Raw genomic sequence first — 59458 nt, forward strand, 5'->3', positions numbered from 1 at the left:
AACTGTCGACAAGCCTGAATCTTTTCAGAGACTTTCCCAGCGACTGAAGCTGCAGGAGATTTCTGCAGAAGACAGTTCCAAAGGCACACAGGTCTCTGAAAGGAGAAACAATTATTTTCTTCGCTCTCTTTCCAATCTGTCCCGCGAAGGTTAAACATTCCGTCAGCTTCCACACTCACACCGCTCCCCTCCTCTGACCACACCACCAACCCCCCCCCCCCCCCCCCCCGAAGGATCGTATATGTTTGAAAATATCATCACTCAATCTTCTATACTCCAATGGATTGTGTCCGATCTTTCCTCGTATAACCCCATCCCAAGTCCCCAGTCAAGTCGAGCGCCTTAAGAAAGAAAATCTGCGGTCTTCACACAGTCTGGCCTTCATGTGACTCCTGACACACAACATTTTTATTCATTCATGGAACATGCGCGTTTATTGCCCATCTCCAGTTGCCCTTGGAGGGCAGTTGACAGTCAACCACATTGATGTGGCTCTAGACTCACGTGTTGGCCTAACCTGGTAAACAGGGCAGATTTCCCTCCCTAAAGGACATAGTGACCCAGATTTTTTTTTTCTCTGACAATTGACAAAGACTTCACTGTCATCAGGAGATACAAAATTTCAGGGGTTTTTTTTATTGAGTTGTGTTTCAAGCACTGGACCCCAGAAGATTGGCTGAGTTTTTGGATTGTTACTCTAGAGATAATATCACCACGCCATTCCGTCCCCTGGTTGACTGTGAACTATGATCTGAGATGGCCATTAGCAAACAATATCTGAAAGCGTGTGTATCTATGTGTGTGTGTGTGTGTGAATCTGTGTGTGTGTGTGTGTGTGTGTGTGCGTATCTTTGTGTGTGTGTGTGTGTGTGTGCATGTGCATGTGTGCGTTTCTGTCTGTGTGTCATTTTGCCTGAGACAAACTGCCTGTCTTTGTCCCTGTGTTTGTGTGTGTGTTTGTGTGTGTGTGTGTGTGTCTTTCAGCTTTTGTCTAAGAGAGTTTGCGTTGTCTGAGTGTGTGTGCATGCCTGAGTGTGAGTTTTTCTGCGTGCTTGTTTGTTTGAGTCTGTGTACGTGTGTGTCTGAAAGTATGTGTGCATGAGAGTGTGTGTGTGTGTGTGTGTGTGTGTGTGAGAGAGAGAGAGAGAGAGAGAGAGGGATTGCCCACACACACACACACACACACACACACACACACACACACAAACACGCACACTCTCTCTCTCTCACGCACACATACTTTCACACACGCACATACACATACTCAAACAAACAAGCACACAGAAAAGATCACACTCAGACATGCACACTGTTCAAGGGCAATTAGAAAGAGTAACACAAAACCAGAAAATGCTGGAAAGGCTCTGCAGCTCTGACATCATCTGTGAAGAAAGAATCGTGTTAACGTTTCGAGTCCAGATGTTCGTGACGAATTGTCAAGGAGACTCTAAACTTTGGTTCTATTCTCTCTCCGCCGATACTGTCAGACCTACTGACATGTTCCAGAATGTTCTGTTTTTTTTGTTTTGGATTAACGAATCCGCAGTAATTTGTGTTTCGGACCAGTAACAATTTTTGGCTTTGCGAACAACACTCATAGGCAAATGAATGAAAATTATTGAGAAAGAATCTAAGAACTAACAAGTTCCTGTTTAGCCGATTCTTCAGGCAGCAACCATTAATGAATCAAATGAAAGTGTTACATTCCAGTCAATCCTGTTACTCATCCGGTTTATATATTCAAAAACGAGCTAACTCGGCCTAACGAACACCATTTTGCTATCTCAATGAGCTAAAAAAAAAAGATTGTATTTGCCGTTGACACATGTCCCACTGCATGTTATATTTTCGCTTCTGTAATCATTCTCTTTTGAAAATCACCCCAGAAAATGTTTACTTTGGTCTTTGAGACAATGAATCCCAGAGCCGAACAGTTGGCGATATAAACCCGACTTGCTCATCATCGATTTCAAGAACAGTTCTTGCTACGTCTCTTACACGTACACCTTACTAAGCCACCATGAAATTTTAATATGTATACAGTAACATACAGGCTCCTGAGAAGTAGCAGTTTGTCACTTGGCCTCTCTCTCCCTGCTCTGACAGTAAACAAGATTATGGCTGAACTTATTATAAGCTTCTGCCAACCCTGATCACATTTCACCCTTCTTGTTTACTAAGAATCTAGCTCCTTCTGCCTTTAAAAATATTGAAAAACTGCTTCCACTGCCTTCTGAGGGGCACATGACCCTCTGAGAGGAAAACCTTCCACTCTTCTCTCTCCTAAATGTGTGACTTTTTTTTTAAAGAGTGTCCTTGGGGCTTCACTGGAGCATTGCAGCAGGATAAGGAGGGACTCGTAGGCAGGGAGAGCGAGGATCAAAACAGGCTGTGAGTTGGAATTCTCGAAATGAGCCACACATTTCTTCTCAGGGAAGAAACCAGCGTCGGCCAAAGTGCAGCAATTCAGACAAAAACAGGAAACGCTGCCTGCATTAAGCCAGTCAGTAACTGTGCAAGTGAGAAACCGAGTTCAGGTTTCAGACTGATGTCTTTGTTATGAGGGCTGGAAGATGTAAGAGATGAAGAGTTATTTTTATTCTTCTGCCCCATGTGGTTGTTGTAACCTCTCGCCTCTTGTCTAAATGATTATTTCAGAAGGTCGGTAAATATTGGCCACATTTCTTTCGGTCTTGCCTCACACACAGTCCAGGTTGTAGGCAGATTTCCTTTCTGAAAGAACATAAAAACTAGAAGCAGGAATAGCTCATCAGGTTAAAGGAAAAGCGAACATGCAATGAGCCTGAGATACTGTAAGTGCTTCAGTGCAAGTAAGACCAGAACCTTGCAGTCATGGAGTATAGTGGGCAATGCCTCTCTCTCTCTCTCTCTCTCACACACACACACACACACACACACACACACACACACATACTTTCACACACGCACATACACATACTCAAACAAACAAGCACACAGAAAAGATCACAATCAGACATGCACACACACTCAGAGAACAACGCAAACTCTCTTAGACAAAAGCTGACAGACAGACAGACACACACACACACACACACACACAGACATGGACAAAGACAGACAGATTGTCTCAGGCAAAATGACAAACAGACATAAACGCACACATGCACACACATACACACAGATATGCACACATACACAGACACACACGCACACACACACACATAGATACAAACGCTGTCAGATAAACACACACATGGACGCGCGCTGATACACACTGATAAACAAACACAGACACACGCACTCTCAGACAACACATATATAAAGACACAGGACACAGAAACACAGGCACTCACAGAGCAGACACAAATGTTCAGACAAACTCAGACACACATACACGCACACTCGCTCTCAGCTAAATACACACACTCAGATAAACAAACAGTCACAGCCAAACACAAGCAGCGTTTCCGAAATCATATGCACCCACACACAGCCAAATACATTCGCTACTTTCCTTTAGCCCTATTGATGGGTGGGATGGAGGAGTGAGCTGTTTTTTAAGAAGAAACAAGAGGAAAAATGGAAGATTTTTTTTTGAGACAAAGCTGATTTTTCCTGATGCCATCCCACCTCATCAAATTGAGTTAGCGATACCCCCACCTGCCCCGTGTGCCCCCCAAATACATTTGCCCCAGTGTCAGCATGGTGGTACAGTGGTTAACACTGCAGCCTCACTGTGCTAGGGACCTGTGGGTCGTTTGCATCTTTTCCCCGTGTCTGTGTGGGTTTTCTCCAGTTTCCTTCCCCAGTCTGAAAGACGTGCTGGGTTAGGGGGCATTGGGCCGTGCTTAAATTCTCCCTCAGTGTCACCCCAACAGGAATGTAGAGTCTAGGGGAATTCTCACAGTAACTTCATTGAAGTGTTAATGTAAGCAGACTTATTAGTGACACTAATAAATAAACTTAAATTGCAGGTCAAGGTACTGCTGTGACAATGCACCCTCTTGTTTAAACACTCTGCAATGCTGAGACTGGGGAGAGGAGTGAACAACAGGGAGCAGCATTGCAGCTTCTGTCCCCCCATTGAAACTGGGATTGTTGCTCCATCTGCTGCACCATCCCCACCACATCCACTGGGGGGCAATCTGGACAATGGGCTGCAGGCAGACCTCACTGCGCCTGCGCCACAAGCACTCACCGCCGGCGGCCATCTTGCGTTGCCAGGGGAGACGGCCAGCGGCCATGTTGCGTTGCCAGGGGAGACGGCGACATGCGCGCTGCACTCTGGTTGAATTCCCCTCCTGCACATGCGCCCAGACAGTTACATTTTAACCTTTTAATATTTTGAATCTTGATGATTATTATTCACATCCTCACCCGTCAGACTTTCGGTTCCTTCTCCATTCGGGAAAATCGTTTCTGTTTTTCATTCCGTCTGTTTTTCAATCACACCCGCGCGGTGCGCTCTGGGAAAATACTACAGCACATGCGCGGTTCCGCCACCTGCCTCTTTATAAAAATATGTATTTTATTTAATTTTAATTCCGCTCCGGGCGGGATTTCCGGGTGGGAATTTCTCTCACTTTCCATATTTCTGAACTGTCGCTTTTTCCTCGACGGGGGGGGAGGGGCTGATGGTGACGTCACGGCAATATGGCGGCTGGCCCCGCCTCTCTACAGGACCCGGATGTTCCGCCAACGAGTAGCGGCCAGGCCGGAATGGGCGGAGAAGGGCCCGCACGTGCTACAGCGTCCCCTGGTGGTCCGGACGGGAAATAGCAGCAGCGCAGTCTCTGCCCAAAGGCTTCCCCAGTTCAGCTGCTCAGAGACACTGGGAACCTCTTCAACTGGAAACTTCAGCTTCTCACATTCACCCCCTGTGTTCAGTCATTGTTTAATAAACAACCTCTGTAGTGAAATCAGAAACAACTTGTTCACATTAAAAGGGGATGGGAATCTGGACCATTCTGCTCAAAAGGCTCTGCTTGCCTTGAAATTTCAATTGAAATGTTCAAGATGAGAATTTGTTGATACAAGTCATGTTGTATGTGGAACGCTCATGATGCCACAATAAGATCAGTGCAGACATCTCACAGGGTGGCGTGACTGGAGAAGATGTCAGAGATGGAATGGTTAAATACAGAGCTACAGGGTCTGAAGCTCAGTTTTGTGTAAAGAAAAATGGCAGTACAAAGAACAGAGAAAATTACAACACAGGGACATGCCCTTCGGCCCTTCAAACCTTCACTGACCATGCTGCCATAAGATAAGAACATAAGAAATAGGAGCAGGAATCGGCCATCTAGCCCGTCGAGCCTGCCCCGCCATTCAATAAAATCATGGCTGATCTGAAGTGGATCAGTTCCACTTTCCTGCTCTCTCCCCATTACCCTTAATTCCCTTGTCTGTCAAAAACCTATCCACCTGTGACTTAAATATATTTAGCGAGGTAGCCTCCACCGCTTCAACGGGCAGGGAACCGCCAGATGCAAATGGTCACTAAAAGCACGTGATTTATTTTTCATTCAATGTGGCAGCAACAACAAGTAGGTCAAATGCTTTGAGTGATCATTTGCAGACACCTCGTTATTCTTGAACTCCAGGCCGCCGGCAAAAAGTAGTTTCAAAATATAATTTCCCTTCCAATTATCTGCTGCACCTACATGCTAACTTTAAGCATTCCTTGTACAAACGCATCTATTATATTCTTAATATGAACATTTATATTTTTCAGCTCGTCAAACATGTTCTGGTCTTTCTATGTTTTTCACGAAGAAGAAAATCTTTTTGCTTTCCAAATTTGCACCTGATCTGCCCCTCCACTCTATCTGCCCTTCCCTACAGCTTGTATTAGCTAAACTTTGCCTGGAGTTTCCAGCAAGAATTGAACTCGCGATGCCTGACTTACAAGACCAGTGCTCTAACCACTGAGCTATGGAGCCAAATGCTAACAGCACATTGCGGTACCAGTAGCATTATCAGTGGATTGAGGAGCAGGATGGGGTTTGAGGTGGGGGATTTTTGATGAATGGGGAAATGTCTGAGGTGGAGAGCAGAAAGTTAAAAGCCGCAACTTGAAAGTGACATGATTTGACATGTGTGCTGTGTGTGTATCTGACATGTATGTTGTGTATCTGACATGTATGTTCTTCAGAGTTGATCGTTTGTGTTACATCTCTGACTTCTCCAGCTCCGATGCCAGTTCATCCAGCTGGAAGATTTAGATGTTGTTCCCTTCACAGACGCTGTGAGGCGTGTTTTCATTAAATAAAGAATTGACCAAAAAATGATTCACTCCGTGACTGGGAATCGAAACCGCGTCACGGCGCTGATCCTGATCACTGGACCCTCAGTGATGCTGTTGTTAGAGATTTGTAGTGAATTGACGATCTCTGTGCCCATTGCTTTATTTCCAATAATTTCCAACAAAAATAAGTCGCGATGAGAAATGACGGGAGGTGAACCTCAGTTAGAAAGTCCCAATCCATCCTCTGGGCAGGGATTGCAGTCTCAATGTTGGCAATTCTGTCGCTTATATCGACAAACAGCCATTCAGCCTGTGTTCCTGTCTGTCTTCTCGATCGGAGTAACTCCGTTTGATAAAGTGTCATCTGGACTCGAAACATCCGCCCTTTTCACTCCTTACAGGTGCTGTCAGACATTGGGAGATTTTGGAGCATTTCCTCTTTTCCCATCAGCAGTAATTTGCTTTTATCACTGAGTACAATTGATTGGGATTATTCGAAGAAAGATGAAAATGATGCATTAACGAATGGGCAGAAATCATTGCTCCCTTAGATATCTGCCAGGTGAACTCTTTTAAGTTTTGGTGTTGGGGATAAGTTGTACAATCAGATTGAAATAACGGTTATCTCCCTGAATTCAGTGACATGGGCTCTCAGTCTGACCATCGGAACCTGCAACAACACGGCCTAGTTGAACATTGCAGACAGGCAGATTCGCTATGCTACACTGCCGGCTGTTTCTGTAGTGTAGTGGTTATCACTTTCATCTAACACACGGAAGGTCCCCGGTCCGAAACCGGGCAGAAACATTTATTAAGCTTTCTCGTGTGGTGGAAGGGAAAACTGTTTGAGTTCAGTTTGTTGCTCAACATGAACCGAACTTCGATGTTAAACACATGTTATCGTTGATCTGATATCACCCTCAAATACTTGCTGTGAAATTATAAACACGTTATTTCGACGAAAAGACAGGGAAGTCGATTTTGACACCGAGCACTTAACCGCATCTTATTCAGTCTACAACAGAATTTAATGGGTTTATAGGAGCAGATTAATATGGTTAATCACCATCTGAAATATCTGATAGTAGTGTGTGCTCAAAAAGACAGATGCAAGTGATATTGTAAGTGAACTAGAGGAAATGGCACACATTTCACAGAAGAATATATTTTTAAATCGTTTTTCATCACTAAGAAACAGGAAAAGCCGCTCAGACAGATGAGGGAATCGAGACTCAGTGCGGATCTACTGGACTTTCCTGTAACGGGCCGGATTTATGTGCCTGAATGTTTCAATCCCATAACAAAAATGGTGATCAGTTCCTTTCCCTCCCGTTGAATTCCTCCCTGTGGTAAGAGTCGTGGATTTATTTTACCTGCCCGTTCATAGGAGAAAGGGAATAACCAACACACTACAGCAGCGCTGTGGGATCAACGGAACTAAAGAGACTTGTATAGAATTGTAAACAGTGCCGTCATGCTGCAGTTCTGGAACAGGTTTTCAGAAATAGAATTGTGGTCATTGACACACTACTTTAGAATATACTTAATATCTACTGTCTCAGTCTCTGTCGCGCAATTGGCCAGCGCGTTCGGCCGTTAACTGAAAGGTTGGTGGTTCGAAACCACCCAGAGGCGGAATTTTACTATTTTCTCACCATCAGCATTCACAGCAAACAGTTGCCTGTTGGCAAAGGGCCCGTGGGTGCCAATAAAAAATCGCTGTCAATTGTTCCCGGCTGTACTGTTATCTGGTGTTACCATCATTATTTAATGACCATTGATTTCTAACACATCACATATAACATTATATGTTCCATTACACCACTAAACATAAAAAAAATACAGTCGGAACATGAATTTGTGGCTGAGCATTTGTTCCAATTCCATATTCCTGTTTCCATTCATTCCTGGATAGATCATAAATCTGTCTAACCCAAACTGAAATGTGTTCAATGATGGAACATCAGAACCCTCTGGAGTAGAGAATTCCCAAGATTCACCAGACTTTGAGTGAAGCAATTTCTCCTCATCTCAGTCCTAAATCAGCAGCGCCTTATCCTGAGATTGTGCCCCCGTGTTTCAGATTCCCGGATCAGGAAAAATAATGTCTCAGCTTTTCAATGCTATCTATACTTTCTCATTAAAGCTGTTGAGATTTTCCAGCATTTTCTGTTTTTGATTCAGATTCCAGCATCCTCAGATTTTGCTTTTATTCTGTCTGAAACGCGGGGATCCAGACAGCACACACTGTTCCAAATGTGGTCTCAACAAAACCCTGAATTACTGTAACAAGACTTCAAACACTTCAGAACTTAACTCCGAGCTCAAGGCTGGAAGAAGAGTGTGACAGTGGATAATTCTCACTGTGTACATTCCTGTAATCAGTAACTGGATCAGGAAGATAAGATATCTGTGTTTCTTTGAACTGTCATCTGTAAACTCCAACTCCTCTCAATGCCGTGTATCATCCCTTCGCTTTCCCTGCTTTCCAGTTTGGTAAATGACTTGTGCCCGTTACCCTCCGTGATGAAAGCCTGCCGTGTGTTACCTTCCAAGTTTCACAGGAGCCACAGTGATGAGGTTGGTGGGTTTTGGAAATTGAAAGTGTGACATGAGCAGTTTGCGGGACTATTTTACCTCACTGTCCATTTCCTGTTCCAGCTAACAGGAATCACTGCTTTCATTGGCTGAAACATTCACTTGTCTGTGATATAAACATGACAATGTGAAGGATACACTTGTATTTGGTGAATTCAAAAGTCTGAAGTAAAATAAATAGCAATTGGTTCATGCACAAGTTCATCTTTTAAAACAATGGCATCAGCTTCCCTGGTGGTCTAGTGGTTAGGATTCGGCGCTTTCACCGCCGCGGCCCGGGTTCGATTCCCGGTCAGGGAATGTAGATTTGTTGCTGTACGACAATCCTGCGTTACTTCCCGGTCTGTGGAAATCAGTACCAAGGATGTTTCCTCTTTTACGTCTGAATTGGAAATGTCACATGAAAAGGACAGAAAAAAGAGAGAGCGATAGGCTACAAAGCGCAGATGATATAAAATGCTGATGTTAAAATTTGGCTGTTAATGGGAGAAAATTCATTCCTTCTACTGACACAAATATCTCGCAGATCTGGGTCCAAATCTTGTGCTCAGTGACAAGAAAACACTTTCATTGAATTAAGCAGGAACTCTCCTACCTCCAGTGAAGAAGAGGCAGTTTTCACTCAGAAGCAGTAACTGTGAGATTAAGTGGAGAGGGGGATAAGGACAGGTTAAAGCAATGTGAATTGTCTCAAGCCTGGACAGTTACTAGGATTTTGCAAGCCCATGCCAAAAGGTGGGGGTTACAAGTCGTGTTTCATGAACGCAAAATCCCGGTTGAAGCCGTTCTCTGTATTTGGAATTTGGCTATCAGATCTGTTCAGCGATTCTGTGTTGTGGTGTGTCTTGAAGGCCGCCTTGGAGAAAGCTTACCCGAAGATCGGTGGTTGAATGCTCTTGACTGCTTAAGTGTTCCCCGACAGGAATGGAACAGCCTTGTGGGCTGTGAAGCGGTATCCATTCATCTGTTGTCGTAGCGTCTGCATGGTCTGGGCGATATACCATGATACGGAATATCCTTTCATGCAATGGATGAGGTAGACCACGGTGGCCCAGTTACATGTGTATATATCGTCTACCTGGTGGATTCTGTTCTCACGTTTGATGATGGCATCCATTTCGATGATCCAACACATCTTGCAGAGGTTACCGTGGCGGTGGTCTGTGGTGTCATTGTCGCTGTTCTCCTGCAGGCTGGGTAGTTTTCTGCGAACAATGGTCTGTTTGAGGTTGAACTGTGTTTTGAAGGCAAGTAGGGGGGTGTGGAGATGGCCTTCGCGAGATATTTGTCTTCATCAATTACATACTGAAAGTTCTCAAGAAGATGCCGTAGCTTCTCCACTCTGGAGACGTACTGGAGAAGGAAGGGACTCTCACGTTGTCCCCTGTATGCATTCTGAGGAGGTCGGTGAGTTTTTCTTTTTGCAATGGCGCGTCGGAACTGTCGATCGATGAGTCAAGCGCAATATCCCGTTCTTCCAAGGGTGTTTGTCAAAATCAAAACGAGACCACACACACCACTGCGTTCAACTGCTCTCTGGTAGTGGTGGGATTTGAGCCCACGCCTCGAGAAAGACTGGAGCCTAAATCCAGCGCCTTAGACCGCTCGGCCCCACTACCACACAGGGAAGTGTGATAATCCTGTCATTTCACTGCATTGATACTGAAACATGTTAAAATCAGTGGAGTTGGGATGGGCGATGAAGAAATCGTCACCGAATCAGATGGCCCTGAAATGTGCAGCAAACAAAACTCATCTCCAGTCAGAAACACAATGAGCTGCAGTGAAGAGCTGGCTCCATTTAAACTGTCCTTAACCTCGTCTGCTCCTCAGATGGGAGAATATGGCCTCCTGTTGAATTTGCTGCGAGTCTTTACTTGAGAAAGGACAGGACACAAGGCGAAACTGAGATTCGTGCCTGCTGCCGGGAAATAAGTGATATTCATTTTCACGGATTGGAGGGGAGCAATAAAGCTTCATTTCCTGACCTGCAATCAAAACAGCAGTGAAAGTGGATTTGAAACTGATGTTTTCTCACGGAGATTTGAACCTCACCCACTGCTCTGCTCAGCATTCATTTCTTCAGGTGACTGCAGAATTAATTCTTCGTTCAATGCAATCAAATCCTTCCAAATATTCCAGTTTGTTTTTTCAGGTTTCACTTTCAGATTCCTTCATTAATGCTCATCAGCGATAACTTGCTAAACTCCAGCCAGAAATTGAACAAGACTGAAACCAGTTGTTGACATCCTTGATTTCTGGATGTTTGCATCTCCTCAAGTCTCTGTCCGTCTTTGTGTCTCTCTGTGTGTGTTGCTCTGTGCATCAGTGTGATTTTGTTCCCAGAAGGAGTGAGCACATTTTTACACGACAAACTGTGTTCACTTTTTCATTCACCTCACTGGCAAATGGAACAGAAAATAACAACATGTTTGAAAGTAGAGAGAAAGGTTGACTGATTCTGGTTCCTATTTTGATTGGCTATTGCTTATTGATTCGGTATCTGTATATCACTGAGGCTGATTGGCATTTTCACTGATCAACACTGAAACAGACAGTGGATTCACTCGGTGTGGTGGTGGGTTCCAGTTCGATATCTGCAATCGCAGCAACAACTTCTATCAGTTACTGTGAACACAGTGTTTCTAATAGTTTGGAAATATACCAAAGCATAATCTAATAGCTCTTGTATTATTTGAAATGAATATTCAGAGATCTATTTGTATATCAACTTACTGAATAACAGTGTGAACAGCAAAGCATGAACAATGTTTCTTTGTTGCAGAAGGACACACAGTGTGTCTATGTTGAGAATATAAGTAGAAGCAGGAATAGAGGAAAACTGTGTGGCTCACGGTGCGATCAAGCCTCCATCCTTTCAAATAACAGCTAACTTTTCCTGAATAATTTTACTACAGCAATATAGCAGCAGTTTAATTTCAGGGCTTTCATTGCCTGGATTGAATTCAATTCCCTGTCTAGATGTTGTGCAAATTGTTATAACTCGAAGATGTTACTGTTTTGAATAACATTATATTGGATTCTGAAACTTAACTCTGTTTTTCTCTTCATGTTTGCTGCCAGACCTGATCATAGAGACATAGAGACAATACTTTAAAACAGAGATGAGGAGAAATTTCTTCAGCCAAAGAGTGGTGAACCTGTGGAATTCTTTGCTGCAGAAGTCTTTGAAAGCCAGGTCATCGAGTGTCTTTAAGACAGAGATAGATAGGTTTTTGATTATTAAGGGGAAAAGGCGGGAGAATGGGGATGAGAAAAATATCAGCCATGATTGAATAGTGGGGCAGACTTGATGGACCAAATGGCCTAATTCTGCTCCTATGTCTTAGGCTTTACTCCTTATGGTCTTACCACATTCTGAACCCACTCCTTTTTTTCTCTACGAACGGTATGTTTTGTCTGTATAGTGTGCAAGAAACAAAACTTTTCACTGTACTAATGCATGCGACAGCAATAAAACCAATCAGTTATCTAAAACGAGTGCATTACTCAGTTGCACCTGGTTCACAGCCCGTTATCCGGCTCTCACTTTGTTTCTTCAATGGAGTTAAATTAACCGTTGCAGGTTTTAGTTTTATTAGTCAGGTCGCTTCATTCTGTTACGTGTTTGTAAATGACCCTTTCTGTTGCACCTGAAACAACATAATTCCTTAATCAGCACGTTTCTTCGGAATGTTCTCCCCAACACCAAAAGTAAGGTCCTGCCCTTGAAGCTCCATTACTTTGTTTTGGGCTATATGTGGGAGGATATGGTGACAATGGAACTGTTTCAGAGGATGTTCACCAGATTGTTTCCGGGGATGAATGGGTGGCTACGAGGAGTGATTAAACAGTTGGGTTTGTACTTGCTGGATTTAGAAGTATAAGAGGTGATCTTATTGAGATATATAGAAATTCTAATGAAGATTGATAAATAAATTGTAAGAAATGTTTTCTCTTATGGGGAAGTCTCGAATAAAAAGGCACAGATATAGGTTGAAGGCTGGTAATTTAAAATGGAGATGAGGAGAAACTATGCGCGGCAAAGGGTCGTGAATTTATGGAACTCGCTGTCCTAATACAGCGGTGGTGTCTGAGCCGTTAAATGGTTTCAAGACGGTGATACATATATTTTTAACGTGAAAAGGGACAAGGGGAACAAGTGGGGAGGTGAATTTGAGGCCAGGGAGAGATCAGCCATGATGCGATTGAATGACAGAACAGTCTCGTAGGGCTGAAGTTTCGTCCTTCTGTTTCTGGTCCCAATGTCTGCATGTTCTAGTTTTTTTTGGGGGGGGGGGTATGTTCATCAGTAACCTCTGTCACACTCTTCAATGTTATGATCGATCATTCCAAGTCCCATCCTCGGATGTGACGTATCCAGTCATAACATCAGCATGGATCAGAGCAGCATTTGCAAGTCACCAAGTCCATAGCATCATCCATGTGGCAAAACACTCTGTGAAATTCAGAAGCTCATCACTGCCACTCTAATCCAGTCCAGGATACTTCCAAACACATTGGAACAGGATATATAGGGCATTGATAATTTATTTGAATGCAATCAAGATACCAAAGGCATTCTGGATTCAATATGCATCTTATCCATTGCAGTGGGATGCACATTTACCTCGCTTGTTTCCTCCTGGACCAAATCAGGAATATTGAAATCGCATCAGGTAATGTTGTTTGTGTCGTCAGGAGAGCCTTGTTTGGAAACACAAAGGGTGCATCGTTGCTTTCCTCTTTTTTTGCAAACTGAACTCCGTATTATCCATACAGGAAGCAGCTTGCTGCCATCAGACCCAATACAGGAAGTCACCAGTGCTCCTTTGCACTCATGCAAAGAATTTCGGCTCCCTTTTATTAAAAGTTGCACAAATTGGAAAGAGGCCTATCTCATTCCATGAATCTTTTGTGAACGAATTGATTCAGATTGATTGTAAATATGAGAGAACAGCTTTACTGTTGTATCTTGCGGCTATCAGACGAAATTTACGTTTTGGAGACAGTGGAGATAAGATTCTCCTTACAGTTGAAACATTGTAACGATGTATTTGTGAATTAATATTTCCAAATATGTACTTTTGTTCCCTTCATTTTATAACTTTCGATAGCCCTGAATATTTAGGCATTGTTGGTCAATATCCCTAATGGAAGGTAAAGTAAAAATAGAAAAGCTAGATAACCATAAAAGCCCTGGCAGCATCACCGAATGGAAAAAAAATAAGAAATGTCATGTGAACTCGAAATATTCACGCTGTTTCCGTCCTCATAGATGAGGCCGGGCCTGCTGTGCTTATCCAGCATTTTATGTTTTTATCTTCACCTTCCGGAGTACTTCTCTTCTTTTATGGAAGCTGAACTAGTTGCATTTAGTCTTTATCAATTGTTTTGTGTCAAATCCTGTCTTCTATGTTTGTGGGCCCAGGAATCTGGACGTGGAAAAGCGCCTCGTGCGCAGATGACAGAGTTTGAGGACATGTTTTCGTTAAATTTCAGAAAATGTTCTATCATCTCGGGTTGAATGATACCAAAGCTGGATATTTATATTTCTTTAATCTGGTAAGCCTGTAACAGTTAATAATCGGACTCTGTGTCTCTACGTGAATGTAGAGTAACTATGGGGCTCTCAGGGCTTCCTGGAAAGCGCCTGACGTCAGTTAGTTCAGGCAATGGATTGGGGATTAACTGACAACAGTTTAGACAAGTTATACATTATTTATTACATATCGTGCATTAATATGCCACAGTGGATATGGGAGTGAACGCATGGCCTTACATAGACAATCAGGGCTAAAGTTTGATATTAATGTGCCATTCAGGTGGATTACATTGAATTGATTAATTAAATAATTTGCCAATGAGTATCAGGGGATATTTTACCCCATTCTTTAATTCTTTCCTAAACTGACTCTGAGTCCCTGCATAAATAAAAGGGTTGATGCAGGAACTCAAAAGCTGAAGCATAGTCCCACTTTCATCCAGCATGTATGCTAAGTTGCTGGAATCAGAAACTGAGGAGTATGTAACATTCGCAAGTTGAACATAGAGAATGGTTATAAAAAATAACAAATACAACAGGATGAAACTCCCCGAGATACAGAAGAGTAAAACAATAGACTTCCTCCGTTTCTTCATCTCTGGGTCACTCTGCTTCTCTCCATTGCTCTGTGCCCGGAGTCTCCTGCAGGCTCTATTGGCCATTACAATGTGTCTGACGGTCAGCACATTAAGCAATAAAATCAGAATGAATGGGAGACAAGGTGTTAAAATGATAAGAGTCCAGTCAAATGCAGTCCATATTAGTGACGTATAAAACGTTGCTATTTCATTACAAAACCAAGGTATGCCGTCGATGATAAATGACGGCTCATATGTAAAGTACCAGGGAGTGTTAACAACACCACTCAGAACACAAACTGTCCCTATAACCCTCGCCGCCGTTTTCTTGCTGCAATATTTCGTCTTCAACTTCTGGCAACAAATGGCAACGAATCGATCAAAGGTAAACGCGACTGTTGTCCAGACGGAACAATCTCTGACTCCATAAATTATCACAAAACTGAGACTACAGACCGGAGTGATGGAGAGGAAGCTGAATGGGAAATAGATACGGGCAATCCGGTTTAATATCACAGCTGCAATAATGACCATGAGATCTGTGGCCGCCATTGATATCAAATAGTAAGTGATACATCCAGAAAGACCGCATCTTCCACGGGCTAGGATCACAATCACTGCCAAATTTGCTGTGTTGTAGACAAAATAAGCTCAATGAATATGCAAAATAGAAAAATAGAAGAGAAAATCATTATAGTATTGAAGCATCAGGAAGCAAACATGATGAGAGATCAGAATTGGCAATCCTAGTTGAAGAACCCTCTGATTCACTGATTTAAAAAAAAACTCCTAAAATGAAGCATTTCTTCAATACTGCACTGAACTGTCAGTAAAAAAACATATTGAATGTTAACCTCACTGTTTGATCAGCTACAGGAAATACAATCAGTTTGTGTCTTGTCCCACAAATAGAGAAGAGAGAAGACACGACCAAGTTATTGGCAAATCCAATGGCTATTAATATTAAATATACATTAATATAGCAGAAATGCATCACATAATTTTCATTGTACAAACATGTCAAGTCCCTCAAATGCGAGAAGAAAACTGGAAATGTATTTCATTAAGAACACAAGAACATGCTTTGAATTGAGAATGGTTTTGGACTCCAAATTTTTAATTCATTGAAACCGTTGAAAAAATGGTTCACAGTAGTGAATAAAATATCTTCTACTTGCAATGTTAACAACATGGTTCAGTCAGTAGAACTGCCAAATTGAAGTGGACTTCAGATCTACTCCAGGAGTTCAGCACACATGGAGTTTTGCATTGGCTATGATTTCATCTCTGGAATAAAAACAATAACCTGCGACATTGTCTAAATAAAACGTTAAAAGAAAATCAGCACCAACTTTGCAGAGGATTGTCTTTCCTGTTGCAAGCAACACAACAATAAAAACAACAAAAAAACACGCACATCGGGATAAATTTGTGACTATTCACTAACAGCCTCAACAACATAACAGAGCTACATTTAGAGTACCGCAATGTTCCTACAGTCACAGTGACAAATCACACCAGAACTTACTTTACTATGAGGATAGTGTTGTGGAAATGAGCCACAGTGACAGCATGAACAACCAAATGGTTCACCTACAATATGAGTTGGGAATAGAAAGAAGGCGAACTTGTAAGATTGAAGTGATAACATTACCCTGGTTAAGGTAATATAGTATATTGTTAAAGAGGGTAAATTATGCTGATAATGTAGAGACATATCGGTAAAAGCGAGAAACAACACATTACAGTAAGCTTGCTTCAATTCATACACAATCATGAGGCCAAATCGTTAATTACGTCAGGAAATTTGCTCCTTACGCTTTAAGTAATAGACATTGTTTGTGATGCATGTTGTCATTCACTATATTGATAATATCTGCTGCCAAACTGCCAGAATAATGGTACCCATTGTGTTTCCATTCGCCCAGCCTTGTATTCTCTGTTCTCTTCATGTTCAATGAGAGCACAACTAATTGTATTTCCAGCCAGGTCGAGTAATTATGCCAGGCAGAGGGAAAAATGTAATGATTAAAATGGAGGATGAAAACTGTCATGGTGCAGAAGGTGAATCTCCAGCAAAATAGGGTAAATCACAGCAGGTAAGAAGAAGATTGTCAACTTAACTGAGAAAAATTATCCCACAATATCGGCACTGTAGAGAAACATTTCGGGAAAAAAATAGAATTGCGGGAGGGATAAACAATGATTTTTATAATGAATAATTCATCGTTAGACTTTACCCGGAACGCCAATAGCAGCAATGACGAGATAGTAAATGGCAAACAGAAGATCTTTCGGTGATGAATGCATTTCGATCAAAGTCCCCAATTGTCTTCTCCACTGTACTCAGAGATTACCACATTTATCCTTGGTGTCAGGCTCCAGGGAGACAATTAAGTGATCTGTTTTTTTTTATACATGGATTGTGCTAATCAAAACAAACACATTGGCAAAGTTATTGTGCACCACGTGTTTAAGATTTTTTTTCATAGGTTCTGATGTGTTTCCACACTCAGAGTGTATAGTATGTTCCCTGTTAAATTATTCCATAAAAATAATGAGAATTAAATCGTGGATTTTTTAAGAAGTGAAATGAGCATTGTACAAAAAACAATAAATGGGTTTAATCTGTTCATGCTGAGTTAAGTAGTCTCTGCATCAAATAATAATGAACAGTTTTGTTCAAGTCAAGAATGAAAACGCTGCCTAATACTCTCTCCTGGTCAATATCCAGTCTAGAACATAAGAACATAAGAACGTAAGAAATAGGAGCAGGAGTAGGCCATCTAGCCCTTCGAGCCTGCCCCGCCATTCAATAAGATCATGGCTGATCTGTCGTGGCTCAGTTCCACTTTCCCGCCCTCTCCCCATAACCCTTAATCCCCCCTCTTATCAAGAACCCATCAACCCGCTTCTTAAAAATATTTAGCGAGGCAGCCTCCACCACTTCAACGGGCAGAGAATTCCAGAGATTCACCACCCTTTGAGTGAAGAAGTTCCTCCTCAACTCCGTTCTAAACCGCCTCCCCTTTATCTTGAGGTTTAGATACACGATGAGCAATCATGTTCCTCCTAGTGGAAAATCTCTCTGACTGTGCAGTTTATTACATCTGTCAGTGCATTCATTGTGGAGCTATACAGGTTAACACACTTACATGCGGTGAGCCAGGTTCTGCTTATGTGTTTTAATTAAATATTACCTGATCTATTTCAGCATAGTTGCACTCGATATTCAGATCAGCACCATTCAAGTCAATAGGCAGATTCAATCTGGCTGACAAATAGCCCACTCAATGAGAACTTTGTGAGAAAGTTAAACGAAGTTCCCTTCAGCAAATAAATAACCTGCATTTCCAAATTAAAGAAAGGTCCCGCCGAGATTTGAACTCGGATCGCTAGACTCAAAGTCCACAGGGCTCACCATTACACCACAGAACCCAACCCACCGTCGCAGGCTGAAAATCGTCGCTCAAATCTTGTGCCATTTTGAACATCGTAGAGAAATATCAGTCCCATTGTACAATCCCGTCAATGGCCAACACCAATTCATATTTACATTGTCCTTGCTGGCTCCCCCTGTAAAAATGAGTAGGCTACCTTCAACTGCATTACAGTTCACTGTAGCTGACTATACTCAATGAACAATGTTAGCATCGAACTGATAGAGACATTACTGCGGTAAATCTACTGAACAGCAACAGCTTATCATAGCTCTGCTTTCACCACGCTGGAAGCCACTGTGAAAATATAAACAATTTCAAATCTTCGCAGACAGGAAGGAGTGTGTGAGTGCGGACAATTGGCGCTGTACACATTCCTGTAATCAGTATCTGGGAGAATCAGGCAGATGGGATCCTGATGGCCTTGTGGTTAGGATTCGACACTTTCAGGGTCACAGGCTGTCTTTGATACATTCAGATTTAATGATTTTTTTTATAAACAAACCAGCAATCCTTCCTAGTCCAAAGCAGCTCTGCCAGAATCGGTGGAGTGAGATTTGCACTTTTGATTCCGGGTTGGAAATGTCACATGAGCAGCAGGTCAAGAACAAACGCAGATAGTGAAAGACAGTGATATGATGTAAAACGCTGCCGACAGAGATGGTGATACAAGGTCAAATCTGGATGGTAACGGGTCAAATTTAACCATTTGTTTTGACAGAATTATCACTCATTTCTGAATAAAATGACAAGAAAACTTCTCCATGAATGGAACACTAAACTTTTTGACCTTGACCGATTGCAAGCAGTTTTCATTCAGGAAGCAGTAACTGTGAGATTAACAAAGCAGAATGGAGAAAGTCTCAGTTTGAGAGGCGGCACTGCCGGGAGAATAGAGAGCTGAAGTTCACCCAGAAAAACAGCAAAGTTTAAAAACAACGGGTTTTGAAAACTTCAGCGGGAATCTCAACCTAAAACAAAACACTTTTCACTTGTCCATGAAGGATTAGCAGGTGACAGGCAGCGCCGTGTATTACTGTGCACTGAGAGCCACAGAGAATGAGGCTCTCGCTGGCCTTATAGATAATCTGGCACATGGTGATAATCAATGATTCAATGTCAGGGCAACACATGGGGTTGAACATCAGAGAAAATTTACTCATAGTGAACGTGACAATACAGTCCAATGCCTCACTGAGGTTAAGGATTGTCACTGTTGGGGAATTTGACATATACTCATAATTTACTCATATTACTATCGGATCAAGTCCAATCCTTCCCCATTCACACAAACCCGCAGATCTCCCAGGTGAACAACGTCATCAATCTGTACTTTAACTGTTCCAGATCTTTTAACTGTCTGACAGAGCACACCTTTCAACAGTGATCAAATATCAAAGGCAGAATCAGAGTTGCTACATATTGAAGTCGCTGAGTTAAAATTATTGACTGTAACATGTGTACTTTATAAACAAAAGCCCCCAGTTGCAAACAGTCGAGATAACAAAATTTGGCAGATTAAAGTTCACAAATGCTGATGCGGTGAGTTTGTTTTCACCAGTTTCGACTTTCACTCGAGGTGTCAGAACTGCTTTGTAGAAAGTTAAACAATTTTATTTTGCTGCCTACTGACGTACGGGCTCGTTGGTCTAGGGGTATGATTCTCGCTTAGGGTATCTCAAGGTATTAGCATGCGAGAGGTCCCGGGTTCAAATCCCGGACGAGCCCTTTGTTCGCTTCTTTTTCACCAAGTCAAACATTGTGATTTGTTTAAGGTGCAAACGGCGGGATGGCTTTCTGCTGACTGGCTCCGAAAAAAAAAGGCGCAGAGTTTTCGAGCACGGAAAGAGCCCACTCAGACACCCACATGGCAGGAGCCCACACTCATCATGTCCGCGTCTGCCATGTGACATCTGGACAGGAAACATTCGTTCTGATTCTCGCTCCACAGATAGTGCCAGAAATACCGACAGCACCCAGTATTTTCTGATTTTATTTCAGATTTCGAAAGCCCGCAGTATGTTACGTTCTATTAGGCTTTATGTTTTGGGCTAGCAAGTGCTGACAAGTGGCAAGTAACATTCGCGCCACACAAATGCCAGACAATGTCCATCACCAGTAAGAGAAAATCTAATCACAGCCCCTTGACATTCAATAGTTTTTCCATCACTGAATCGCCCACTGTTAGCAGGTGAGAATGATCTCTCCCCACTGTGACTGCGCCGATGAATCTACAGCTGGGGTGGGTAATCGAATGCCTTCCCACAGTCCCCACATTTCCATGGCTAATTTAACCTTGGAGCTGGACAACCAAAGCGAGCTGAATGAGAGGCAGCGACAGAAACGGGAAGAGAAGCGACATGATACCGTTTGGTAAATGTCTTGTCCCCGTTACCCTCCGTGATGAATTCCTGCCGTGTGTTACCTTCCAAGTTTCACAGGAGACACAGTGATGAGGTTGGTGGGTTTTGGAAATTGAAAGTGTCACATGAGCAGTTTGCGGGACTATTTCACCTCACTGTCCATTTCCTGTGCCAGCTAACAGGAATCACTGCTTTCATTGGCTGAAACAGTCACTTGTGTGAGATATAAACATGGCAATGTGAAGGATAAACTTGCATTTGGTGAAAAAACACAGAAATAAATCAAAAGGCAGGTGGATCATGGATAAAGTAATATTTTATGAAACTTGCACAAGCTTTCCTGGTGGTCTAGTGGTTAGGATTCGGCGCTTTCACCACCGTGACACCGGTTCGTATTCGCGCTCAGGGAATGTAGGTTTATTGCTGTACAACAATCCTGTGTTACTTCTAGTTCTGTCGGAATCAGTATCAGGGAGATTTCCTCTTTAGTATCTGAATTGCAAATGTCACATTTAAAGAACAAAGTAAAACGGGAGCGACAGGCTACAAAGCGCTGATGATACAAAATGCGGATGATACAAAATGCGGATGATTATTGGAGGAAAGATGAAAATGATGCATTAATAAATGGGTAGAAATCATTGCTCCCTTAGATATTTGCGAGACGAACGCTTTTAAATGTTGATGTTGGGGATAAGTTGTACAATCAGATTGAAAGTAACAGTTATCTTCCTGAATTCAGTGACATGGGCTCTCAGTCTGACCATCGGAACCTGCAGCAACACAGCCTAGTTGAACATTGCAGACAGGCAGTTTTCCTCTGTTATGCCTCCAGCTGTTTCTGTAGTGTAGTGGTTATCACATTCACCTTACACGCGAAAGGTCCCTGGTTCGAAACCGGGTAGGAACATTCATTAAGCTTCCTCATGTTGGATAAGGGAAAATTGTTAAATTTAAGTTTACTGCTCAACATTATCCGAAATTCAGTGTTAAAGACATGTTATCATTGCTCTGATTTCACCCTCAAATACTTTCTGTGAAATAAGGTGCACTGACGAGAAAGTTCGATTTTGACATCGAGCATTTATTCCCATCCCGTTCATTCTCCAACAGAATTTAATGGGTTTATAGGAGCAGACTAATATGGTTAATCACCATCTGAAATATCTGATAGTTCTGTGAGCTCAAACAGACAAATACAAGTGATACTGTAAGTGAACTAGGGGAAATGGTGAACATTTCACAGAAGAATTTTTTTTTAAATCGTTTTTCATCTCTAAGAAACAGGAAAAGCCACTCAGACAGATGAGGGAATCGAAACTCAGTGGGGATCTACTGGACTTTCCTGAAATGGGCCGGAATGTATGCGCCTGAATGTTTCACACCCATAATAAAAAACGCTCAAGTGTCATGAACAGATAATTCTTGATTTTCCTCCATTTAAATGAAGTTGACTTTTTTTAAAAGCTAACGATAGTCAATCTCAAAAATGTGATTTGTATTACCCGGTGATTCGATTGGTTCTGTTGGTCAGTTATGTTTTCAATTCAGTGATGTTCAAGTTCAGAAATATTTAATTCATAATGAAGACGTATGTGTTAAATGCATTGATACGAAATATTGAAATGAATAGTGAGTACAATTGTACAATGAACTTTGATGAAGTGTCATCTGGCTCGAAACGTCCGCCCTTTTCACTCCTTACAGGTGCTGTCAGACATTGGGAAAATTTGCAGCATTTCTTCTTTTCCCATCCGCAGTAATTTGCTTTTATCACTGAGTACAATTGATTCAGATTATTCGAAGAAAGATGAAAATGATGCATTAACTAGTGGGCAGAAATCATTGCTCTCTTAGATATTTGGGAGACGGAAGCGTCTAGCGAGCTAGGCAGCCGAAATAGCTCAGTCGGGAGAGCGTTAGACTGAAGATCTTAAAGGTCCCTGGTTCAATCCCGGGTTTCGGCAGCATGCCCTTGCTGGTTTTCTGTGCTACCTACTAATTGGCACTGCATTTTGTCTCGCACTGTCTTCAAACCTCATTTCACACAAGCTGTAACAGACCACATACCCATCGCAATTTCCATCCTACCAGATGTTGTTATATTTCCTCCTTGTTGGATTTCACTTCTTTAAAAAAACTTCCTCTATTTCTAAACACTCCCAATGTTAATGAAAGGTGATGGAGGTGAAGGCTTATCTTTGTTTCCTTATGCACACATGCCATGTAACATCCTGAGTTTTTCCAACCTCATCACATTTCAGTGCAGATGTCAGGTCCGCTTTTACATGGCAGTGAAAATATATTCAGCAAAATCCCAGTTGTTACTATACTACACCAAGCCCCATTTGATTATACACCGTTCATTCTGCCAGTTATTACAGCACAGAATTAATTCTCGGCTAATGCCACAATATTTCATATCTCTGTTGTGACTCCACTAGACCCTCTCTCTCCTGATACTGCACCAGAACACGCATTACACACGGCTCCATCTCTGTTATTACATTGCAACCTGCCACGTATGAGGAAAGATTGACAATATCTCACTCACTGCTGCACCAGTCCCTGTTTAGATCGAATAATATCCTGACTCTAATTATTGACCTATTTCATGTTGCAATTATTGCTGTACTTGTCCCTGTCGAAGGTTATATCAATCTAAGGCCTTAAACAGAACTTACTGCAGCAGGCTATAGAACCAATGAAAGAATAAGAAACAGCAACGAAAACGAGCGCTTCACAACATCTGCAATAGCAAAGGAGATCCACGAGATGGCAGTGAAGCAGTGATTTTTGGCACGAACACGAAACAGAGAACGTCTCAGTTATTGCTGCAATAGACTTAGCCTTTGTCTACCCTGAACTGGACACAGATTATATGATACAAAAACATATTTCTGATTATATGACAGTGATTCTGAGTTGATTCTGTACTCAGCAAAATCCCGCTTGTTATTATCTTGCACCAAGTCTCATTTGAAGTTACACCGTGTATTCTGGCAGTTATGACAGCACGGAATTAATTCTTGGCTGATGTCATGACACTCCATATCTCTGTAGCTACTTCACTAAAACCTTTCTCTCCTGAGACTACACCAGGACATGTTACTGATTGCATTATACGAGGCTCTATGCCAGTTATTACATTGCTGGAACCTGCCACGTATGAAGAAACCTCGCCAATATCTCACTCAGTGCAGCACCAGTTCACCTCTCTGTTTATACCGAATAATACCCTGTCTCTAATTATTGTTCCATTCCATCATTCATTCATTGCTGAACTTGCCCCTGTCAAATCTTACATCAATCTAAGAGCTTGGCCTGATTTTTTTCTTAATTTATATTATACAATGTTCAGCACCAGACAAAATTATACTAGGCGCGGTGTCAGTTTTATTGTGTTAGACGTTCTCTCCTTTATTTCTGTGCTAAAGCATACCACAGTTCATTTTACACATTATCCTCTCTCAGTTCTTACTTTATTCTGCATTGCCTCACGTTTTAGTCCAGCGGGCCACATCTCTGTTTATATCAGACTAGATCATGTCCCTGGTGTTGAAAAAGAAGGTGCCATTTTGCAGGTGTCAGATTGTGGTTCAAGTGGTCTGACGTGGAAATTAAAATAACAAAAGGATCGTGGACAAAGCAAATTGTAAAACCCGCTGTAATCTGTTGGTCTGGTGGTTCGAGTTTGAAGCTTTCACTGCTGTTTAGATTGCAGGTCAGGGAAAGAAGATTTATTGCTCTCCTCCAATCCGTGACAATAAATATCAGTTATTTCTCGGCAGAACGCTCAAATCTCAGTCTCGCCTTGAATCCTGTCCTTTCTCAAGTGAAGACCCTGAGCCAATTCAACAGGAAACCATATTGTTCTTTCTGGGGTCCAGACGAGGGTAACTCAGTTTAAATAGAGCGGGCTCTTCACTGCAGCTCATTGTGTTTCTGACTGGAGATGAGTTTTGTCTGCTGCACATTTCAGGATCATCTCTCAGTAATCACCGGCAAGAATATTCCCTTCCCGTGGGGAACACTAAAGAAGTCAAGGGCATTAACCACCAAACTTCCGATAAGCATTCTCCAAGGCGGCCTTCAAGACACACGACAACACAGAATCTCTGATCAGAAACTGATAACCCAATTCCATATACATGAGAATGGCCTCAATCGTGATCTTGGGTTCATGTCACACGACTTTTAACCCCCACCATTTTTCCTGGGCTTGCAAAATCCTACATACTGGCCAGGCGTGAGACAATTCACACTGCTTTAACCTGTCATTATCCCACTCTCCATTTGCATTTTCTGCACCCGAAATGAATGATTTCGTAAATCATGATTTTTTTTCCAACAACAGACAGCAGTTTCATGCTCATCAATGCATTCCTATTCCAATCTTATTTGTTGCATTCAAATTCTGTGACCGTTCTGGTGATTCCCAGATGATGAGCTGGTCGAGGGATTAGACCACTGGACGATCCGCTCACCTAAAACAGATGCTCTAGGTGAGGGTCGAACTCACAACCTCAGCATAGCCCGCTGGCTGTACTGCTGTATAAGTACCGCGCGCTAACCAATTGCGCCACTGGAGAACGGCGCTGTGCTAATTTTTGCCAGGTTATTAAAGGCTCCCACAGCGTTACCTCCGTTAATAACCGCTATTCGAGGCCACATTTCAGACCGGGAAACAACCCCATCAATGATCCTCTTTTCCCCGGCTCCACAGTGAGTGAGACAGGGAGAAGCAGCAGGATTATATCCCGCAGTCTCCAATCGCCAGCAGAAAGCGGCGACTGCAGCTTCAATCAGCGGGTTACTGCCCATCCCTGGGACACAAGGTCCGACCCCGTTCAAACCTCCCCGTACACCGAACACAAGCTCAGCAAAACGCAGATAGATTATATCCCGCTCACTGAACCTTCGAGTAGCATTTACACAACACCCGAGTGATTCACAAACAAAATTCACACCAACTTTCCAAAACTTTTCAGTGATAAATTCCTCCATTTGGTTGAAAAGCTGAGTGTTGGGAATCTGGAAATGAGCACCATGGGATTTGTGCTATCCAGTGACTTGTTTCCCAGGGTTAGCCTCAGGTTTGTAATTCCATTTGTGTTGTATATTGAAGCGAATCTTATATCAAAATTAAAAGAAAACAAGGGAAATATTAAATCTTGGAAGAAATCCTGAGGGAAATGGATCACAATATTCGGAAGGAGGTGCAGTTGTGAATGGTGTTATTGATGATTGAGTGGAAAGTATTGGATGGTTGGGCTACTGGTGGTCGGTTCCCTTCCCTCCCGTTAAATTCCTCCCTGTGATAAGAGAAATGGATTTATTTTACCTGCCCATTCATAGGAGAAAGGGAATAACCAACACACTACAGCAGTGCTGCGGGATCAACGGAACTAAAGAGACTTGTATAGAATTGTAAACAGTGCAGTCATGCTGCAGTTCTGGAACAGGTTTTGCAGAAATTGAATTGTGGTCATTGACACACTAGTTTAGAATGTATTTAACGGCGATTGTCTTAGTCTCTGCGGCGCAATTGGTCAGCGCGTTCGGCTATTAACCGAAAGGTTGGTGGTTCGAAACCACCCATGGACGGAATGTCATTATTTTCTCACCATCAGCATTCATCGGCAAACACTTGCCTGTTTGCAAAGTGTCCGTGGGTGCCAATAAAAAATAGCTCTCAATTGTTCCCGGTTGTACTGTTATCTGGAGTTACCAACATTATTTAATGACAACTGACTTCAAACATATTACATATAACATTATATATATGCTTCCATTATATTATTAAAGAAATACAATTGAAACATGAACTTGTGGCTAAGCATTTGTTCCAATTCCATGTTCCTGCTTCCATTCATTCCTGGATAGATCATAAATCTGTCTAACCCAAACTGAAATGTGTTCAATGATGGAACATCGGAACCTTCTGGAGTAGAGAATTCGGAAGATTCACGAGTCTTTGAGTGAAGCAATTTCTCCTCATTGCTGTCCTAAATCATCAGCGCCTTATCCTGAGATTGTATCCCCGTGTTTGAGATTCCCGGATCAGGAGAACTAATGTTTCAGTTTTGTAATACTATTTATTGATTCTCGTTAAAGATGTTGAGATTTTCCAGCATTTTTATAGGAGGAACCAGTAAAGGCAATGCGAGTATGAATGGGTGTTGGCCATTGAGGGGATTGCTCAACGGGATTTACATTTCTCTCTGCTATTCAAGGTGGCAGAAATATTGAACGAGGATTTTCGGTGCGCCTGTGTGTTTCCGTGGTGTAATGGTGAGCACTCTGGACTCTGAATCCAGCGATCCGAGTTCAAATCTCGGTGGGACATTGTTTTCACATGCAGATGGTTGATTTGCTGAACAGTGTTTTGTTTAAATGTATCACAAAGCACCAATCGAGAGGACAATTTGTCAGCCAGTTCAATTGGTCTGACAATGCACAGTATGATAATCCTCTGGTTCCAGGTGTCTGCAACGTCAATGCTTTTCGTTTTTTTGCTGCTCTTTAATTCCTCTGTTGGAAAATAAAAAGAAGCGGTTTGTGTCACATAATAGCAATTCGACTCGAGTCTGGCAATTATTGAGCAAGTGTGTGTGTGTGTGTGTGTGTGAGCGTGAGAGAGAGAGAGAGAGAGAGAGAGAGTGTAGGTGTGTGTGCATGTGTGATGTCCCCGACTTGCCCCAAATTTTATAAATTGCCGCTCCCCCTATAAACTTGCCCTAATCTAGTTCACCTCGATTAAATCACTCCTCAATCTGCTCTCCAATGGACAACAATCCCAGCATCACAAACCAGAAACTTCTGGCTAATTTGAACTTTTCAGAATAAAACTTACTCCGAAGAAATTCCTCCATCTGTTTTAACTGAAATTTGTCAACTTTTAAAAAAAATTCTGTATTTTGCTTCTTAAAATTAAACATGCTTAAAAGGAATTCTTCAACAGATTTCATCAACTTTTGTTAGAAAATATTTTCACCATTCTGAAAAATGTAATATTTCCATGTTTTTTTTTCGAGAAATTTCCAACTTTTAAAAGGTAGCTTAAGCTTGCTGGCGTATTTTTCCCAAATACTTTAACGAGAATTTTTCATTTAAAAAATAAACATTTTTCTTTCAAAAGAAAAGTTTTTTTTGGTCAACATTGTTTTTTGAAAAATAAGTAGCTAAGATAAATATCTTCACAGAAGCTGATTGCATTTGGTCAACATTTCCCTGAATTGGTCTAAAATTAATGAAAAAACATTTTCGTCAACACGAACATGGAGTTTTTGAAGTAAAGTGACATAGCGAGCCAGCCAGGAGTCGAACCTAGAATCTTCCGATCCGTAGTCAGACGCGTTATCCATTGCGCCACTGGCCCATAGCAAAACCACCTGCAGCACTATTTACATATCCGTCCGAAGCTTCAAAATTGGCGGAAACATGGTCAAAACATATTCGATTTAGTGAGGAAATGTTACATAATTGAAATTTGCTATTCTCACTCGCAGTCATTCTACTTTGCCTTGAATTGAGTTAACCTGCTGCGTTGGAATTCGAACCCTGGTTCTCAAAGCGTCATTTGCTTCTCTGCGTTATCAATCCAGCGTCAACAACATGGCTGGAAACCGCACCCCTCCAGCCAGTGAATCCACTATTGAATATTACCTGAACACCGATCTCACAATCATATGACATTGGCTCTTACTTCAGCCTCAAAATACATTCAGGAAAAGACAAAAGTGTTGAAAATTCATGACAACACAGAGCAGGAAAGAAGATAGACCTATTCTGACTCAGCACACATTTTATCAGTTCGTTCAGTGGCTAAAAGAGCAGGTCAGAGGCTGGGAATCCTGCAGGAGTAACTTTCCTCCTGACTCCCAAAAAACATCGAACATAGAACAGTACATCACAGTACAGGTCATTCGTCCCACGATGTTGTGCTGAGCTTTGTCCGAACCCATGATCAAGATCAAGATCAAGCTATCCCACTCCCTATCATTCTGGAGTGCTCCATGTGCCGACCCAATAACCGCTTGAAAGTTCCTGAAGTGTCCGACTCCACTATCACAGCAGTGAGTCCATTCCACACCCCAACCACTTTCTGAGTAAAGAACCTACCTCGGACATCCCTCCTATATGAACCTTATAGCTATGCCCCCGAGTGACAGCTACATCCACTTGAGGAAATAGTCCCTGAATCAGTGGAACAGTCCACCATCGACGTGGCACAAGTCAGGAGTGCGATAGAATGTTCCCCACCTGTCTGCATGATGCAGGAATCCACCAAAGGCACCTTAAACAGCACTTTCCAAACACAAGACCACTTCCACCCGGCAGCACCCCCGCACCCCTCCAACACCACACAGACAACAGCATCACCAAGCCTCTCAGCATTCAGTGTGGCGGGAATGTCACTTGCCATTTGTCAGCTTCAAACACAAACATAAAGTAGCCGACTGCGGACTTTCGAAATCTGAAATAAAAACAGAAAATACCACTAGACCACCAGGGAAACTGATAACAATATTATAAAATATTAATTTATCCATGAACCACCTGCCTTCTGTTTTATTTCTGTCTTTTTATTCACAAAATACACATTTATCCTTCACATTGCCATGTTTATATCACACACAAGTGACTGTTTCAGCCAATGAAAGCAGTGATTCCTGTTAGCTGGAACAGGAAATGGACAGTGAGGTGAAATAGTCCCGCAAACTGCTCATGTGACACTTTCAATTTCCAAAACCCACCAAACCCATCACTGTGGCTCCTGTGAAACTTGGAAGGTAACACACGGCAGGAATTCATCACGGAGGGTAACGGGCACAAGTCATTTACCAAACGCTATCATGTCGCTTCTCTTCCCGTTTCTGTCGCTGCCTCTCATCCAGCTCCCTCTGGTTGTCCAGCTCCAAGGTTACATTAGCTACTTGATACAGAAACAGACAGTTGGTAAACCCGAGCTTCACCTGGAAAGCAGGGAAAGCGAATGTATGATGCACGGCATTGAGAGGAGATGGAGTTTACAGATGACAGTACAAAGAAACACAGATATCTCATCTTCCTGATCCAGTTACTGATTACAAGAATGTATAGAGTGAGAATTATCCACTGTCACACTCTCCTTCCAGCCTTGAGCACGGAGTTAAGTTTTGAAGTGTTTGAAGTCTTGCTCCAGTAATTCAGGGATTTGTTGAGACCACATTTGGAACAGTGTGTGCAGTTTGGATCTCCGCATTTTAAACAGAATCAAAGCAAAATCTGAGGATTTTGCTGGGATCTGAATCAAAAACAGAAAATCTCAACAGCTTTAATGAGAAAGAATAGATGGCATTAAAAAACTGAGATATTATTCTTCCTAATCCGGGAATCTGAAACACGGGGGCACAATCACAGGATAAGGTGCTGATGATTTAGGTCTGCAATGAGGGGAAATTGCTTCACTCAAAGGCTGGTGAATCTTCGGAATTCTCTCCTCCAGAGGGTTCTGATGCTCCATCATTGAAGACATTTCAGTTTGGGTTAGACAGATTTATGACCTATCCAGGAATGAATGTTTTTAGTTAAATGGGATAATGGAAGCATATATATATAATGTTATATGTAATATGTTTGAAATCAATTGTCATTAAATATTGTCAGTAACACCAGGTAATAATTCAGCCAGTAGCAATTAAGAGCTATTTTGATTTTATTCGCACTCACGGACCCATTGCCAGCCCTCAACTGTTTGCATTTGAATGCTGATGGTGTGAAAATAGTAAAACACCGCCGCTGGGTGGTCTCAAACCATCAACCTTTCAGTTTAACAGGCGAACGTGCTGACCAAATGCGCCACAGAGACTAAGAGGGCATCAACGAACTATATTCTAAACTAGTGCGCCACTGACCACAATTCTATTTCTGAAAACCTGTTCCAGAACTGCAGCATGACCGCACTGTTTACAATTCTATACAAGTCTCTTTAGTTGTGTTGACCCCGCAGCACTGCTGTAGTGTGTTGCTTATTCCCTTTCTCCTATGAACGGGCAGGTAAAATAAATCCACGTCACTTATCCCGGGGAGGAATTTAACGGGAGGGAAAAGAACTGACCACCAGTAGCCCAACAATCCAATACTTTCCACTCAATCATCAATAACACCTTTCACAGCTGCACCTCCTTCCCAATATTGTTCCCCATTTCCTTCATGATTTGTTCCAAGATTCAATATTTCTCTTGGTTTCTCCTAATTTTGACACAAGATTTGCTTCAATGTACAACACAAATGGAATTGTAAACCTGGGGCTAACCGTGGGAAACAAGTTACTGGATAACACTAATCCCATGGTTCTCATTTCCAGATTCACAACACTCAGCTTTTCAACCAAATGGAGCAATTTATCACTGAAAAGTTTTGGAACTTTGGTGTGAGTTTTATTTGTGAATCCATCTAAGCGGAAAATCCAGGTCTGACGGCAGCTGAACTAAACCCATGCTTAAATGGACCAATAAAGTTTTAAAAATCCAAACCAATTAGTGAAGTCTCTGGAGGCTGACATCACATATAAATCTGGTGACTAGAGACTGGAATAAACAACGCGTTGTGAGATTCTGTTAGAAATGCACGGAGCACCACAAGGATTGCTGTTTGCCGTTTACTATCCCGTCCTTGCCGCTATCGGGGTTCCAGGTGAAGTATCCCAGCCCGGCATTATTTTGGGAATGTATTGATTTGCCTGGGTCACTGCTCTTCTGTACGATTTTCCCCTTTCATTATATTTTCCTACCTTTTTCTGCTTTTTTTTTTCAAGATCGAAGTCTGGTTATGTCCTGTCATTGACACTGCTGCTTTCTGTGAATTATCAGACTGTTTGCCTCGTATAATGGTAATCATATTGCGTTAGATACACTGCATGATTTTTTGAACTGCGACCGTGTCATCTTAGTGTGACTGTTTTTGCCATTGTCTTAACGATATTGTGAGTGAATTACCAGAAAGATGACAAACAGTGAATGCAGCTTGCATATTTATTTATTCACTTTGCTGGCACAATTGCTTTGGCTAAAAGAGTATCTTTTCATCAAACTACATGCAGTTATATTGTGTTAGTGTCAATGTTACTTTCATGTAATCAGCACATATTCAACTCAGTTTACACGAAATGTCCAAATGTTATTGACATCCAAACTCAAGGTGAATAACCAAACCATGATTTCCGTATGAAAGTAGATCCATTTTGTTTTGGAAACATTCTGTTGACGAATATTCGCTCTGTGATAATGGGTAAATTTAACGTGTGTTATTAACGCTGCCCTCTGTGAATTATCTGCAGGTTACCCTTGCCATGTAAGTTAGCTGTCACTGTGTTCTCACAATGTGAAAATGCGTTAGACATCTACAGTGGCAGTGGTCATCTGGACTCGAAACTTTGTCTCTATTCTCTCCCCGCAGTTCTTTCAGTTTTTTTCTGTTTTTGTTTCAGATTCCAGTGACCGCAGTATTTTGTTTTTTTTTGTTTTTTTTTTCTGCATTTCTGTTCCGTCTTTCTCAATCTCTATGTCTACCTTCGTTGCAGCTAACTTAGTGGTGATTGTGATCTTGTCAAGAGGAAGATGTGGTCTCTCCAGATGCATCACTTGTTATCTTGTTTCTATGGCGGCGACTGATCTACTGCTCCTTGTCAGCACTGTGATATTGAACCGGATTGCTGGTATCTATTTCCCGTTCAGTTTTCTGTCCATCACACCAGTGTGCAGTTTTCGTTCTGTCCTAACTTATGCTGCAATAGACAGTTCTGCCTGGTTAACAGTGGTTTTCACCTTTGATCGATTCGTAGCCATTTGTTGCCAGAAGCTCAAAATCAAATACTGCACTGTGAAGACAGCTGCACGGGTCATAACAATCGTGTCCATACTGAGTTGTTTCAAAAATTCTTTCTTATATTTTACACATGAACCTTTGGTCATAATTAACAATGTGCCCTGGTTCTGCGGCATAAAATCAACATTTTATACTGAACCAGGATGGGTTGCATTTGACTGGATTCATTGTATTTTAACCCCTTGTCTCCCATTCATTCTAATTTTACTACTCAATGCTCTGACTGTCAGACACATTATAGCGGCCAGTAGAGCTCGCAGGAGACTGCGGACCGGGAGCAATGGAGAGAATCAGAGTGACCCAGAGCTGGAAAACAGGCAAAAATCTATTGTTTTACTCTTTGCCATTTCAGGCAGTTTCATCATCTTATATTTAATATTCTTTATAACCATCTTTTACGTCCGAGTAGCAAAGGTGACTTATTTCTCAGGTTCTAATGTCAGTCAGTCTACATTTGTTCTGGAGGAATACGGATATATGCTTCAGCTTTTGAGTTGCTGCATCAACCCTTTCATTTACGCAGGGCCCCAGAGCAAATTCAGGGAAGAGTTAAAAAACGGGGTGAAATATTCTTTGTTTCTAATTGGTAAATTACGTAAGAGATGAAAAGAATAAAATCAAACGTCATTTTATCATTGTATTCCACCTGATCTGATTTGTGTCCATGGACTCACTTCCTATATGCCTGTTTACTCACTCTGTGATCCTGTCTAATTCAGCGAATTTATAAATGTTTAACAATGTTGTGCCCAATCCATATTGTTGTCCATTCTCAGTTATTTTCAAGTTCAGCTGTTCGTGATGAGTTTGGTAAGGTGCTTTCCCATCAGTTTTGGTTTGCCAGAGCATTTTTCATATGAGGAACTTAGAGCTGGACCTCTGATCAGGCAGTGGATGAGAAATTTAAGCATTTATTTTTTCCACTTAGTTCCTTCCGAGGAACAGTTTTTATATTCGGTGCATACCAGACTGGAAACAATCAATCTGTGAAAACGTTTACGTAATAACGCTGATTTTCGGAAGAGTACTCTTTATAATTGTGCTGGGAAAAATAACAGAACATTACCAAAAGAAAAAAATTATACCAGGATAATACTATATTCAATATCTACTGCGTACTCCAACACTTTGTCTTATCACGTCCTCAGCGTTCGATTAGACTGTTGTCCGTTAACCATCAATTCAGCAACAGGCCAATAGATTAGGCAAGGAGCACTCCAGTGGTGGAGAATGTTTGGAACCATTGAGCCAAATTCTAATACTACTCCCCTCCCCAAACAAAGATGTACGTGTCACACTTCATGTCTCCAATTGCACACACACTATTTCCCAAAAGTCTGTGCTCTAAAGATAATGCTTAATTTGAATGCTCAGTGTCAATTTTAAAGAGTTCCTCTCCTTTCCTCACAATTCAATATTGATTTCACCAGATTACTTTTGAATTTCCCACTATAAGGGTTGTGTGTGTCCTCCAGATCTTTTAATAAGGAAATCTTGCAGATCTTTACCTCAGTTGGTCCAATTAGATTTTGTAAAATGGACAGTAAACCATCATTGCACCCTCCTTTTTGCCAGGAGAACACATGCAATTTATGTCATTTGCCTTCACATACGAGTCAGATCTCTCCCCTTAACTATGTGCTGCGCTTTCTTCTGCCTTCAGTTACCAAGTGCAATCTTCTGCAATTTACAGAATCGAACTCATTAGTTTCAGCTCCATTGCTGAAATAACTCACAATATGGCATGATTATATCATTTTTGTAGTCTCAATGTTGACATTTGTCTGCACCACAGATGTCCATACTTATTGTAATGATACATTGTCAGTCAGAAACCATTGAGGCCTCATTGTTCCTGGAAATTACCTTTTCTGTCTTTCCTATGACTTATTTCAGAATTATTGGCTGCATGTGACATGATATGCGCTTCTGCACATTTAATAGTATCTGTCCCTGGTCTGTGCGATTTCCAAGTCTGTTTCTCTCTGTTTCGTTTTATGTTTTCAGTATTGCAATCTATCACCTCCGGTAGGTTTCCTTGCTATACCTGCGACTGTCATTTCTTAATCTTCCCCCGGAACAATTAGTTGCTAGTCATTAATAGGACATTTAATTTATTCTCTATAAAAAGTGACATTTTTGTGACTCGTGGCAAACAAATAATAATTCCTCCTTCCATAGGTATATATGTTGATATTAATTAAATCACCTTTCCATCGTGTATTATCTAAGAGTAGTGTCAGCATACTTAGATATGCAACTCTCGATTTCTTCACCACAAGACACGCCTTTTGCAACTGAATGCATTTAATTCATTCACATTGCCCCCAGGATGCTAAGTGATTACTTTATTTGTCATTGTTTCCCTGGCGACCAGCTATACAAGCAGAATTCCAACTATCTAACTGCTTTCGTTCTTGAACGACATTGTTGTTAGAAGCACAAGTTCATTGACAGCACCTGGCAGTTTATGACTGACTGCAAATGGTCGTCTTTCACCCATTCATACATGACTTATATTCATAAAATGCTCCCACTGGACTCAACTTAACACATATATACACAGCCGAGGTGAAAATTAGAAAAGCGGACAAGTGTTCAAATCAGGATCAAAGAGAATTCCGAAGAAAAAGAGTAATGAAATGAACAAGAAATAGATTGTAACACCGAAGTTATCAATGGGGATTGGTCTCCAAGACTGGTTAGATAACAACACAAGAAACACAAGCAGAACTGCACGAATACGAAATATGTAAGTGGCGTGAGTATTGGAACAAACAAAATTGTCATGATATGAAAAGGTGGAAGGAAAATATCAAGTAAAATAACATAAAGTACAAAGGCACACATTTAGAAATAAAAATTGAAGTGATCAGAGATCCTATCCAGGTGGGTTTCCACTGCCTATTTATAATCATCGAGCAAAGCGATAGATAAACAACGCTGCTTTCCCGGGTGAACTCCAGCTCTGCTTTCCTCCAGCAGTATCACAGCTCAATCTGACACTTCCTCTATCCCTCTCTGTTCATGTCACAATTACTGCTTTCTGAATGAAGACAGATAGTTTAGTGTTTAATTCAGTGAGAAGTTTTCTTCACATTAAGCCCGAGAGTTTTATCCAGAACTGAATGATATTTGTGTCAGTGCACACGGTTAAATCTGACATATTACCACTCAGATTATGCATTGAATTACCATCTCCATCGTCAGCCCTTTGCACCCGATCACTGCTTTTCATTATCGGTGTTTGTTCTCAACTTGTTGCCCCTGTGACATTTCCAATTCAGAAACAAACCTACAAATCTTCTTCCACTGATGCTGACAGAGGTGCTTTTGACCAGGAAGTAATTCAGGATTGCTTATCAAAAATATTAATTTTTAACATATCAAAACCAGACGGCGAACCTGCAAGCGCCGAACACCAATCATTAGAGCACCAAGATGGCAGGGCGTTTAGGAAAGTTATAGAACATCGAGATCTCGGGGCACATGGTCAGAGCTCATTCAAAGTGGAGTCACGGGTGGGCATGGGGTGAAGAAGGTATTCGACATGCTTAGTTTCATTGGTCAGAACATTGAGTACGGGAGTTGCACAAGACTTTGGAATACGGTGTCATGGTATTCTCTGATAGTGTTTTTAAGAGTCATATGTTCTGGCCACCCTATTGTAGAAAGGGTATTATAAAACTAGAAGGAGTGCAGAAAAGATTTACGGAGAAGCTCCCGAGGCTTGATGGTTTGAATTAGAAGGAGTGGTTGGATAGACGTTTTTTTTCTGGAGCGTAGGAGGATTCGGGGTTATCTTATTGATGTCTATAAAAGAAAGTAAGGCATAAATCAGCTAGATAGTCAAGCCCTTTTCCCAACTGTAGGGGGGGTCTAAAACAAAGGCTTAAGGTGAGAGGGGAGAGATACAAAAGGGTCCAGAGGGGCATTTTTCACGCTAAGGGTCGTGAGTGGCTGGAACAATCTCCCAGAGGTATTCATAGAGGTGGATACAATTCTGTATTTAAACAAAACCTCTTAGACAGCGACATGAGTAAGATGGCTTTCGAGGGATATGGACCAATTCTCACTAACACTTCTGTCACCTGCCCTTCCTTATTTCCTAAAAGGTCAAGTTTTGCCCCTCTCTATTCGGGCCACGCGCATACTGAATCAGAAATTCCTCCTGAATACACTCAACACATTTATCTCGATCTAAGCCTCTGATCCTATGCCTGCCCCAGTCAATGTTTGGAAAGTTAACATCCCCAACCAAGACCACCCTATTTTTCTCGGAGCTATCTGTAATCTCCTTGCATATTTGCTCCTCGATTTCCCGCTGACTTTTTGGGGCCTATGGTACGACCCTACCAAACTTATTTCCCCCTTCATATTTCTCACTTCTACCCATACAGACTCAGTGGGTGAACCCTTGCATATATCGACTCTCAGTCCTGCCGTGATGTTTTCCCGAATCAGAAGTGTAACTCTGTCTCCTCTCCAACCTTTTGTTCTACCTTCCCCGTTGCACCTGTACTCTGGAACTGAGCTGAAAGGTCCGTCCCTCCCTTCGACATGATTCAGTCTTCGCCATAATATCCCAGCCCCCATGTACCCATCTATGCCCTGAGTTCATCTGCCTTGCCTTCAGGCCTCTTGCATTGAAATTAATGCAGTTTAATCTGGACTTCCCTTGCTCTCTGTCTTGTTTTTGCCTGATTTGTCTGGTACGAGAATTACTGACACTGCCTTCACTAGTTAATGTGCTCTCTTTAACGTCTGTGCTGTCGTCAACCTTCTCTTCGGTCTTCCTACTGTTTTGGGCCCCACACCCAAAGCCCTCTGAGTGGCTCTAGCAAATCTCCCTGCCAGGATATTAGTCCCCCTTCAGTTCAGGTGTAAGCCACCCGTCTTGAACAGGTTGTTCCTTCCCCAGAAGAGATCCTAATGATCCAGAAATCTAAAAACAAAACTGTTCCCCGCACCAGCTCTCAAGCCAGGCATTCATCTGCCTAATCTTCCTATTCTTATTCTCACTAGCACGTGGCTCTGGCAGTAGTCCAGAAATTACTATCTTTGAGGTCTATGCCTCTTATAATCTTGTCGATTTCTATCAGGTCTCCCCTCAACCTCCGTCACTCCAATGAGAACAAACCAAGTTTCTCCAACCTCTCCTCATGGCTAATGCCCTCCATACCAGGCAATCTCCTGGTAAATCTTTTCTGTACCCTCTCCAAAGCCTCCTCATCCTGTTGGTGATGTGGTGGCCAGAATTGAACACTATATTCCAAGTGTGGCCTAACTAAGCTGTTGTTGCTTCTTACTTTCTCATGTTTGTATTATTTGGGGTCCGGAGGCTGCTCCCATTCCCCCTCTGAAGAACCCTGAGAAGAGGAAAATATGGAGGGCGAAGCCCGGGAAAGTTGTAGATAAGTTACAATAAACTTGTTTATTATTGTAAGGGAGTTGTTTGTTCTTGGTGAAAAGACGGTGCGCCAGCTGTCGGCATTGTGTCCATATTATAGCTTGCTGGATAATAGTCACTCTGAGTTGTTTGCAACCTTGGAAGGTCCATTTTCGATACTCGCAATGCACACTCGCTGGTTTACTGTGCTATGTTGTTTGTATTATTGCATTAAAATTGCATGTTTATTATAGGTACTATGTTATATTGTGTGTTAAATCTATAAGTTATTATTGTGGATCAGGATTGTATTCTGATTTGTAATTTGAAAGTGTGATTATTTTGTTTTTGTTAGCTCTTTGATAAATAAAAATATTGACTCTCACTGATGGCTTTTGCAAACGCTTTTAACAGGGGATTAGAAGGGGAGCATTTACACACACAAAACTCACACCAGAGGTATGTGTGCCTCTTCTCGATTTCTACCTTGGACTGACGATATTCACTTTTTTTTTACAGGCTCTTCGATCAGATTTAAAAACCTAATCAAACATCAGATTGGAACCTGACAGATTCACTGAATTCATCATAAGCAGAACGTGCGTGTGTCATGAAGGGAGTTGTAATTAAGGATGGAAATGTTCCATTGATTTTCCCTTTCGCCAGAGGCTACGTAGGTCAGTGAGGACAGGAATTTAGATAGATTCGAATTTATCATGGGTAGAATTTGCGAGGCTGTCCAGTCAAGCCTCAAGGGAATAAATAAATGAATGGAAGTTTCAGAAACAGGAGCTGGGGTTGAGCGATGTTACTGGGATATGTTAGTATCAGGAGGGGAGTGAATTTAAACGGCATTGATTTTTCCTATTGCCACGTCTCCGTGAACAGAAAGACGTGTTTGATTTCACTACTCCTGTTATGAGGGGGCATGTTTCCAAACCCCTTGAGATAGGCTGAACTCAAAGAGTTTGATTATTTACACACAATGACAAAGCAGCAAAAGGGACTCAACATTAACCCTTTGTGTTCAAACACAAAAGTTGGACAAAGAAAGGAAAGATTTATGGAACAGAGATCACAGAAAACAGGGATAATGAAGTGTGTGTTTCCTGCTCCTGCCAGGTATTTCCCTTTGTTCAGAAGTCAGACAGACATAAACTCTTTCTGATAGACGGGAATTAAGGGGAGAAAGCGGGAAAGTGGAACTGATCCACTTCAGATCAGCCATGATCTTATTGAATGGCGGGGCAGGCTCGAAGGGCTAGACGGCCGACCCCTGCTCCTATTTTTTATGTTCTTATGGAACTCGGGATTTTAAAAAGGTCTTTGTCCAGTTTTGAAGATTTTTCCCAATACCTGTCATCAATATCAAATGATTTTTTTTTTATGGTGTGAGGTCTCAGTGCCGTCACCAATGGAAACCTATTCTTGGAGATGCACAAATGTGTGGTTGGAAGAGCATCTTGGGGTGAGACCAAGGACAATGCTCTGGAGACGCAGGTTCAAATCCCACCACGGCATGTAGTGGAATTTGAAGTTCACATTAGTCTGAAATTGAAAGTCTAATGATGAGGAATATTAATCATTGATATTATTAACTAATGTGGTTTAGGAAAATAAAACTTCTCTCCTCACCTGGTCTGGCCCACATGGATCTCTAGATCTGCAGAAATCTGGTTGAATTTTAAATCTCCTCTGATGCATCAAACTGCTACAAGTTTACTAAAAGGTATTAAGAACATGGAATAATAATTACTAGGAAAAGGAGTAGGTCATCTGGCCTCTTGAGCCTGTTGACCCTCCAAAGACAGATTTGGAAGATAATCTTTCACCATTATTGTGACCATTCTGATTCAGCCTCAGGCAGTTGCCGGGGGATGAGCTGCTGTTGGTGGAGTTTGGAGCGTGAACTGAAGATAGGTAAGTCAGTTTCTTGCCAGATGAGCCAGACTGCCTGTAGATGGAAGTATTGCTCACGTGCAGACCTCTGATGCTGCAAATGTCCATTCGTAGTAGCAGGGGTCCGACAGGCATGGACCGAGCTGTCATGTCCCAACCACTGTTTGGATCCACAACTAGCTGCCCCTCTCCCCAGCAATCGTAGGGACCCGCAGCCTGAGATGCAGCCCCCGCTACCCTGCCGCTGCCTCAGCCGTTCAGGGCTGCCGTCCCTTCCCCACTGACCACAGGCAGAGTGGCAGCTGGCCTCCCCCCCTCCATTGTCTTGCCTCATTGGCACCACCCCTAGCACTGCCCACAAAGGGCCCACTCCTGTGCTGCCCGGTGGCATTGACCTGGTGGCACGGTGCACAGTGCTTAACACTGCTGCCTCGCAGCAACAGGGATGCAGGTTCGATCCTGGCTTGGATCTCTGTCTGTGTGGAATCTGCACGTTGTCTCCGTGTCTGCGTGGTATTCCTCTGAGTGCTTTGGTTTTCACTCAGTCTGAAAGATGTGCTGGTTAGGTGGATTGACCATGCTAAGTTCTCCCTCAGTGTGCCTGAACAAGCACCAGAGTGTAGGGACGAGGGGATTTTCACAGCAACTTCATTGCAAAGTTGATGGAAGTCTGCATGTGACTAATAAATAAATAAAATAAAAAAGAGCTGGCATTGTCCAGGTGCTACTGTGGTACTGCCAGTCTGATACTCCCTAGGGGCACCTCCACCTTGCACTTGGCCTCCTCATAAGGCCACAATGGCCTTCGGTTCCACACACAAGAGCAACACGAATGTTCCCTATTCATGTTGAGCAGGTGTTTTACTCAATGCACAGGACTTCTTTTTTTAATTTTAGAAACATGATGATGCTGGTTACTGTGTTTTGAAAACTCAGAAAAATTATGGCCAAGATAAGTTTTTTTAAAAAATCAACAAATGAGGGAGATTGCTAAGCTAAATAAAGAAAAACACAGTGAAACAATTCTGCAGGGAACCCCAAAAACTTCGCATTGCAATCACACATGGTGGTGTGAGGCTGCTGGAGTAAGTGCAAGAGGTCGTGTTCCTCCCTTGCTCATTTATCCTGGTGTGTGTGAGCCCAGCAGCTCCCAGACTTGTGGCCATAAAGTCAAGCAAGCCCAGATAATTCAGCACCGAGATTGCTAAACACATGGAAATCAACACTCCCTTAAAATGAAATAAACAAATGAACCATTCGCCCATTTCCACTGAGAGACTGACTGCACTCGAAATCCGAGTGTTGTAATTGTCGCCACAGGTGCAAAAACGGATGCCATTCATGCTATCCTCTCTATACCTCATTTTACATCATTTTACCGTGGCAAAACAGGCTTAACGAGGTTGTAAAATTATAACTAGAATGTTTATTTCTTGCTTAAATTGTAACAACAAACGATATAACATATGCATTCATACAGATTATAAGTGATAATTGTGTTTAATAGTCAGTAAATATAAATAAACTGTTGTTTGGAGCTTTCCTTGAATGGCGAGGAGTTGATGCTGACCGATACAGGTTTTTCCAGTAATTGATTCAGCTCAAGTGCCCTGTTAGTCAGTAGAGAGATTCCAGATACTTTTCCAGCTGCAATTGTTCTGCTGGATGATTGGTTTTCATAGTCAGACAGGGAGATTTAGATAGTCCTGCAAAAGCTGGCTATTTTTGTGCAGTAATGCTTCAGTTATTGTATCGTTTTCAATGCGGGAAACTTGTAGCTGGTTTGCCCAGGGCGCACACACACACACACACACACACACACACACACACACACACACACACAACATGCAGACTGACAGACTGTCAGTGGACTGTTGGCTAGGCCAGCTTTTAACACTTGTCTTTGTGTATTTCAAGTGGAGACACCGGATGCACAATTTTGTCTTGAATATTAACATCCAAGATTTCTGAAATAAAATAGTTCTTAGGTCCCTTTGTCAATGTCGGGGATGGGAATCATTCTTTGGATAGTTTTACCATTACTTTTTCAGTGAGCACAGGGAGGTGTTCAATGTTCTGAAGGAGAGACCCTGAAGCCATTTCTGTGAGCGATTGGCTGTGCATTCTCAGCTATTTTTGTTGTCTCCTTCCATTTTTAAAATAGTAAACGCAGTTCATTTGTAAAGTTGAAATATTGTTGTATATAACTCTAGCATTAATCTCCTTTATCGTGGCTGTCCCTCCGCCTCTCTCTCACTAACTATCGCCCCCTTTCCCTCAGCCCCCCCAACCTCTCTGTCTGTCTTTCTCTTCCCGCTACCTAATTTTCCACACTATCTCTTCTGCTTCTCCCTTTCTGCCCCTGCTCTCTCTGCCCCCTCTTTCCGTGTGCCACTATCTCTCTACCCCCTCTCTCTCTGTCCCTCTCACTCTACACCAATCTTTCTCTTCCCCACTCACTCTTCTCCATATTATATCTGTCCCATGCTTTCACTGCCCCACCTTCTCTTTTACCTCTCCAACTGCCCCATGTTGTCAGTGTACCTCTCTCTCTGCCCATTCTCCCTCTGCCCTCTCTCTTTTTCTGTCGCCTCATTCTCAGCGCCCTCTTTCTCTGACTGCACCTTCTCTATCTGCCTCCTTCTCTGCCCCCATTCTCTCTCTCTCTCTCTGCAACCGCCCCTGCCCTCTCTCACCCCTTTCTCTCATTGCCCCTCTCTACCTCACTCCCTCCCCTTATCTCTATCTCTCTCTCTCCAGGTGTCTGATCCTATTGTTATATATCTATGCGAGATATCTCTCCCTCCCTCCCTCGCTCTCACTGAGACAGGTTTTGGAGCCTGATGATCTTCCTGTTCCCCTTACATCTCTTGTCCCATTTTGACTCCAAATTGACAATACAACACTTAAGTCTTAACCCCAGACGTTTTTGTAGATGCCCTCACATTCCTTCGGTTACCTCATGCCCTCTCTGTGACTTCAATTCTTCAGGCCACCCCCAGTGGTGCACTGTGGGAATTGTACAACGACATAGCAAGAGGGTGAGGTTTGGATGATTGCTGTCCAATCAGTGTGAAGTAACGGGATACTGGGCAGCTGGAAGGGTGAATCAGAAAGGTGATAGATCATTGTCATTGTATTGCTGTCAATTTACAGCAAGTATTTGGATATTGGACAGTTGACCTAGCCAATGGGAGGGTCCAATTGATGCAGTTTATATGGATTTTAGCAAAGCTTTTGACAAGGACCCACATGGGAGAACTGATTGACCAGGTTGAAGCACATGGAATTCAGAAAAACATTGCAATGCAGACCCAAAACTGACTTTGTGATCATCAAGAAAGAATCATCATGGAAGGCAGCTTGAGTGGCTGAAAACCGGTGTCTAGTGGTGTACCACAAAAGTCATAGCAGGGACATTTATTATTTGTTGTCTACACAAATGATAGGATGATAATGCAGAGGAATGGCAAGCAAGTTGGCAGGCTGGTTAGGAATAAAGAAAAAGGCTGTTATTGTCAGGCTTGGTGAAATGGCAGAGCAGTGACAAATGGTATTTAATCCTGAGAAGCGTCAGCTAATGCACTTTGGGAGAAGTAACAAGGTAAGGAAGTGTTTAATGAATGGCAGGACACGAGGAGGCTCAGAGGAACAGAGGGTTCTTGGTGTAATTATTCATAGATCCTTGAAGGCAGCAGAACAGGTGAATATGGCATTTAGGAATCCATGCAGACACTTGTTTTGAACAGTTGTGGCATAGAGTAGAAGGCAAGGATGATGTTGGAGCTGTGCAGAACACTGGTTAGGCTACAGCAGGTGTACAAAGAACAAAGAACAACACAGCACGGGAAACAGGCCCTTCGGCCCAACGAGCCCACGCCGCCACTTTATCATTGTGAGTTCCCTCTTCCACCCATGACCTTTGTCTACGCTTATGGCACTCCACATTGGAAACCTGGCACTCCACATTGGAAACCGTGTACTGGTGTACTGGTACAGCTCTGGTCTTTTCACAATAGGAAAGTTGTAATTACACTGGTACAGAGGATATTCACCACGCTTTTGCCTAGAATGGTCCATGTGAGTAATAAAGAGAGACTGGATACTCTTGGATTGATATTTTGTTCTAGAACAGATGTGGCCGAGGGGACATGATTGTGGTACATAAGATTATGACGGGTATGGACATGCTGAATGGGGAGCAGCTATTCCCCTTGGTTGAGGATCAATCACAAGGGGGTGTAGTTTTTGGGCAGAAACATGGGATTCAGAGGGGATTTGTAAAAAAAAACACAGCTGATGGTGAGAATCTGGAATGCACTGCCTGTGAAGTTAATGAGGTGGGAAACCTTACAACCATTGAAAACTATGTGGATGAGAACTTGAAACATCATAACATTCAAGGATATAGGACAGGTGCTAAGACTTGTAAGTAATGCAACTTGAGTGGTAGTTATTGTGGATGCAGACATGATGGACTGAAGAACCTTTTCTGTACAAGTGTATGGATCAGTGGAAATCCTGTCGAGTTTGTACCCTACCCTTTCAGGAAATGTAAAAGAAAATGAAAAAAACTGGAAACTTTCAGTGACTCAGTTCTTCCCTTAATGATTTTGAGTAAAGGGATATTTTATCAGATTCTTCAACTGCTCCCTGAACTTTGTCTGGGTGACGGCATAAATAATAGTGTTTGTGCAGCAACTTAAGAGCTGCAACATGAAGCCCAATCCCCGAACAAAAAACACACTGTATAAAGATGGATAGCCCAACCACCACATCTGGAAAGATAAAGTATCAATCATTAATGTTGACCATAACAAGATGAAATTGGCTGAAATAACAAACAGTAAAATGATGGCGTTCCTTCGATTTTCCATTTCTGGGTCTCTGGAACTCTCTCCATTGCAGTGAGCCCGGAGTCTCCTGCGGGCTCTGCTCATCACTAAAATGTTTCTGACAGTGAGAACATTGAACAACAGAATCAGAACAAATGGAATACATGGGGTTAGGATGTAATGGAGGAACACAATTGCTCCCCAGACTGGAGATAACAAGACATCAAATGAGTAATTACAAAACCAAGGGTCATTCATCAATACATACTGACTGGTTACCATAAAATACCAGAAAATATTCTTTAAGCAGCTCAGTGCAGTCACTGTTCCCAGAACTACAGATGCCGTTTTCTCGCGGCAATATTTATTCTTCAGCTTCTGGCAACAGATTGCCACAAATCGATCAAAGGTGAAAGTGACGGTGAACCAGACAGAACAGTCAGTGGCTGCATAAAGCAGGACGGCATGAATGTTACACACGGGGATGAATTTCAGGAAATGAAACTGTTCATCAAAAACAATTGGAATGTGTCTCAATATCAGGTCAAGGATAATAACCATTAGATCCGCCAATGACATCGCCACCAGGTAATGAGTGACACATCTGGACAGACCACAGTTTTTGCGAATGAGGATCACAATGGTGACTAAGTTCACTGTAAGGAAGGGAAATACATACTGAAATCATACATCATGCTGCTGGCAAAATGACCACTTTGATTGGGGAGTTATTGAGATTTGATTGGGGAGTTATTGAGTTATTTGATTGGGGAGTTATTAAGTGCATGTTGTAATGTATTAAAATAATCAGACCTGATAGAACAAATGGGAACGTCCATGACACATGGAAGGAATCATGGATAAAATAAAACCAGGGTGTGCGTAAACAGGTGAGGCAGGAATGACACAGGGAGCTAGAGGTGGTGGAGAAACTCAAGAATAATCGGGGACCCTGGTCATCGTAGTGGGATGCAGGATGATGGAGAACTCAGGAGTGATGCAGTGTAGGGGTTACAGGAAAAAGCCACGGGTGATGGGTCTGTTAGGGGCAGAGGCGTACTGTTGACAATTTATGTGTTTTCCAAATGATTTGAAACGATTTTTAAATGATTTTGATATTGACGTGAAAGAGACTCCTGCATGATGTGTTGCCTCCCTGGTACAAGGTCCAGGATGTCTCTGAATGGGCAGAAAGCATTCTGAAGGGAGAGGGTGAACAGCCATTGGTTTTGCCACATATTCGTACTGACAATATAAGTAGGATGAGTGATGAGGTCCTGCACCAGAGGAAATGGGCAAGGAACTAAATGAGTACTTTGCGTCAGTATTCACCAAAGAGAAGGACTTGGTGGGTGATGATTCTGGGAAAGAATGTGCGGATAGTTTAAATCATTTTGAGATTTTAAAAAAGGAGAAAGTGTTGGGGTTGTTGAGAAGCACGAAACAGGGAAAGGAGAAAATTGCTGGGGCCTTGAGAGAAATCTTTGTATCCACATTAGCTACCAAGGAGGTCCCAGAGGACTGGAGAATAGCCATTGTTGTTCCTTTGTTTGAGAAGGGGAGCAAGAATAATCCAGGTAATTACAGACCTGTGAATCTCACATCAGCTGTTGGGAAATTATTGGAGAGGATTCTTCGAGACAGGATTTACTCTCACATGGAAATAAGCAGACGTATTAGCACGCGAAAGCATAGCTCTGTGATGAGGCCGTGGTGTCTCATTAACTTGACCGAGTTTTTTTTTCAGGAAGTGACGAAGATGATTGATGAGGGTAGTGAAGTGGATGTTGTGTACGTGGCTTTCAGTAAGACCTGTGACATGAACCTTCATGGCAGGCTTATGCAGAAGGTGAAGTCAGACGGGATCTGTAACAAGTTTGATTAGTAAGTTTATAGACGGCAGGATATGCATCAGTTGGAGACTTGGGCAGAGAGATGGCAGATGGAGTTTAACTCAGACAAATGTGAGGCAATGCACTTTGGCAGGTCTAATTCAGATCGGAAATATACAGTAAATGGCAGAATCCTTCGGAAAATTGATAGACAGAGGGATTGTGTGTACAGGTACACAGGTCACTGAAAGTGGCAACGCAGGCAGAAAACTTGTCAAGAAGACATATGGCATGCTTGCCTTCATCGACTGAGGCACTGAGTTTAAAAATTGGCAAGTTGTTTTGCAGCTTTATAGTACCTTTCTCAGGCTGCAGTTGGAATAGAGTGTTCAATTCCGGTTGCCACACTACCAGAAGGCTGTGGAGGCTTTTGAGAGGGTACAGATGAAGAATTATCAGGATGTTGCCTGGTATGGAGGGAATCAGCTATGAGGAGAGGCTGGAGAAACTTGATTTCTTCTCACTGAAATGCCGGAGGTTGAGGGGTGACCTGATGAAAGTTTGTGATTTTATGAGGGGCATGGACAGAATGGATATTCAGGGGCTTTTTCCCAGTGTGGGGGAGTCAATTACATCTTGGCATCTTACAATTGGCATCTTGAAGGGAATTGCTTGATAGAGCAGACGCAGCACGGTTTCATTAAAGGGAAGTCGTGTCTGACAAATTTACTGGAGTTCTATGAGGATGTGTCTAGGGCGGTGGATAGAGGAGAGCCGGTGGATGTGGTCTTTCTTGATTTTCAGAAGGCGTTTGACAAGGTACCTCACAAGAGGTTATTGCAGAAGGTCGAGGGACATGGAGTTGGGGGTAGGGTGTTAGCGTGGATAGAGGATTGGTTGTCAAATAGGAGGCAGAGAGTGGGGGTCAACGGGTGCTGTTCGGATTGGCGGATGGTGACTAGTGGAGTGCCCCAGGGGTCGGTGCTGGGGCCTCAGCTTTTTACCATTTATATAGATGATCTGGAGGAGGCAACCGAGTGTAGGGTGTCGAAATTTGCTGATGACACCAAGATTGGTGGAACGGCAAATTGTGCGGAGGGTGTGGAGAGTCTGCAGAAGGATCTAGATAGGCTGGGCGAATGGGCCAGGAAATGGCAAATGGAATTTAATGTTGGCAAGTGTGAGGTGGTCCACTTTGGTAGGAATAATGGTAGGAAGGATTATTACTTACGTGGCGAAAAACTGCAGCAGGCGACAGTGCAGAGGGACCTCGGGGTCCTTGTGCATGAGTCGCAACAACCCAGCTTGCAGGTGCAGCAGGTGGTCAGGAAGGCGAATGGGATGCTGGCCTTCATAGCGAGGGGGATTGAATATAAAAGTAGGGAGGTCTTGCTGCAGCTGAATAGGGCATTGGTGAGGCCGCAGCTGGAGTACTGTGTGCAGTTTTGGGCGCCGCACCTGCGCAAAGATATTTTGGCCTTGGAGGGAGTGCAGAGGAGGTTTACTAGGCTGATGCCGGAGTTGAAGGGGTTGAGCTATGAGGAGAGGCTGAATAAACTAGGCTTGTACTCGTTAGAGTTTAGAAGAATGAGGGGATATCTCATTGAGACGTATAAGATGATGAATGGGATGGATAGGATAGAGGTGGAGAGGTTCTTCCCGCTCAGAAAGGACAGTAGAACTAGGGGGCACAGCCTCAAGATAAAGGGGGGGGGCGGTTTAGAACGGAGTTGAGGAGGAACTTCTTCACTCAAAGGGTGGTGAATCTCTGGAATTCTCTGCCCGTTGAAGTGGTGGAGGCTGCCTCGCTAAATATTTTTAAGAAGCGGGTTGATGGGTTTTTGATAAGAGAGGGGATTAAGGGTTATGGGGAGAGGGCGGGAAAGTGGAAATGAGCCACGACAGATCAGCCATGATCTTATTGAATGGCAGGGCAGGCTCGAAGGGCTAGATGGCCTACTCCTGCTCCTATTTCTTATGTTCTTATTACGCGAGGTGCAAAGTTTAAAGGAGATGTATGAGGCACGTTCTTTACACAGGGCATGGTGGGTGCCTGGAGCTTGCTGCCAGGGAAGGTAGTGGAAGCAAATACGATAGTGGCTTTTAAGTGGGCCCTTGGGAAAAAAAAATCCATGAATAGGATGGGAAAGGAGGGATATGGTCCTTGGAAGGACCGGGGTGTTTCGTTCAGTCGGGCAGTATGATCAGTGCTGGCTTGGAGGGCCAATGGGCCTGTTCCTGTGCTGTAATTTGCTTCGTTCTTTTTTTTTTTGACTGGTTCACTGCAACAAGATGCAATTGTGAGAAGAAGTATTTAAACCCTCCAGGGGAGTGAATTCTGAGAACAGTCAAAAAACAGTCTTTCATAGATAAACATTTATTTATTACAAAATGTGGAAAATAGAGCAATCACTTACTCCTGAAACCCACAGACATGCACACAATAGAAGCTAATTTCCAGAAGATTATCATGAATTTAAATTATTAGAAATGCAGAACAGAAAAGATCACGGGGGCTATTGTTCAAAAGAATTCCAAGTGTCAATATCAATGAAAAACTGGAGTAAATCCTATTGCAGTTTTCAGTGGGAGTTTCAAAATGAATCGCCCACATTTTGTGCACTACAAAGAGCCCTAATATGCTTCATCCTGAAATCTGAATTCCCGCTGGAGAGGCCGCCAGCGTAACACTGAGTAGGCGACTGCACATGCATCATCTGTCAGTGCCGATCTCGGCCCATGTGAAGAAGCCTGCACTGCCAGCTTCCCAATCGCTGGCCAAATCGATACTTAAAAATAGCAGTGTGAGTGCTGAAAATTTAGAATGAAAACAACAAAAAATGCAGGAAAAGTAAAGGAGCTCTCGCAGCATCTGTGCAGAGTGAAACTGAGTTAACATTTCAAATCTGTCTGACCTTGTCCTTCTACATGGAAGTAGTTCTGGGTTTGGAAGGTGCTGAGAAAGGATCTTTGGTTAATTACTGCAAAGCATCTTGAGGATAGTACACACGGCGGCTGCTGAGCTTTATCCTCTTTTAGCCATGCTACTACTTGTCTTCTCTTGTTTCTGTTTGTATATGTGGAGGTGTTGTGCATACGGAACATACTGAATGAACTGTATTATCTCTCTCCTGCCGTTTTCCATGTTTATATATGGGGAAAACATCAAGCTGTACTGGACCAGGTCCGAGGGTGTGTTGTATTATTCGTAAAAATGCCAAAAATTCAATGAAAATGTATTTAAAGAATAACATTGGATGGGAGGTTCCTCGCGTTGCTGAATAAATTTCCTACTGAGAGTGACTAACACAGGCATTTAGTGGGCAGGCAGAGACAAAGTTACAAAGACATGTATCAGAGCTGTTAAGGCATCCCTTTCAACATGGATAACACATCACAGTCTGTGCAATGCAAATGTAAGAACTGCCCACATCATTCTATTACTTCTGAGCTTCTTTAACCTGGCAAATTTGACCATGTGGATGTAAGCATCACAGACAGGTGGGAGAACGAAATTCATTTCAAAGAGGAAATTGGACAAATCCTGAAGGGGAAGGATTTGCAGGAATCTGGGAAATGGACAGGGGAACGGGATTAGTTGCAGCAGTGAAACCAAGAATGAGAATATTAGCACGGAGATGAAGATTGTTCAAAGGGTGGGCTGGGTTGAGGCAGAAGTGGCGATGTTTGATATTATTGAGATGGTATTTGGGATGGAGAGAATATGGGGTTGAAAATACAGTAAAAAGCCTGACAACACCAGGTTTTAGTCCAACCGATTTATTTGATAATACTCACAAGCTTTCGAGGTTTCCCTCTTCGTCAGGTGAATGGAGAGTCCTGGCCTCAGACAGAGCATATAAAGCACAGACAGTTTAGAGATTACTGATTAGAATGCGAATTTATATGAATTCCCTTTTTCTGTGCTTTATATGCTCTGTCTGAGGCCAGACCTCTCCATTCACCTGACGAAGAGGGAAACCTCGAAAGCTTGTGATTATTATCAAATAAATCGGTTGGACTAAAACCTGGTGTTGTCAGACTTTTTACTGTGTTTACGCCAGTCCAACGCCGGCATACCCACATCATGACTACGTTGGAAATCCAGTCAGGGTTCAGGGGAGATTGTAGGTTGTCAGTGGCCTCTGATAGCAGCCAGAGAAGGCCGGGAATCAGAATGGAATGAGTGACCGGAGCTGAACAGAATGGATTCATTCTATTCAAAGTGTAAATAACCAGAAAAATGTTTCAGTTCACCACAGTTTATGGAACAAATAACTGGATGGAGAAACTTACCAGGAACGCCAACAATAGCCAGGATGGGATAATATCCCTCTTGAATGCGTATCAGTACATCATTGACCTGGGCATCCCATGGTCTCTGAACATCAGTGGACACGTCAATGTTCAACAGAAAATCTCCATCAACTACTGGAAGATTCCAGTCTATTGTTCTCAGGTTCTGATCCAATGTTGCAACGTTCGAATTGCATAAACTTAGATTCTGTGCCATTGTTCAGATGTAATCTCTTCTCTCCCTCTCATCCATTGAAAAGAGTCCCTTATTAAAAGAATTGGGAAAACCTTCAGTGGCACAGTTGGTATCCATGGGGGCTAACATTCATTACACTCACTAAACAAACAAGTTCAGTTAACTCCTTTCAATCCGAAGTATTTTGCATCATAGTTAAGTCAAACATGTATGAGGTTGACTGAGGACAGCGCTGGTCAAAATAACGGATATACTGACCATAATCTTCCAGTTCTCCTTGGATATGGGAGTGGTGCCAGACCACAGGAGAGTTGTAAATGTTTCATGTTTAGAAAAGGAGAAATGGATAAACCATGGAACAATAGAGCAGTGAAGCTGAAATGAGCGGAGGAAAGAGTTTTCTAGTTTCAGGTGTTGCCCCTGATCAAACGTTGCAAACTGACACATTTCAGAGGCCAGGCTTACTTGCTGAGGGATGCACTAAATTAAGGGGCATCCATCAGAGATGCGCAAAGTGGGAAGGTTGTTTTTGGAAGACCTTTCAGCCATCTTGAAATAAAGGATAGGGAAAGGTATAGAACAACGTGGGCATTACGATTCACAGTGAATGCACACGCTTCATATTACATGTTTCACATTTGAATTGAAGTGCCTCAGAATGCAACTGGATCTGAGCAGACCACATGAATATTAGTGCACTTTGTGTGATGGCCATTTTGTTCAGGTTATTATTTCAGTTATTTTACAAATGAAGGAATCTCGGCACGAAAAACACCGAGAAGACTGGGTCAATAGAAGAGACAGGAACCACCACCTTGTGCAATAGGTGAAAAGGGAACCCAGAGGCCATCACCACCATCTGCCGCTGAGTTTAAAGAACAGAAGTATCTTTTTACCACTGGTAATGAACATTTTGCAATGTCTGCGATGTTTCTTTGACTGTATTGAAGCACCTCAGAATGCAACACATATATGTAGTGAAACTGTATATTTCTGCACTTTGTGGCCACTTCGAGATATTTGTAATGCTGTTCCAGATAGTTAATAAATAAAGTATATATTGGCAAAAAGCAAACGCAGTTTTGAGTCTGGAAATGTCAGGATCTTCATGGAAAACCTCAACAGGAACACACCGGAAAGATATACTGCAATCATTGAGTGGGAGGTCAGGCGCTTCAGCAATGACATTACTGCCCTAACTGAGGACTGCTGGGCAGGGCAAGACCAGCTTCCGGAACAAGTTGGTGGTTACACTTTCTCCTGGAAAGGTAAGCCAGAAGACGATCGCAGGCTCTATAGGGTTGGCTTAACATTGAAAACAAACTACCCGGCCAGCTCAGGGACACGTTTTGTGGGATAAATGAATCCTCATGAACCTTTGGATCAATGTAGCCCAGAACTAGTGTGTTGCTTCCAATATAAAAGCATTGTTCCTTGTGCTGCACTGTCAACCTTACCGTTCATAGTATAAAGAGACGGAAATGAGTTGAGAAGGCTGAGGGGGGATCTTATAGAGACATATAAGATAATGAAGGGGTTAGATAGGGTTGAGGTAGAGAGATTCTTCCCGCTTAGAAAAGACAGCAGGACTAGAGGGCACAGCCTCAAAATAAGGCGGGGGGGGAGGCAGTTTAGATCAGAGTTGAGGAGGAACTTCTTCACTCAAAGGGTGGTGAATCTGTGCAATCCTCTGCCCGTTGAAGTGGTGGAGGCTACCTCGCTGAATATGTTTAAGTCATGGGTAGACTGATTTCTGATAGACAGGGGAATTAAGGGTTATGGGGAGAAAGCGGAAAAGTGAAACTGATCCACTTCAGATCAGCCATGATCTTATTGAATGGCGGGGCAGGCTCGAAGGGCTAGATGGCCTACTCCTGCTCCTATTTCTTATGTTCTTAAAAGTCTGATGGCAGCAGGGAAGAAGTTATTCCTGAATAGTTTGGTACGTGTTTTTCAGGCTCTGGCGCCTTTATTCCAGGTGGAAGAGAGTATATCCGGGGTACATGGTGAGCTTGATTATGATTGGTGTTTTTCTGACTAGTTATCATCCATTCATAAAAACGAATGCATTTAACTTTTAAATTAAGAGATGTGGGTGTTGTTGGATAAGTCAGCATTTTTTGCCGATACCTAATTGCCCTCAGTAAGTTGGTGGTGAGCTACCTTCTTGAACTGCTGCAGAACCTATGGTGTAGGTACACAGACAGTGCTATTGCAGGGGAAGTTCTAGGATTTCGATCCAGCAATACTGATAGAAGGAGAATATATTTCCAAGTCAGGTATATGACTGCCTGGGGGTGGGGGGGGGGGGGGGGTGAGATTTAAAGGTGATATTCCCTGGTAACTGTTAGCCCTGTCCTTCATATGGTAAGCTGTCGTGTAGTTGGAAAATGCTGCCGAAGGGGTCTTGGTGAGTTTTGGAAGTGCAACTTGTACATCGTACATAATGTGGTGGAGAGAGTGAGCACGTGCAAATGTTATGCCGGTCAAGCCAGCCACTTTGTCCTGAACGGTATGAAGATTATTGAATGTTGTTTGAGCTGCATTTATTCAAGCAAGTGGAGAGCACCGTTTTAGTCTCCTGACATGTGTCGTGTATGTGGTGCACAGTTTTGGAGAGTTAGGAGTTGGGTTACTCACATTAGGCTGACCTGATATTCCAGCCGGAGCATGCATATATCTGGCTAACATAGTGATAAACCAATGGTAACCTCGACGATGTTTATATTGTGTAATTTAGTGTTGTAATATCATTGAGAGACAAGGGGCAATGGGTAGATTTTCCCTTTCAGGAGATGGACATCGCCTGGCGCCAATATTACCAATAATCCTCAATTCACAAAAATAAATTAATATTTCACCAATATTTTATTTGATGCAATATTTTATCTGATGCAGTTTATTTAATCTAATTTATTGTGATTCAAATGTATTGAGATCACATTGGCCATTCTGTCGCCAAAGAATCAAATCTGCCCCAGAATTCAGCGGGAAATGGAATTAAATCAGGCCAAATAGTAGCAACTACCCAGCAGCCTCTGCGCTTTATTGACAAGTAATCATCTCATCAAACAGAAAATCCTGATATATAACCAATGTGTGATAATTTTATAAAAAAAACGACTGTACAACTGAAATTATCTGTATTTAATGTAAGTGTATAGAATATTAAAATCCAGATTCATTTTTACACTGTTCTGGCAAGTAATTTACTTCAAGCTGCCCAGTGAGTTTCACAATATTTTGGTTGCCACATTGTTTATATTTAGCCTGTTACCTTCACTAATTTGGGTGATGATCTGTTGAGTGATTTTGTTGCACTAGAAAGGCCACACGTTCCAAATATTACAATCCTCCCTCATCAACCTAATCATGTTCCCTCTTTCCATCAGATTCACCATCAGCACGGGGGAACAATCAGACTACTCTCAGTGAGGTTCAGTTCATTTGTTCCCGATATTCTGGGGATGGAATTCACCCAGAAAATCTGGATGGATTAAAGGTTGTAGACTGACACAATTGCAATAAAGGACCACCTTCGATTTTTGAAGTAGCAAAACACAAGTATGCGAATGTCGAACAACAAATTTGAAGACCAACTATCATCGTATCCATCAATTCATTCACTGATTCCTCAATGAAAACATTCAGGCATCCAACTGTCGCCCATCCCTGCATCAACACAAGCAATTATTTATTTTTTGGTACAGATCATGGTGCAATACTAATCCAGTGGACCGGTAATCCGAAGCCTAGGCCAATGATATGGCAACACGAGATTAAATCCGACGATGGCAGCTGGTAGAATTTGAATTCAATCACTTTGTCTTGATTCATACTGACAGCGACCAGATAAAGTTCCCTGATTCCCCAGTGGAGGAAATCTGCCTTCCCTGCTTGGTGTCACCAGGGTGTTACTCCAGATGGGCAGCAATATGCATAACTGGGCAATGCCTTCTGAGATGCCCTAGCACACCACTCAGTTCAAAAGAAATTAGGCACAGTGAAGAAATGTTCGACTTTCCAGGGACTCCCACGTCCCATGGAAGAATAAAGTGAAATAAAACACAAGAATATATGTGTATGTAGTATAAAATATATCATCTCTGAATCAACTCTCTCAATCTGCCTGTGTTTAATTCTAACCATCGATCAAAGTGTGTTTCTGTTGTGTTGGAGAGATCATCATTGTTGCTAACAAGGAGCCAGAGGGCTGGAAAACTCTATTTTTCTAAGACATTGGACGCATTCATTAAGGATGACAACTTAAAAATAATTACGTTTCCCCCATACTGTTGCTGAGCAGATTTGTTTATAAATAGGCTCCTATGACAATGTTAAGAGTTTGAAGTTGGCTTGCAGCCAAGCGCTCAGCACTGAGAAAACCGATCTTTGAGTTTCTGAACACCGTCAGATGCTTCCTGTAAATATCTTCGGGTATTTGGCAGCAGATTGGACTGCTGCCAAATACTGCGTGGGACAGATTAACGTAAATGTGGAAGGATAAAATGAGGCTTAGCCAGTTATACAATAAATCTTTGATCCCCACAGGAAAGGTGCGTTTTAAGTGGTATTCATCCCAAGCAAATATTTTAAATGAATGCATTGTTCGTTATGTGATTAATCAGAATCAGAAACTGGTAAATTGGCCAGCTGCTATTTCATTTGTATTACTTCCAAATAAACGTCCTTTCAACAATTAAAGCCACTTTGTGAGCAACTTCATGAAGTGCAAGGAAGAGATTTTGATGTCCCCCCATCCCTTAGTCCTATGCGTTCAGTGTAATGGCCCCAAAATGAAAATAATTAAAAGTAAAAGAAAATCATATAACTGTCTTGAGCAGTGTGGATACCTGAAATACTCTCAGTGTTCTGCACCTCTTTAAAAAGACAAAGTCTCTTGTGCCTGAATAGTATACCATATTCTGTTATGCATCTTAATCTGATTTCGATTATTTAACAGTGCCTCTCACAGCTGCCAATCTGTGAAGACATGGCCAGTTCATAACCTGGTACAATGGAAGATAGAACATTTATTCTTGAGATATTGTGCAATATGCCGCAAAGTCCTGATTCCTGTCCTCCCACTACCAGTGACTGTTAGACAGCCAGTGACCAATGAAATGAGCTGCCATGATTGGGATGCTGACAGAGAACTTTCTTGATCATCGTGTTAGTTCTGATTCATCATTTTTTTTCTGTCAAGATCGATTACAGTTTTATGTATCTCAATCAGTTCAATTACTTATAAGCCAACTAGATTTCTTTCACCGTTAATTTTCACAGGGTTAAGAAGCTGTTGGGGAAATATAGGGCGCAACTTTGTATCATATGAGGAATTTCTTTTTTGAATTCATTCTTGGGCATAGTTGTTGGCACTGCTGCCGCACAGCGCCAGGGACCCGGGTTCAATTCCCGTTTTGGGCCTCCGTGGAATCTCTGTCTGTGTGGAATCTGCACGTCCTGTCTATTTACTCACATGGTCATATTGTCTGCCTATTTTCTCACACGGGCCGAAATTGTGCTGCTTAGGTTAATTGGCGATGATAAATTGCCCCGTACTGTCAAGGGAATTAGCAGGGAATACACAAGGAGTGATGGGGATAGGATCGAGATGGGAATGTCGTCGGTGCAGGCCCAATAGGCCAAACGGCCTCCTTCTGGTCTGGGTGCCTCTGGATGGTTAGCAGTTATTGTCCACTGCTTGTCGGAGCCAGCCTCATTGCTGTGGCTCTGGAATCACATGTAGGCAGAACAGCTAAGGACGGCAGATTTCCTTCCCTAAAGGTCATCAGTTAACCAGACAGGTTTCTACACAATCGACAGTGAGTCATAAGCAGGTTCTTAATTCCAGATGTTTTTATTTAATTTAAATTCCACCATCTGCCGTGTGCAGGATTTGAAGCCGGATCCTGAGACATTAGTTGTGTTGGTGGATTAATTGTGAAAAAAACTAGGCCATTGCTTCCCTACTTCTTATATCCAATCCCAAATTATACTGATAGCTATCCACACCTGAAATACAATCATCCCAACATGTAGTTACATAAATCCATAATAATTTTTCTAATAAGTTATTATTTTGCTGCAATGTGATAGAGACACAGAATTATTGCAAATCAAACTGATATCTTTTCCTGATAAGGAAATGTCGTCTATTCCTTTGTAAAGGGGTGCAGAAATGAAGGGACTTAATATACAATGAAACTGTTTCTTTTCTATAACAGATGATCAAATGCAATTTCATCTCTTGGACGAGCAGAGACATTGCAATTGATCTCACTCTTACTGCCTCAGTATTAGTCTGTCTCTGGAATGTTCCAGTGTCAGCAATCAATTCAGCGGGAATAATCCTCGGTGTTTCTGATTGATTTTATTTTATTTCGTTTGATTTATTATTATCATACATATCAGAAAACAGTGAAAGTTACTGTTTCTTGCGCACTATACAGACACAGCATACGGTACAAAAGGAAGGGAGAGAGTGCAGAATGTAATGTTACAGTCATGGCTAGGGAGTAGAAAAAGATCAACTTAATGCGAGGTAGGTTCCTTCAAAAGTCTGTTTGCAGCAGGAGAGAAGATGTTTTTGACTCAGTTTGTAAATGTCCTAAAGATTTTGAATCATCGCGATGGAAAAAGGTGAGAGAGTATGTTCGGGGTGCGTGGCATTCTTTTTGCATGTTTTCCTTTCATATTTTTAAAAGTGTCTCATCAGAGGTTGTGTTGACTCAGCCAGAGGCAGAAACCAGGCGTCGCTGAGGCTCCCTGAGTGTGAGCTGTAAAGCCAACGTGTTCATTAGTGGCAGCAACTGGATGCCCGTGTCTGACAGGCCCCTGGACAGTGTTTGTACTATCTTAAGAACATAAGAATTAGGATCAGGAGTAGGCCAACTGGACCCTCGAGCCTGCTCCGCCATTCAATAAGATCATGGCTGACCTTCTTGTGGACTCATCTCCACTTATCAGCCCACACACCATAACCTTAAATACTTTGCTGTTCAGAAATATATTCCCTTGCTTAAAAACATGCAATGAGGTAGCCTCAACTACTTCATTGGGCAGAAAATTCCACAGATTCACAATCCATTGTGTGAAGAATGTCCCCCTCAAGTGCTAAATCTGCTGCTCCTTATTTTGAGAACATTTCCTCTAGTTCTGGTTTCACCTGCCAGTGGAATCAACTTCCCTACTTTTATCTTATCAATTCCCTTCCTAATCTTATATACTTTGAGAAGATTCTCCCGGCATTCTTCTGAATTTCAATGACTATATGTTCAATACCACTGAATTTTTATTTCATCCCTCTTCTCATCCTCTAAAGGGCCAATGTTTACTTTAGCCACTTTTTTTAAAAGTTTTATACATTTGTAGAAACATTTGCTATCTGTTTTTGTACTCTAAGCTAGTTTACTCTCATCATCCATCTTACTTTTCCTTATAGAAGTTTTCGTGGCTTTCTGTTGACCTTTAAAGATTTCCAAGTGCTCTATTTTCCCACTTTATCACTTTATATGTATTTTATTTAAATTTGATACTCTCCTTTATCTACTTCGATATCCATGGCTGATTATCTCTTTTTCTACAGTCCTTCCTTCTCACTGATATATACTCTTGCTGAGCACTGTGAAAAATTGTTTTTAAAATCCTCCACTGTTCCTCTATTATCCCACCATAAAGTCTTTGTTTCCAGTCTATCTGGATATTTCACACATCAAATCTGTTTGTTTTAACTTGTCTAGTTTAAAGAAATTACATCATCAACCAAATTGACATTCGGTGGAATATCTGCCTGATTACGTACTGTGATATCAACACTTTCAGAACAAATTCTGAAATAGAATGTATTATTTTCTTTAAATTAAACAATATCTTGTGTAATGAATGTTCAAAATGTTAATATAAATTTTGAACAAACTGTTAATATTGTTAAAATAAGCCTCTACTTTGCGTTGAAACTAATCAATAAGTGCCGGGTTTATGGTTTTGCTGTCATGAACATTTCATTGTAAACAGTGAGGTATTTATGTAAATAAGTACAGAAATAGACATCCCAAATTAGATTGTTGACAGACAAAAACATAACAAATATTTCCCCACCAACACGGCACAGAAATAGAGACAAACATGCAAATCTATCAACGGATTCCAGTAACGATTGTTTTTTCAACATTATTGAAAGTTATGATTTTATATTACACGAGGAAAAACGCGATGATGATGTCTATGTCCAGAATTAGGGAAAAAAAATCCCTCTGATTCCAAAATATAATGACACGGCAAATGTACTTACTAAATTTCCTGCTTCATCTCACTGCCTTTCTCCTGTCTGTTTCAGTGTCTTATCTCCCCACAATGGTTCGTCGCCTTCACTCCACAACATGAAG

At 42.2% G+C, this 59458-nt stretch overlaps 9 non-coding genes across 9 annotated transcripts; 8 read left to right on the top strand and 1 right to left on the bottom strand.

Annotated features, from left to right (window-relative positions):
• Window positions 1–6963: 6963 nt before the first annotated feature.
• On the top strand, window positions 6964–7036 carry trnav-aac (transfer RNA valine (anticodon AAC)). Its single transcript has one exon. It is a non-coding gene; the product is annotated as a tRNA-Val (tRNA).
• Window positions 7037–7790: 754 nt separating this feature from the next.
• Window positions 7791–7864, top strand: trnan-guu (transfer RNA asparagine (anticodon GUU)). The gene has a single exon. It is a non-coding gene; the product is annotated as a tRNA-Asn (tRNA).
• A 1191-nt stretch (window positions 7865–9055) lies between these two features.
• On the top strand, window positions 9056–9127 carry trnae-uuc (transfer RNA glutamic acid (anticodon UUC)). Its single transcript has one exon. It is a non-coding gene; the product is annotated as a tRNA-Glu (tRNA).
• Window positions 9128–20028: 10901 nt separating this feature from the next.
• On the top strand, window positions 20029–20118 carry trnap-agg (transfer RNA proline (anticodon AGG)). The gene is given in 2 exon segments: window positions 20029–20064; window positions 20083–20118. It is a non-coding gene; the product is annotated as a tRNA-Pro (tRNA).
• Window positions 20119–21590: 1472 nt separating this feature from the next.
• On the top strand, window positions 21591–21663 carry trnav-uac (transfer RNA valine (anticodon UAC)). The gene has a single exon. It is a non-coding gene; the product is annotated as a tRNA-Val (tRNA).
• Window positions 21664–22646: 983 nt separating this feature from the next.
• Window positions 22647–22720, top strand: trnaf-gaa (transfer RNA phenylalanine (anticodon GAA)). The gene has a single exon. It is a non-coding gene; the product is annotated as a tRNA-Phe (tRNA).
• A 3566-nt stretch (window positions 22721–26286) lies between these two features.
• Window positions 26287–26360, top strand: trnan-auu (transfer RNA asparagine (anticodon AUU)). The gene has a single exon. It is a non-coding gene; the product is annotated as a tRNA-Asn (tRNA).
• A 669-nt stretch (window positions 26361–27029) lies between these two features.
• trnaq-cug (transfer RNA glutamine (anticodon CUG)) lies at window positions 27030–27102 on the top strand. Its single transcript has one exon. It is a non-coding gene; the product is annotated as a tRNA-Gln (tRNA).
• A 959-nt stretch (window positions 27103–28061) lies between these two features.
• trnar-acg (transfer RNA arginine (anticodon ACG)) lies at window positions 28062–28134 on the bottom strand. The gene has a single exon. It is a non-coding gene; the product is annotated as a tRNA-Arg (tRNA).
• Window positions 28135–59458: the final 31324 nt, after the last annotated feature.

Source organism: Carcharhinus amblyrhynchos, unplaced genomic scaffold (genome assembly GCF_965287045.1).
Source record: "Carcharhinus amblyrhynchos unplaced genomic scaffold, sCarAmb.v2.hapA scaffold_38, whole genome shotgun sequence".
In the NCBI taxonomy this organism is placed as follows: Eukaryota; Metazoa; Chordata; class Chondrichthyes; order Carcharhiniformes; family Carcharhinidae; genus Carcharhinus; species Carcharhinus amblyrhynchos.